General features: G+C 45.8%; 1 long non-coding RNA gene across 1 annotated transcript; it reads left to right on the forward strand.

Annotated features, from left to right (window-relative positions):
- The first annotated feature begins 46,534 nt into the window (after window positions 1-46,534).
- Window positions 46,535-58,672, forward strand: LOC120991381. Its single transcript, XR_005776650.1, has 3 exons — window positions 46,535-46,547; window positions 48,917-48,919; window positions 58,474-58,672. It is a non-coding gene; the product is annotated as an uncharacterized LOC120991381 (long non-coding RNA).
- The last annotated feature ends 13,417 nt before the right edge of the window (window positions 58,673-72,089 follow it).

Consider the following 72,089-nt stretch of genomic DNA (forward strand, 5'->3'; position numbering starts at 1 on the left):
TGCGGCCCCCTCCCTCCCCTGTATTTAACTCATTAGTGGTCAGTCACCAAAAAAAAATGAATGAAAATAACTTACATATGTATGAAGATCCAAACAAGAAGCCAGATCTGCTGGCGAAACGGCGTTGGGTCAGGAGTCGGCCGAGAGATCTCTGCACCATCCAGGGTATGTTTATACTTTGTCCTTTTTATTTTAACCTCAATCTCTACAATCGCCTCCTTTGCACTTTGTTTGGGGCGTTGCTGCTATGAGGTTTTGAGGTATGCTCTTTCAGCTAGCATTCTTTTTCCCTGTTATTGCGTGCATCGATCTCCCGGCCTCTCCTTGGGTCCTGCTACTCATCTGTGTGTCCCGCCTTGTGCTGCCTGTTTTATTATATATGTATGTATTGTTTATATGTTTATACAGGGAGTGCAAAATTATTAGGCAAATGAGTATTTTGACCACATCATCCTCTTTATGCATGTTGTCTTACTCCAAGCTGTATAGGCTCGAAAGCCTACTACCAATTAAGCATATTAGGTGATGTGCATCTCTGTAATGAGAAGGGGTGTGGTCTAATGACATCAACACCCTATATTAGGTGTGCATAATTATTAGGCAACTTCCTTTCCTTTGGCAAAATGGGTCAAAAGAAGGACTTGACAGGCTCAGAAAAGTCAAAAATAGTGAGATATCTTGCAGAGGGATGCAGCACTCTTAAAATTGCAAAGCTTCTGAAGCGTGATCATCGAACAATCAAGAGTTTCATTCAAAATAGTCAACAGGGTCGCAAGAAGCGTGTGGAAAAACCAAGGCGCAAAATAACTGCCCATGAACTGAGAAAAGTCAAGCGTGCAGCTGCCAAGATGCCACTTGCCACCAGTTTGGCCATATTTCAGAGCTGCAACATCACTGGAGTGCCCAAAAGCACAAGGTGTGCAATACTCAGAGACATGGCCAAGGTAAGAAAGGCTGAAAGACGACCACCACTGAACAAGACACACAAGCTGAAATGTCAAGACTGGGCCAAGAAATATCTCAAGACTGATTTTTCAAAGGTTTTATGGACTGATGAAATGAGAGTGAGTCTTGATGGGCCAGATGGATGGGCCCGTGGCTGGATTGGTAAAGGGCAGAGAGCTCCAGTCCAACTCAGACGCCAGCAAGGTGGAGGTGGAGTACTGGTTTGGGCTGGTATCATCAAAGATGAGCTTGTGGAGCCTTTTCGGGTTGAGGATGGAGTCAAGCTCAACTCCCAGTCCTGGGAAGACACCTTCTTCAAGCAGTGGTACAGGAAGAAGTCTGCATCCTTCAAGAAAAACATGATTTTCATGCAGGACAATGCTCCATCACACGCGTCCAAGTACTCCACAGCGTGGCTGGCAAGAAAGGGTATAAAAGAAGAAAATCTAATGACATGGCCTCCTTGTTCACCTGATCTGAACCCCATTTAGAACCTGTGGTCTATCATCAAATGTGAGATTTACAAGGAGGGAAAACAGTACACCTCTCTGAACAGTGTCTGGGAGGCTGTGGTTGCTGCTGCACGCAATGTTGATGGTGAACAGATCAAAACACTGACAGAATCCATGGATGGCAGGCTTTTGAGTGTCCTTGCAAAGAAAGGTGGCTATATTGGTCACTGATTTGTTTTTGTTTTGTTTTTGAATGTCAGAAATGTATATTTGTGAATGTTGAGATGTTATATTGGTTTCACTGGTAAAAATAAATAATTGAAATGGTTATATATTTGTTTTTTGTTAAGTTGCCTAATAATTATGCACAGTAATAGTCACCTGCACACACAGATATCCCCCTAAAATAGCTAAAACTAAAAACAAACTAAAAACTACTTCCAAAAATATTCAGCTTTGATATTAATGAGTTTTTTGGGTTCATTGAGAACATGGTTGTTGTTCAATAATAAAATTAATCCTCAAAAATACAACTTGCCTAATAATTCTGCACTCCCTGTATATACTTACAATAAAGTTGTTTGGATCTTCATACATATGTAAGTTATTTTCATTCATTTTTTTTTGGTGATTATTATGACTCCTTGGGGGTCCGATGTTTTTGATATTAATCTGTCCGGTTAATATTGGTTGATCATTGGTGGTCAGTGCGGCCCCCCTCCCTCTCCTGTATTTAATTCATTGGTGGCCAGAGCGGCCTCCCCTCCCCCCCCTCTAATTAAAATGACTGTCCCCCATCATTGGTGGCAGCGGAGAGTTCCGATCGGAGTCCCAGTTTAATCGCTGGGGCTCCGATTGGTTACCATGGCAGCCAAGACGCTACTGCAGTCCTGGCTGCCATGGTTACTTAGCAATTTTTAGAAGCACTATACTTACCTGCGATGTCTCTGACCGGCCGGGCGCTCCTCCTACTGGTAAGTGAAAGGTCTGTGCTATAAGCAATGCACCGCACAGACCTTTCACTTACCAGTAGGAGGAGCGCCCGGCCGGTCACAGACATCGCAGGTAAGAATAATGCTTCTAAAAATTGCTAAGTAACCATGGCAGCCAGGACTGCAATAGCGTCTTGGCTGCCATGGTAACCGATCGGAGCCCCAGCGATTAAACTGGGACTCCGATCGGAACTCTCCGCTGCCACCAATGATAGGGGGTTGGTCATTTTAATTAGGGGGGAGGGGAGGCCGCACTGGCCACCAATGAATTAAATACAGGGGAGGGAGGGGGGGCCGCACTGGCCACCAATGAGTTAAATACAGGGGAGGGAGGGGGGCCCGCACTGGCCACCAATGAGTTAAATACAGGGGAGGGAGGGAGGGGGGCCGCACTGGCCACCAATGAGTTAAATACAGGGGAAGGAGGGGGGGCCGCACTGGCCACCAATGAGTTAAATACAGGGGAGGGAGGGGGGTCTGCCCCCTCCTGCCTGGCAGCACCTGATCTCTTACAGGGGGCTATGATACGCACAATTAACCCCTCAGGTGTGGCACCTGAGGGGTTAATTGTGCGGATCACAGCCCCCTGTAAGAGATCGGGTGCTGCCAGGCAGCAGGGGGCAGTCATGTACACAGTTCTTTTAGTATATTCTAACTTGAAGCGTCCCCATCACCATGGGAACTCCTCTGTGTTAGAATATACTGTCAGATCTGAGTTTTCACGAAGTGAAAAATCAGATCTGAAAAAAACAGTTATGCAGACGGATCCGTTCTGAACGGATGCAAGCGTTTGCATTATAGGAGCGGATCCGTCAGTGCAGACACCAGACGGATCCGCTCTGAACGCAAGTGTGAAAGTAGCCTAAAGAATGGAAACAATGTGCACAAATTGATGTGCATTTTATAGGCTTATATATAGGCTGTTTTGCAGGGTTGGATGCAAAGTATTTTTTTCTCTCCAAATGTATGCCTTTTTCATCTCAGCTCATCCAATACTTTTAATGGGATGCATTTTTTTTTATAATCAATTAGCATTTTGGCAGATGGTCCATAGGAGCCATTCTACATGCCAAACTCATGCAATATTTTTAAAAATGAGAACATTTGCTTGGAAAACATGTTGGATTAATAGATGGTTGGATTTTTTTATGTTATCCACAGTAGTGTTTTACAGTACACCACGCCAGATCCTTTCTTTTTGGATACTTTTAAGGATTTTCCAATAAAGAGTGCTGGAGATTTATCGTTTTGAACTTGTCCATTGTGGATACATCTGTCTTCGGCTCATGACATCTCTTAACACCTGATATTTGGACATCCAACAGAGACAAGGCGGTCAGCATAATCATTTTTTTTTCTGTGTATTTTATTAAATAATAATTCCTACTTTATTTCCATACTTATAATAATAATAATTAACAAATGACCAGAAGTTGAAATCATTGCCATAGCCGGTTTGTAGGGTGCAGAGCGCAGTGATGTTCTTCAAAATCAATGGAGTTCAGTAATGATTTTATGCAAATGTCAGATCTTTATAACTATATAAATAATGCTGGTCATTATGCTGAAAGGAAGGCCTGGAGCACTGGGTTTAGATATATCAGATACTGCGGCCATTTACCATGTGTGTCAAGGTCAGCCCCAGTGAAGCAGAAAATAATCACACCGATAATATAACCATTCTCTGCATGTGTCGGTCTTCTCCATTCTTACTCCTCCTAATACTACATACGGTACATCCCAGTATGGGCAAAAATGTAAAGGTAGAGAGCTCCAAAATTAAGAAAGGCCTGACCTGCAATCACAGCCAGACCATCGGTCATGTTGCACTGCAGTAATTCTGTTTGTCCAATGAATAAGAAAAAACATTTGTATTTATATGCATTTAAATGGTCTGATCTGCATATAAAGGGATATTTTGGTCAATCAAAATCATGAGTGCATTCCTTAGACTAGTATTAGTGTTTTTAAATTCATGTATAAATGTGCATCTGTGTGAAAACTGAACCAACATACAATCATTAAGAATCCTCTTGTCCTGTAGGCACTTGGGATGACATCACCTGAAACTAGGCTGATACTGTATACATGTGGCCATGGGATTTTCCCAGTTGAGAACTGGTGGAGAGAATAGTTCATTGATTGATTAAATCAGGTTTTTATCTTAAACATATTCTGTAAGGATTTTTGGTGATGCTATTTTTTTTAACTTCCCATGCCACTATCTATATTTAAAAATAATCCTAAAATCGTGAAGATTTCACACTAGCCACAAAGGCTTATTAAAGGCTAATACTTCCTGTTCTGTAGAGATCACTTTTCAGCAGTCATCTCATCATGACAGGCAGGATTAGAATGCAAGATAAGACTTTTCATCATATATGATGATGACTGCTTATCTGCTTCCCCTCCCTGCACAATGACCACTGTACAGGTCACATGTCAAGTGGGAGCATGTCTAGAAAACCCCTCCCATAGAAGTCAATGGACATCTCATGTCCAATGTGGCCTATAGTCCATGTGGCTTCTATAAAGCAGATGTCAAATTTCTGTTAACAGCCACTTGGGCAAAATTACATTTTCTTCTATGTAGTAAAAACACATAGGTGATACCTTCACTTTAACTGTTGTATAATGCTAAGTGGCTTAATTTTCACATAGCTGCACATTTTTGCAGAAATTTGAATTTTTTTTATAATCCTTTAACATATTTATTTTCAAAAAAAACTTATCTCCCTTACCCTATGAATAACCAGTTCAGAATCAGGATCATTTCAGTTTTCAAGACTAGACGCAATTTTAACTTTTTATTTTTTGGGCTAGAGGTGTGATTTTATTTATTTTTTTCCGAGAATAATTTTGTTTACTTTTCATGTAATTTTTATACATATAATGTATGCTTTTTAGAATCTTTCAATTGAAAAATAAAAGTAAAAAAATTATAGCTATTTGTATTAGTAATATCATATTATCCTAAAATAGACTTTATATTTGTCATTGTCTACTGTACATTTTAATATACAGTATTTTTCACTTTATAAGGCACACTTTTTTCTCCCAAAAATTAGGGTGAAAATTGCAGTGCATCTTATAACACATATACTAATGAGCACTTACATTATGGAAGCACTCATTAGTGTGCAGAAGGTGTGGGGAGAGATGACAGTAGTGCTGGCTGGTCTTCTTCTAAACACACGCTGTGCGGTGTCCTGAATGCATATAATGTCAGGACATAGTGCATGTAGGTGTGCACTATGACCTGATGCTGTGCAACATCAGGTCACAGTGCAGAGTGGAGCTTATTTTTTGTGGGACAATCTGCAATGCTCTGGCATTTTAAATGTCTTTTTGTCTTTTTTTTTTCCATAGCATTCACTCTACAGCATAACTAATTTATCATTTTACAGACTGGGTCATTATACCATTTTTTTTGTCCCACTAGAGGACTTGAACATCCGGTATTCTCCCCACTGATATAATACACTGATATTGACAGATAGCTTCTGGCAGGGTCTAATCCGCTTCCATAGATGGCAGACCTGGAGGCCATTATTAAGCCTCTGGCTGTCATAGCAGCCATTGACACCTTGCACCACATCACAGGGTAGATGGAGTACAGAGAAAGCCCTGTCTCTGTCAATCACTTAGATGCTACAATTACCATTGACTGTGGCATCTTAGGGGGTTAAACAACTGCAGGAGTCCAGCTGTGTATCACAGCCAACTCCTGCTGCATATTGCACAGGCTCAACTCCTGAACCTGTGCCTTGCCAGTTTTTTTTTTTTTTACATGTACAGCACTGTGTGTTAAGTACCTTCCCAATGTGCCATAGTTAAATAGATTAGTGAGGGAAGGGGTTAAATATTGATGATAACCTAATTTATTGGAATGCTATTAAATTACTGGTTGGTGGAGGTGTTGGGAGTCTGACCTCTACCATCCAATCTGATATTCATTACCAATCCTGGGGATAAGCCATCAATATTTAACTTCTGGGAAAAAACATGAAACTTCTCTTGGTTGGTTAACTGTTACCAGTGAGGGTGCTAGTGCTGCATGTAGTGCAAGCAAATTACCGCTAATTGCCTCCATCCATGCATACCTTGATTATCTGTTTCTTGTAATTTACCTGGACTGACTGATTATTTTTCATCTGTGCCCCTCTGTATCTTGTCTGGGTTGATACCTTCTATGTTTGCTGATCGTGGCAATATTTTTTGACTAGTACTTGATCTGCGTCTTGACAGTTGACTACCCCTGATTGATCCGAGCCTTGAGACTACCACCTGCTCCTTTTATCCTCTCCATCCTGTTTTATTACTCAGAAAATTAATTTATGAACAACCAAATATACACAGAAGTCCCTGGTCGATAGAGAACCAAGACTGTAAAACAAGTAACAAGAGCATGCTGTATGTGAAATGTGTAGGTCAGTATAATAATTTTTCAAAATATTTTTCTGAGAACTCAAAACCAGACTGATTGCAAATACCTTTATTCTGAGTCTTAAATAAGAAAGTAATGGATGAAATTTATGACAAGATCAAATTCTAGAAGAGAAATACCGGTGTAACCATTATTTGCTTTCCAGTTGTAGGTTATTTGAAGGATACAATTGATTACATATCACACAGACAGTGGGTCAAAGACAGGGAAATCCAGGGAATTGACTGTTAAGAGCTTAGGTTAGCTCTAATATTCCTCTATTTCAAGGTTTAATGCTGCCAAGTGTTTTCCTCTCAGTGGTTAGCCAATGGAGGTTAGCAGTCTTCATTTGATGCATTTATTTCAAAACACTATAAAAGAGAAAGGTTCGAAAACATGTCTATAAAGAAGCAAAGAGGCTTAAAACAATTGCTATCCAGCCAGGAATTAATTATAGGGTCTGCTGATCAAGGCTGGAAGATCAAGGTGATATAAACATTGATTACATTCATTGATGAGAGTTTAAAAACAATTGTTAGGCAAGATAAGAAAACATGAAGACAAAATAATTTTAAAGGAAAAAACATCAGTTCGTAACAACCTGTTCCCTGAGAGGGCATCTCCAAAGGATCAGGCTTATTCTCTCCAATACAACAGATTATGTTTTAAAGAGAAGTACTGATGTTCTTAGATAGAGGTCACCCCTAGGTGAAGAAGTCTTTTTGAAGCAACGTAGAAATTATTCAAAACAGATTTAACAATATGTGCTAACTAGGGATGAGCGAACCCGAACTGTATAGTTCGGGTTCGTACCGAATTTTGGGGTGTCCGTGACACGGACCCGAACCCGAACATTTTCGTAAAAGTCCGGGTTCGGTGTTCGGCGCTTTCTTGGCGCTTTTTGAAAGGCTGCAAAGCAGCCAATCAACAAGCGTCATACTACTTGCCCCAAGAGGCCATCACAGCTTTGCCTACTATTGGCATGGCTGTGATTGGCCAGTGCAGCATGTGACCCAGCCTCTATATAAGCTTGGGTCACGTAGCGCTGCACGTCACTCTGCTGATTCAAGCATAGGGAGAGGTTGCTGCTGCGACGTTAGGGCGAGATTAGGCAGATTAACTCCTCCAAAAGACTTCATTCTGTGATCGATCTCCAGCTGTGGATCATTGAAGTGCTAATATCGACTTGCTCACTTTTTTTAGGCTGCCCAGAGCGTTTTTAGATCACTTTTTTCTGGGGTGATCGGTGGCCATTTTGTGGCTTGTGGTGCACCAGCACAAGCTACCACCAAGTGCTTTTAACCATCAATAGTGTGGTTATTTTTTGCTATATCCTACATCAGCTGCAGGCTGAGCTTGTGTCACCGAAGTGAATTTAACCATCATTAGTCTGGTTATTTTTTGGCCATATACTACATCAGGTGCAGGCTGAGCCTGTGTCACCCAAGTGCATTTAACCATCAACAGTGTGGTTATTTTTTGGCCATATACTACATCAGGTGCAGGCTGAGCCTGTGTCACCCAAGTGCATTTAACCATCAACAGTGTGGTTAATTTTTGGCCATATACTACATCAGGTGCAGGCTGAGCCTGTGTCACCCAAGTGCATTAAACCATCAACAGTGTGGTTAATTTTTGGCCATATACTACATCAGGTGCAGGCCTAACATTTCTATTCAACCAAATCTGTACTGTTTGAGCTGGTCAAATTATTTGTAGTGACCGTAAAAGCACAGTTTTTGTTCTGGGGTGAAAAACTATTCCCAAATTTGACATTCTCAAAATAACTAAGTAGTTTATGCTATATGAGGCCTACTTGAAATCTATCCCAAAAAGGATATCTTAGATTCAAGGTGCTGATAGTGTCATTCAGAAAAACTTAACACACACGCTACCGTGCAGATACAAGTCTAATTCTGTGATTAAACGTATACCTGTCACACAGCGCAAAAAAAAATAGGCCTCACATTTCTATTCAACCAAATCTGTACTGTTTGAGCTGGTCAAGTTATTTGTAGTGACCGTAAAAGCACAGTTTTTGTTCTGGGGTGAAAAACTATTCCCAAATTTGACATTCTCAAAATAAGTAGTTTATGCTATATGAGGCCTACTTGAAATCTATCCCAAAAAGGATATCTTAGATTCAAGGTGCTGATAGTGTCATTCAGAAAAACTTAACACACACGCTACCGTGCAGATACAAGTCTAATTCTGTGATTAAACGTATACCTGTCACACAGCGCAAAAAAAAATAGGCCTCACATTTCTATTCAACCAAATCTGTACTGTTTGAGCTGGTCAAATTATTTGTAGTGACCGTAAAAGCAACGTTTTTGTTCTGGGGTGAAAAACTATTCCCAAATTTGACATTCTCAAAATAACTAGGTAGTTTATGCTATATGAGGCCTACTTGAAATTTGCCATTCTCAAAATTGTGGTGAACGGGAACAATGAGGAAAACATCTAATAAGGGACACGTACGCGGACGTGGACATGGTCGTGGTGGTGTTAGTGGACCCTCTGGTGCTGGGAGAGGACGTGGCCGTTCTGCCACAGCCACATGTCCTAGTAAACCAACTACCTCAGGTCCCAGTAGCCAGCAGAAATTACAGCGATATTTGGTGGGGCCCAATGCCGTTCTAAGGATGGTAAGGCCTGAGCAGGTACAGGCATTAGTCAATTGGGTGGCCGACAGTGGATCCAGCGCGTTCACATTATCTCCCACCCAGTTTTCTGCAGAAAGCGCACAGATGGCGCATGAAAACCAAGCCCATCGGTCTGTCACATCACCCCCATGCATATCAGGGAAACTGTCTGAGCCTCAAGTTATGCAGCAGTCTCCTATGCTGTTTGAAGACTCTGCTGCCAGGGTTTCCCAAGGGCATCCACCTAGCCCTTCCCCAGGGGTGGAAGAGATAGAATGCACTAACGCACAACCACTTATTTTTCATGATGATGAGGACATGGGAATACCACCTCAGCACGTCTCTGATGATGACGAAACACAGGTGCCAACTGCTGCGTCTTTCTGCAGTGTGCAGACTGAACAGGAGGTCAGGGATCAAGACTGGGTGGAAGACGATGCAGGGGACGATGACATGGAATGAAGGTCGTGCCACTGACTTTCACAGTTTGGAGGAAGAGGCAGTGGTGAGACCGAGCCAACAGCGTAGCAAAAGAGGGAGCAGTGGGCAAAACCAGAACACCCGCCGCCAAGAGACTCCGCCTGCTACTGAGCGTCAAGGAGTTCCCTGGCATGGCACTTCTTCAAACAATGTGCTGACGACAAGACCCGAGTGGTTTGCACGCTGTGCCATCAGAGCAGCCTGAAGCGAGGCATTAACGTTCTGAACCTTAGCACAACCTGCATGACCAGGCACCTGCATGCAAAGCATGAACTGCAGTGGAGTAAACACCTTAAAAACAAGGAAGTCACTCAGGCTCCCCCTGCTGCCTCTTCTGCTGCTGCCGCCTCGGCCTCTTCTGCTGCTGCCGCCGCCTCGGCCTCTTCCTCCGCCTCTGGAGGAACGTTGGCACCTGCCGCCCAGCAAACATGGGATGTACCACCAACACCACCACCTGCAACACCAAGCATCTCAACCATGTCACACGGCAGCTCTCCATCTCACAACATTTGAGAGAATGCGTAAATTCCCACCTAGCCACCCTCGATCCCTGGCCCTGAATGCCAGCATTTCTAAACTACTGGCCTATGAAATGCTGTCATTTAGGCTGGTGGACACAGACAGCTTCAAACAGCTCATGTCGCTTGCTGTCCCACAGTATGTTGTTCCCAGCCGCCACTACTTCTCCAAGAGAGCCGTGCCTTCTCTGCACAACCAAGTGTCCGATAAAATCAAGTGTGCACTGCGCAACGCCATCTGTGGCAAGGTCCACCTAACCACAGATACGTGGACCAGTAAGCACGGCCAGGGACGCTATATCTCTCTAACTGCACACTGGGTAAATGTAGTGGCGGCTGGGCCCCAGGCGGAGAGCTGTTTGGCGCACGTCCTTCCGCCGCCAAGGATCGCAGGGCAACATTCTTTGCCTCCTGTCTCCTCCTCCTCCTACTCAGCTTCCTCCTCCTCTTCTTCCACCTGCTCATCCAGTCAGCCACACACCTTCACCACCAACTTCAGCACAGCCCGGGGTAAACGTCAGCAGGCCGTTCTGAAACTCATATGTTTGGGGGACAGGCCCCACACCGCACAGGAGTTGTGGCGGGGTATAGAACAACAGACCGACGAGTGGTTGCTGCCGGTGAGCCTCAAGCCCGGCCTGGTGGTGTGCGATAATGGGCGAAATCTCGTTGCAGCTCTGGGACTAGCCGGTTTGACGCACATCCCTTGCCTGGCGCATGTGCTGAATTTGGTGGTGCAGAAGTTCATTCGCAACTACCCCGACATGTCAGAGCTGCTGCATAAAGTGCGGGCCGTCTGTTCGCGCTTCCGGCGTTCACACCCTGCTGCTGCACGCCTGTCTGCTCTACAGCGTAACTTCGGCCTTCCTGCTCACCGCCTCATATGCGATGTGCCCACCAGGTGGAACTCCACCTTGCACATGCTGGACAGACTGTGCGAGCAGCAGCAGGCCATAGTGGAATTTCAGCTGCTGCACGCACGGGTCAGTCGCACTGCGGAACAGCACCACTTCACCACCAATGACTGGGCCTCCATGCGAGACCTGTGTGCCCTGTTGCGCTGTTTCGAGTACTCCACCAACATGGCCAGTGGCGATGACGCCGTTATCAGCGTTACAATACCACTTCTATGTCTCCTTGAGAAAACACTTAAGGCAATGATGGAAGAGGAGGTGGCCCAGGAGGAAGAGGAGGAAGAGGGGTCATTTTTAGCACTTTCAGGCCAGTCTCTTCGAAGTGACTCAGAGGGAGGTTTTTTGCAACACCAGAGGCCAGGTACAAATGTGGCCAGACAGGGCCCACTACTGGAGGACGAGGAGGACGAGGATGAGGAGGAGGTGGAGGAGGATGAGGACGAAGCATGTTCACAGCGGGGTGGCACCCAAAGCAGTTCGGGCCCATCACTGGTGCGTGGCTGGGGGGAAACACAGGACGATGACGATACGCCTCCCACAGAGGACAGCTTGTCCTTACCTCTGGGCAGCCTGGCACACATGAGCGACTACATGCTGCAGTGCCTGCACAACGACAGCAGAGTTGCCCACATTTTAACGTGTGCGGACTACTGGGTTGTCACCCTGCTGGATCCCTGGTACAAAGACAATGTGCCCACCTTACTTCCTACACTGGAGCGTGATAGGAAGATGCGCGAGTACAAGCGCATGTTGGTAGACGCGCTACTGAGAGCATTCCCAAATGTCACAGGGGAACCAGTGGAAGCCCAAGGCGTAGGCAGAGGAGGAGCAAGAGGTCGCCAACGCAGCTGTGTCACGGCCAGCTCCTCTGAGGGCAGGGTTAGCATGGCAGAGATGTGGAAAAGTTTTGTCACCACGCCACAGCTAACTGCACCACCACCTGATACGGAACGTGTTAGCAGGAGGCAACATTTCACTAACATGGTGGAACAGTACCTGTGCACACCCCTCCACGTACTGACTGATGTTCGGCCCCATTCTACTTCTGGGTCTCCAAATTGTCCACGTGGCCAGAGCTAGCCTTTTATGCCTTGGAGGTGCTGGCCTGCCCGGCGGCCAGCGTTTTGTCTGAACGTGTATTCAGTACGGCAGGGGGCGTCATTACAGACAAACGCAGCCGCCTGTCTACAGCCAATGTGGACAAGCTGACGTTCATAAAAATGAACCAGGCATGGATCCCACAGGACCTGTCCATCCCTTGTGCAGATTAGATATTAACTACCTCCCCTTAACAATATATTATTCTACTCCAGGGCACTTCCTCATTCAATACTATTTTTATTTTCATTTTACCATTATATTGCAGGGGAACCCAAAGTTGAATGAACCTCTCCTCTGTCTGGGTGCCGGGGCCTAAATGTGTGACAGTGGCCTGTTCCAGTGGTGGGTGACGTGAAGCCTGATTCTCTGCTATGACATGAAGACAGATTCTGTGCTGACATAAGGCCAGATTCTCTGTTACGGGACCTCTCTCCTCTGTCTGGGTGCCGGGGCCTAAATGTGTGACAGTGGCCTGTTCCAGTGGTGGGTGACGTGAAGCCTGATTCTCTGCTCTGACATGAAGACAGATTCTGTGCTGACATAAGGCCAGATTCTCTGTTACGGGACCTCTCTCCTCTGCCTGGGTGCCTGGGTGCCTGGGCCTAAATATGTGACAGTGGCCTGTTCCAGTGGTGGGTGACGTGAAGCCTGATTCTCTGCTATGACATGAAGACTGATTCTGCGCTGACATAAGGCCAGATTCTCTGTTACGGGACCTCTCTCCTCTGCCTGGGTGCCGGGGCCTAAATGTGTGACAGTGGCCTGTTCCAGTGGTGGGTGACGTGAAGCCTGATTCTCTGCTATGACATGAAGACAGATTCTGTGCTGACATAAGGCCAGATTCTCTGTTACGGGACCTCTCTCCTCTGCCTGGGTGCCTGGGCCTAAATATGTGACAGTGGCCTGTTCCAGTGGTGGGTGACGTGAAGCCTGATTCTCTGCTATGACATGAAGACAGATTCTGTGCTGACATAAGGCCAGATTCTCTGTTACGGGACGTCTCTCCTCTGCCTGGGTGCCGGGGCCTAAATGTGTGACAGTGGCCTGTTCCAGTGGTGGGTGACGTGAAGCCTGATTCTCTGCTATGACATGAAGACAGATTCTGTGCTGACATAAGGCCAGATTCTCTGTTACGGGACCTCTCTCCTCTGCCTGAGTGCCTGGGCCTAAATATGTGACAGTGGCCTGTTCCAGTGGTGGGTGACGTGAAGCCTGATTCTCTGCTATGACATGAAGACTGATTCTGCGCTGACATAAGGCCAGATTCTCTGTTACGGGACCTCTCTCCTCTGCTTGGGTGCCGGGGCCTAAATGTGTGACAGTGGCCTGTTCCAGTGGTGGGTGACGTGAAGCCTGATTCTCTGCTATGACATGAAGACAGATTCTGCGCTGACATAAGGCCAGATTCTCTGTTACGGGACCTCTCTCCTCTGCCTGGGTGCCGGGGCCTAAATGTGTGACAGTGGCCTGTTCCAGTGGTGGGTGACGTGAAGCCTGATTCTCTGCTATGACATGAAGACAGATTCTGTGCTGACATAAGGCCAGATTCTCTGTTACGGGACGTCTCTCCTCTGCCTGGGTGTCGGGGCCTAAATGTGTGACAGTGGCCTGTTCCAGTGGTGGGTGACGTGAAGCCTGATTCTCTGCTATGACATGAAGACAGATTCTGCGCTGACATAAGGCCAGATTCTCTGTTACGGGACCTCTCTCCTCTGCCTGGGTGCCTGGGCCTAAATGTGTGACAGTGGCCTGTTCCAGTGGTGGGTGACGTGAAGCCTGATTCTCTGCTATTACATGAAGACTGATTCTGTGCTGACATAAGGCCAGATTCTCTGTTACGGGACCTCTCTCCTCTGCCTGGGTGTCGGGGCCTAAATGTGTGACAGTGGCCTGTTCCAGTGGTGGGTGACGTGAAGCCTGATTCTCTGCTATGACATGAAGACAGATTCTGTGCTGACATAAGGCCAGATTCTCTGTTACGGGACCTCTCTCCTCTGCCTGAGTGCCTGGGCCTAAATATGTGACAGTGGCCTGTTCCAGTGGTGGGTGACGTGAAGCCTGATTCTCTGCTATGACATGAAGACTGATTCTGCGCTGACATAAGGCCAGATTCTCTGTTACGGGACCTCTCTCCTCTGCCTGGGTGCCGGGCCTAAATGTGTGACAGTGGCCTGTTCCAGTGGTGGGTGACGTGAAGCCTGATTCTCTGCTATTACATGAAGACTGATTCTGTGCTGACATAAGGCCAGATTCTCTGTTACGGGACCTCTCTCCTCTGCCTGGGTGCCTGGGCCTAAATATGTGACAGTGGCCTGTTCCAGTGGTGGGTGACGTGAAGCCTGATTCTCTGCTATGACATGAAGACTGATTCTGCGCTGACATGAAGCCAGATTCTCTGTTACGGGACCTCTCTCCTCTGCTTGGGTGCCGGGGCCTAAATGTGTGACAATGGCCTGTTTCAGTGGTGGGTGACGTGAAGCCTGATTCTCTGCTATGACATGAAGACAGATTCTGTGCTGACATAAGGCCAGATTCTCTGTTACGGGACCTCTCTCCTCTGTCTGGGTGCCGGGGCCTAAATGTGTGACAGTGGCCTGTTCCAGTGGTGGGTGACGTGAAGCCTGATTCTCTGCTATGACATGAAGACAGATTCTGTGCTGACATAAGGCCAGATTCTCTGTTACGGGACCTCTCTCCTCTGCCTGGGTGCCGGGGCCTAAATGTGTGACAGTGGCCTGTTCCAGTGGTGGGTGACGTGAAGCCTGATTCTCTGCTATGACATGAAGACAGATTCTGTGCTGACATAAGGCCAGATTCTCTGTTACGGGACCTCTCTCCTCTGCTTGGGTGCCGGGGCCTAAATGTGTGACAGTGGCCTGTTCCAGTGGTGGGTGACGTGAAGCCTGATTCTCTGCTATGACATGAAGGCAGATTCTGTGCTGACATAAGGCCAGATTCTCTATTACGGGACCTCTCTCCTCTGTCTGGGTGCCGGGGCCTAAATATGTGACAGTGGCCTGTTCCAGTGGTGGGTGACGTGAAGCCTGATTCTCTGCTATGACATGAAGACAGATTCTGTGCTGACATAAGGCCAGATTCTCTGTTACGGGACCTCTCTCCTCTGTCTGGGTGCCGGGCCTAAATATGTGACAGTGGCCTGCTCCAGTGGTGGGTGACGTGAAGCCTGATTCTCTGCTATGACATGAAGACTGATTCTGCGCTGACATGAAGCCAGATTCTCTGCAATGGCATGAAGAGACTGATTCTCTGCTGACATGAAGCCAGATTCTTTGCTATGGCATGAAGAGACTGATTCTCTGCTGACGTGAAGCCAGATTCTTTGCTATGGGACCTCTGTCCAATTGATATTGGTTAATTTTAATTTTTTTAATTTTTATTTTAATTCATTTCCCTATCCACATTTGTTTGCAGGGGATTTACCTACATGTTGCTGCCTTTTGCAGCCCTCTAGCTCTTTCCTGGGCTGTTTTACAGCCTTTTTAGTGCCCAAAAGTTCGGGTCCCCATTGACTTCAATGGGGTTCGGGTTCGGGACGAAATTCGGGTCCGGATCCGAACCCGAACATTTCCGGGAAGTTCGGCCGAACTTCTCGAACCCGAACATCCAGGTGTTCGCTCAACTCTAGTGCTAACATAATAGAACTGATCTAATTACATCTGTCCACAGGTATTTTGGCCCACTCCTCGTGAACATATTGCTCCAGCTGTATCAGGTTTGAAGGATGCCTTCTCCAGAATGCATGTTTCAGCTCTGTCCACAGATGTTCAATAGGATTTAGACGAGGGCTTATAAAAGCCAATTCAGAATAGTCCAATGTTTTGCTCTTAGCCATTCTTGGATGTTTTTAGCTCTGTGTTTTGGGTCATTATCATGTTGGCGGACCCATGACCTGTGACTGAAACCAATCTTTCTGACACTGGGCTACATATTTTGCTCCACAATGCCTTGATTGTCTTGAGATTTCAGTGCACCCTGTATAGATTCAAGACACCCTGTGCAAGATGCAGCAAAGCTGCCCCAAAACATAACCGAGCCTCCTCCATGTTTCACTATAAGTACAATGTTGATTTCTTTGTATGCTTCATTTTTGTGTATGTGAACATAGAAACATAGAATATGTCAGCAGATAAGAACCATTTGGCCCATCTAGTCTGCCCAATATACTGAATACTATGAATAGCCCCTGGCCCTATTTTATATGAAGGATGGCCTTATGCCTATCCCATGCATGCTTAAACTCCTTCACTGTATTTGCAGCTACCACTTCTGCAGGAAGGCTATTCCATGCATCCACTACTCTCACAGTAAAGTAATACTTTCTGATATTACTTTTAAATAGAGTTGGCCTGTTCCAGTGGTGGGTGACGTGAAGCCTGATTCTCTGCTATGACATGAAGACAGATTCTGTGCTGACATAAGGCCAGATTCTCTGTTACGGGACCTCTCTCCTCTGTCTGGGTGCCGGGGCCTAAATGTGTGACAGTGGCCTGTTCCAGTGGTGGGTGACGTGAAGCCTGATTCTCTGCTATGACATGAAGACAGATTCTGTGCTGACATAAGGCCAGATTCTCTGTTACGGGACCTCTCTCCTCTGCCTGGGTGCCGGGGCCTAAATGTGTGACAGTGGCCTGTTCCAGTGGTGGGTGACGTGAAGCCTGATTCTCTGCTATGACATGAAGACAGATTCTGTGCTGACATAAGGCCAGATTCTCTGTTACGGGACCTCTCTCCTCTGCCTGGGTGCCGGGGCCTAAATGTGTGACAGTGGCCTGTTCCAGTGGTGGGTGACGTGAAGCCTGATTCTCTGCTATGACATGAAGGCAGATTCTGTGCTGACATAAGGCCAGATTCTCTATTACGGGACCTCTCTCCTCTGTCTGGGTGCCGGGGCCTAAATATGTGACAGTGGCCTGTTCCAGTGGTGGGTGACGTGAAGCCTGATTCTCTGCTATGACATGAAGACAGATTCTGTGCTGACATAAGGCCAGATTCTCTGTTACGGGACCTCTCTCCTCTGTCTGGGTGCCGGGCCTAAATATGTGACAGTGGCCTGCTCCAGTGGTGGGTGACGTGAAGCCTGATTCTCTGCTATGACATGAAGACTGATTCTGCGCTGACATGAAGCCAGATTCTCTGCTATGGCATGAAGAGACTGATTCTCTGCTGACATGAAGCCAGATTCTTTGCTATGGCATGAAGAGACTGATTCTCTGCTGACGTGAAGCCAGATTCTTTGCTATGGGACCTCTGTCCAATTGATATTGGTTAATTTTAATTTTTTTAATTTTTATTTTAATTCATTTCCCTATCCACATTTGTTTGCAGGGGATTTACCTACATGTTGCTGCCTTTTGCAGCCCTCTAGCTCTTTCCTGGGCTGTTTTACAGCCTTTTTAGTGCCCAAAAGTTCGGGTCCCCATTGACTTCAATGGGGTTCGGGTTCGGGACGAAATTCGGGTCCGGATCCGAACCCGAACATTTCCGGGAAGTTCGGCCGAACTTCTCGAACCCGAACATCCAGGTGTTCGCTCAACTCTAGTGCTAACATAATAGAACTGATCTAATTACATCTGTCCACAGGTATTTTGGCCCACTCCTCGTGAACATATTGCTCCAGCTGTATCAGGTTTGAAGGATGCCTTCTCCAGAATGCATGTTTCAGCTCTGTCCACAGATGTTCAATAGGATTTAGACGAGGGCTTATAAAAGCCAATTCAGAATAGTCCAATGTTTTGCTCTTAGCCATTCTTGGATGTTTTTAGCTCTGTGTTTTGGGTCATTATCATGTTGGCGGACCCATGACCTGTGACTGAAACCAATCTTTCTGACACTGGGCTACATATTTTGCTCCACAATGCCTTGATTGTCTTGAGATTTCAGTGCACCCTGTATAGATTCAAGACACCCTGTGCAAGATGCAGCAAAGCTGCCCCAAAACATAACCGAGCCTCCTCCATGTTTCACTATAAGTACAATGTTGATTTCTTTGTATGCTTCATTTTTGTGTATGTGAACATAGAAACATAGAATATGTCAGCAGATAAGAACCATTTGGCCCATCTAGTCTGCCCAATATACTGAATACTATGAATAGCCCCTGGCCCTATTTTATATGAAGGATGGCCTTATGCCTATCCCATGCATGCTTAAACTCCTTCACTGTATTTGCAGCTACCACTTCTGCAGGAAGGCTATTCCATGCATCCACTACTCTCACAGTAAAGTAATACTTTCTGATATTACTTTTAAATAGAGTTGAGCGGACACATGGATGTTCGAGTTCGGCAGGTTCGGCCGAACTTGAAAAAAAAATTCGGGTTCGGGACCCGAACTTGACCCCGAACCTGAACCCCATTGAAGTCAATGGGGACCCGAACTTTTGAGCACTAAAATGGTTGTAAAAATGTCATGGAAAGAGCTAGAGGGCTGCAAAGGGCAGCAAAATGTGCTTAAGAGCATGGCAAATGCTCTGCAAACAAATGTGGATAGGGAAATGAATTAAAAAAACATAAAAGACCTTAAAAAAATAAAAATTAGGAATGATGTAGGAGGAAGAGGTTGAGGAAGCGGTGAATGGGTGTCACCGCTAGTTCTGTGAGAAGGTCTGGCAGACGTTTTTCTCTACCTCCTTGTATGATGTTCTTTGTTTTGGTTTCACTTTCTCATCTTCTTTCCTTCTGCCAGGTGTCACTTATTTAGACTAATCGTCTTCCTTTATATTCCCTCCCATACTGCCTCACTTTGCGGTTTATACTACTTCCTGGATGAAGTGTTCACTGCTGGAGGCTGCTGCTGCTGTTTGCTCAGATAAATCCTTTACTTTATTGTGTTTCCTTGCTGGCTTGATTCTAGGTGACCCTGACTCCGTCCGTATTAAGTGCAGGGAGCCGGTGGTCGTGTCCCCTCACTGTTATAGGGTTTTCAGGTGTCACACAGACTTAGGTACGTGGGCATGCAATCGTCTACCATCGAGACCCTTGCATGTGCATAGCAGTCAGGGAGAGCTCTTAGGGTTTTATAGGACTCACCTATAAGCTCCTTAGTTTGGGATCAAGCCAGTCACTTGTTTATTCATAAGTTCCAGCTATCTGCAAACTTCACCAATGACATTATAAACCGCCATAACCGTCTTAAGCATGGATCCGGTTTTAGCCTTGATTGACCGCATGCAAGGTCTTTCGCTGGAGGTAGCAGATCTCCGTAAAACTGTGTCTCAGTTTCAGGTGATCGGTTCTGCTGGCGTTCATGGAGTTTGTTCCGAGCCTAAGATCTCGCTTCCGGATACGTTCTCCGGGGGTAGTGAGAATTTTGTTTGCCTTAGAGAGGCTTGCAAACTCAATTTTTGCCTACTTCCCCATTCCTCTGGTGATATGGAGCAGAGGGTGGGGATCATCATCTCACTGCTCAGGGATAATGCTCAGTCTTGGGCCTTTTCGCTGCCGGTGGGGGCACGGCCCCTCAGATCAGTGGATGAATTTTTTGTAGCCCTGGGGCAGATATATGATGACTGTTGAGGAAGGGTTGAGACGTATGCATATCTATCCATGCATGCCTGCAAACACGTGCGGGCATGTATGGTATATATATGCATACATTAACCACCGCATCATGGGGTGATGTGCGCAGATGTGTCCAGCATCTGCGCACGTCTGCCCATGGTGATCCTCAGGGGCTCATGGTGGCCCCTGTGGGAAATATGTGGTCCCTGGAAGCTGTGCCCCCTTATAATCCCCCTTATATTAGTATATATATGTGCCCTCTTATATGTGTCCCCTTATAGTTAGTACATATTTCCTGTATGACCGTGTATATATTGGCCCTGTATGGCAAGTGGGGACTTATGCATGTCGCCTGTATGTGATGCCCCAGATATATGATGTATGTGGGCTTATTGCTGCCCATTCATACCCCCGGTTTTGTATGTGTTTATAGATGTGCCCCAAGCATCTGTGGATATATATATATATATATATATATATATATATATGGGCCTATAACTGCCCATGTATGCCCCAGGTTTATAATGAGTATATATGTGTATATAGATGCGCCCCAAGTATCTATTTACATATATATACTTAAATGCCCCCCAGAGGGACAGCGTTTAGCCAGTTCCTGCAGATGGCTGGTGACTTCAAAGGCTAAGAAATCAGTTGCCTTTTGTTGATTTTATCAGCCTAGTTACTTATGTTTGGGACATGGCTGGGTGTGTGGTGTTGCTAGCCTCAGGGGGCCAACTGGCAGTCCTGAGTGCAGATATACGTCACAGTGACACTATGATGTCACATCCCTGAGGAAAGAGGAGGGGGGCTGGTTTTGGGCTATAAAGCCCCAAACAGAGCAGAGGTGCGGCCTCTTGCAACTGGACTAGAATCAGAGACAGATGGGAGAGAGCAGCTCCATGACGGGCACCAGGAGAAGGCCGGTCTACTAACTCTGGATGGCTAAGTAGCACTGCCCCAATAACCCCTTTAGTTCCCTGTCCTCCTGCCCTGCCCAAACACCCCTGCAAGTCCCTGCAGAGCATTAACTCCTTCCCTGATCCCCTGCTTGGCATCAACCCTGTACTGTCCCTGCAATGCATTAACCCCTACACTGCCTGACCCCTGGTAACCCCTGGTTCCAAACCCCCCCTACTCCCCTGGATATAATTGTCGTGTCCCTGATCCCCTTGGTACACTTGCAGGGTGTTAACCCTTGCATTGCTGTATAGCCCTGATGACCCACTCTGTATCTCACCCCTATTATTGCTTAGGGATAGAATTAGTGAAGGTAGGGTGGGCTGTTAATACTTGTATGTGTGAACTGTGTAGTTAGTTTATGGGTGGAATTGGGAACGTGTAGTGTCGTTTAGGATTTGTAGTGCTGTATTGTTAGTATTGCGTGCGTAGTGTATTGTTAGTAATAAATACTGTTACTTGTAACTATCTGTGTAACGTGTAGTTATTGGCGATAGTTAGGTAGTAAGGCGCATGCAGCTAGCGTAGTGATTAGTGTAAAGCATAGCGAAAGTATTGTTGTATTATATAAAGTCATAAATGGGCGGAGTTATCAATAGACGGCTCCTCCCATTTATGAATATTAATTATCAATATTTGCATAAATATTGGTGATTAATATTCCCCCTTTACAATGACCCGGATCGTATTGCTCTGGCTGGATCTAAAAGGCATCTTTTATGCCAGGGTAAACAGTCCGCAGAGATATATTGTTCTGAATTTCGGAGATGGGCAGCTGATACTGGTTGGAATGATGCTGCACTCCGAAGTCAATTTTGCCATGGTCTTTCGGAAAGATAGAAAGATGCATTTGCTTTTCATGAGAGACCAGCTTCGTTAGAGTCTGCCATGTCTCTAGCTGTTCGTATTGACAGGCGTCTTAGAGAGAGAGAGGAGACTACTCTTTCCTGTCATATTTAGTCCAAGGACAGTGGGACTGTCTCATTCAGTGAGCAGGGGTCTCAGTCTGTCTCAATCCCCTCTGGGGAGGAGGCCATGCAGATGGGTTTGCTTGCCTCTGATAGTAGAGGATTCAGCTCTCAGAGGAGGGTTTGTTTCTGTTGTGGGGGTATAAATCATTTGGCTAATGTTTGCCCCTCTAGGAGATTCATGAAGTTTTCTGAGGGTAATAAAAACAAAACAAAACAAAAACTCTAAAACCTTTCCATTTGCTACTATTGGCAAGGTTGATGCGGAAATTGAAGGTTTGCCGTTTGCTTGTAGTTCCCGTTTTCTCCTACCTGCCAGGGTGGCGCTAGACAGCAAGAACATTGTTTGTGAGATTTTTGTAGGTAGTGGAGCAGCTGTCAATCTAATTGATAATCAATTTGCAACAACGCATGGTTTCCAGGTATGCACTTTGGAAAAGTATATACCTGTTTTTGCTATCGATTCCGCTCCACTTTCTCAAAGATCGTTAAAGGGCATAGTTCACAATATCCGTTTGACTGTGGGTGACGCTCATGTTGAGGATATGTCATGTTTAGTCTTAAGCGGATTACCTACTCCTCTAGTGTTGGGGCTACCCTGGCTCACTAAACATAACCCCACCATTGATTGGCAAGCAAGGCAAATAAATGGTTGGAGTGAGTTTTGCAGAGAGAATTGCCTCACGGCGTCTCTTTCAGAGGTTTCTACCAAGACTGTGCCATCTTTTCACTCAGAATTTTCAGATGTGTTTTCCGAGAGTGGTGTCCAGGAGTTGCCCCCTCACCGGGAGTACGACTGCCCTATTAATATCATCCCAGGCGCCAAGCTGCCAAAATCACGACTATACAATCTCTCCCAACCTGAAAGGGTCGCTTTGCATACTTATATCTCTGAGAGCCTGAGAAAGGGACACATCCGACCCTCGAAGTCACCTGTTGCCGCTGTCTTTTTTTTTTAAGCAAAAAGATGGTTCTTTAAGACCTTGTCTGGATTTCATGGAGCTGAACCGTATCACAATTCGTGATCCATATCCGCTTCCTCTGATAGCGGACCTGTTTAACCAGATTGTTGGGGCTAAAGTTTTTTCTAAGTTGGATTTAAGAGGGGCATACAACCTAGTCAGGGTCAGGGAAGGGGACGAATGGAAGACGGCCTTCAATACCCCTGAGGGTCATTTCGAGAATTTGGTTATGCCCTTTGGTTTGATGAATGCTCCGGCCGTCTTCCAACATTTTGTGAACAGCATTTTTTATCAATTAATGGGGAAATTTGTACTGGTGTATATAGATGACATTTAGATTTTTTCTCCTGATTTCAAGACTCATCGGGACCACCTATGTCAGGTCTTGCTGATTCTGCGGGAGAATAAATTGTACGCTAAACTGGAAAAATGTGTGTTTGCGGTTTCGGAGATAAAATTTCTTGGTTTTCTTCTCTCCGCTTCTGGTTTTCGGATGGACCCTGAGAAGGTCCGCGCTGTGCTTGATTGGGAGCTTCCTGAGAATCAGAAGGCGCTGATGCGGTTTTTGGGTTTTGCCAATTATTACAGAAAGTTCATTTTGAATTATTCCTCTGTTGTTAAGCCACTCACTGATATGACTAAAAAGGGGGTGGATTTTTCCTCTTGGTCGGTAGATGCGCTTAAAGCCTTTTCTAGTATTAAAGAGAGTTTTGCTTCCGCTCCCATTTTGGTACAACCTGATGGCTCTCTACCTTTTATTGTTGAGGTGGATGCTTCTGAGGTGGGTGTGGGTGCGGTCCTATCTCAGGGTCCTTCTCCTGCCAAATGGCGAGCGTGTGCCTTTTTCACAAGGAAACTCTCCTCTGCAGAGAGAAATTACGATGTGGGAGATAGAGAGTTGTTGGCCATCAAATTAGCTTTTGAGGAATGGCGCCATTGGTTAGAGGGAGCCAGACACCCTATTACTGTGTTTCCGACCATAAGAATGTGGCCTACTTGGAATCGGCCAAGCGTCTGAACCCGAGACAGGCCAGATGGTCTTTGTTCTTTTCTAGGTTTAATTTTGTTGTTACGTTCCGCCCTGGGGTTAAAAATGTGAAGGCGGATGCCTTGTCACGTTGTTTTCCGGGAGGGGGGAACTTTGAAGACCCGGGTCCCATTTTGGCTGAAGGGGTGGTCGTCTCTGCTCTTTATCCTGATTTGGAGGCAGAGGTTCAGGCAGCCCAGGCAGAGGCTCCTTATTTTTGTCCTCCTGGGAGGTTGTTTGTGCCTCTCGCTTTACGACACAAGGTTTTTAAGGAGCACCACGATACTGTCCTTGCTGGGCACCCGGGGAGTAGAGCCACAGTGGATCTCATTGCTCGGAGATTCTGGTGGCCGGCTCTTTGTAAGACGGTTGAGGGTTTTATGGCAGCCTGCAAGACCTGCGCTCGTGCCAAGGTCCCTCATTCACGGCCATCGGGTTCTCTCGCATCTGTCCATGGACTTCATTACGGACCTGCCTCGTTCCTCGGGGAAGACTGTGATTCTGGTGGTAGTGGACCGTTTTATCAAAATGGCACATTTCATTCCCTTTCCTGGGTTACCCAATGCTAAGACATTGGCACAAGCGTTTGTTGATCATATTGTTAAATTGCATGGCATTCCTTCAGACATCGTTTCTGATAGGGGCATCTCTTCTGCTTTTCACCTGCAGTCGAATGGTCAGACCGAACGCGTCAATCAGAATCTGGATACATATCTGCGTTGTTTTGTGGCGGAGAATCAGGAGGATTGGTATTCTTTTTTGTCCCTTGCTGAGTTTGCTTTAAATAACTGTCTCCAGGAGTCCTTTGATAAGTCACCATTTTTTGGTGCATATGGGTTTCATCCGCAGTTTGGGACATTCTCTGGAGAGGGGTCTTCTGGTTTACCTGATGAGGAGAGATTTTCCTCGTCTTTGTCATTTATTTGGCAAAAGATTCAGGGTAATCTGAAGAGGATGAGTGAGAGATATAAGCGTGTGGCGGATAAGAGACGTGTGCCTGATCCGGACCTGAATGTGGGTGATCTGGTGTGGTTGTCTACAAAGAATATCAAACTGAAGGTTCCCTCCTGGAAGTTGGGTCCTAAGTTTATTGGGCCTTACAAGATCTTGTCCGTCATCAATCCCGTTGCCTTCCGTCTTGATCTTACTCACACTTGGAAGATCCATAATGTTTTTCACAAGTCCCTATTAAAACCTTATGTCCAACCCACTGTACCCTCCTCTTTGCCTCCTCCTCCGATTATTGTTTATGGTAATCTTGAATTTCAGGTCTCTATAATTGTGGATTCTCGCATTATCCACGGTTCTCTTCAGTACCTCGTTCATTTGGAGGGTTATGGTCCTGAGGAGAGGATGTGGGTCCCAGTGGCGGACATTAAGGCCACTCATCTCATCAGGGCTTTCCATAGGTCTCATCCTGAGAAGGTAAGCTCTGAGTGTCCGGAGTCCACCCGTAGAGGGAGGGGTACTGTCACCGCCAGTTCTGTGAGAAGGTCTGGCAGATGTTCTTCTCTACCTCTTGTATGATGTTCTTGGTTTTTGGTTTCACTTTCTCATCTCCTTCTGCCAGGTGTCACTTATTTACACTAATCGTCTTCCTTTATATTCCCTCCCATATTGCCTCATTTTGCGGTTTATACTACTTTCTGGATGAAGTGTTCACTGCTGGAGACTGCTTCTGCTGTTTGCTCAGAAAAGTCCTTTACTTTATTGTGTTTCCTTGCTGGCTTGATTCTAGGTGACCCTGACTCCGTCTATATTAAGTGCAGGGAGCCGGTGGTCGTGTCCCCTTACTATTATAGGGTTTTCAGGTGTCACACAGAATTAGGTACGTGGGCATGCAATCGTCTACCATCGAGACCCTTGCATGTGCATAGCAGTCAGGGAGAGCTCTTAGGGTTTTATAGGGGCTCACCTATATGCTCCTTAGTTTGGGATCAGGCCATTCGCTCGTTTATTCATAAATTCCAGCTATCTGCAAACTTCACCTGTGACAATGGGTGGATGTGGCCGTGTAGGCTCACGTGGCGGTCTAGGTGGAAGCGGCGGCGAAGGAGGAATAGGTAGCCAACACAGATGTGTGTTATTTTGCATTTTTACATAGGGGTATCCCCCAAAATATTGGGACATATAAAAAAAAAAAAGGAATAAGTGCACTTCAGTACAAGAATGGATGGTTGAGGCTGTTAGAACTGTCTATTCTGCACAAGGTACAGACAACTCCTGAGGGATCCAAGCCTGGTTCATTTTAATGAACGTGAGCTTGTCCACGTTGGCTGTGTCTGTGTTGGCGGCTGCGTCTGTCTGTTATGATGCCTCCTGCCGTGCTAAATACACGTTCAGAGAGTACACTGGCTGCAGGGCAGGCCAGCACCTCCAAGGCATACAGGGCAAGCTTTGGCCATGTGGACAATTTGGAGACCCAGAAGTTGAATGGGGCAGAACCAACAGTCAGTACGTGTAGGCATGTGCACAGGTACTGTTCCACCATGTTGTTCAAATGCTGCCTCCTGCTAACATGCTCCAAATCAGCAGTTGGGGGCGGTTGTTGCGGCGAGGTGACAAAGCTTTTCCACAGGTGCTGGCGCTGACACAGCTGCGTTGGAGACCTCTTCCTCCTCCCCTGCCTCCGCCTTGTGCTTCCACTTGTCCCCCGGCGTCAGTTGGGTATGCTCTCAGAAGCGCGTCTACCAGCGTGTGCCTGTAGTCGCGCATATTCCGATCACGCTCCAGTGGGGGAATTAAGGACGGCACATTGTCTTTGTAACAGTTATCCAGCAGGGTGGCCACCCAGTAGTCAGCACACATTAAAATGTGGGCAACTCTGTTGTCATTGCGCAGGCACTGCAGCATGTAGTCGCTCATGTGTGCCAGGCTGCCCAGAGGTAAGGACAAGCTGTCCTCTGTGGGAGGCGTATTGTCTGCGTCCTCCGTATCCCCCCAGCCACGCACCAGTGATGGGCCCGAGCTGCGTTGGATGCCACCCCACTTTGAACATGCTTCATCCCCATCCTCCTCCTCCTCGTCCTCCAGTAGTGGGCCCTGGCTGGCCAAATTTGTACTTGGCCTCTGCTGTAGCAAAAATCCTCTTTCTGAGCCACTTCTAAAAGACTGGCCTGAAAGTGTTAGAGATGACCCATCTTCCTCCTCCTCGTCCTGGGCCACATCCTCTTCCATCATCGCCCTAAGTGTTTTCTCAAGGAGACATAGAAGTGGTATTGTAACGCTGATAACGGTGTCATCGCCACTGGCCATGTTGGTGGAGCACTCAAAACAGCGCAACAGGGCACACAGGTCTCGCATGGAGGCCCAGTCATTGGTGGTGAAGTGGTGCTGTTCCGCAGTGCGACTTACCCATGCGTGCTGCAGCTGAAACTCCACTATGGCCTGCTGCTGCTCGCACAGTCTCTCCAGCATGTGCAAGGTGGAGTTCCACCTGGTGGGCACGATGCATAAGAGGCGGTGAGCGGGAAGGCCAAAGTTACGCTGTAGAGCAGACAGCCGAGCGGCGGCAGTATGAGAACACCGGAAGCGTGCACAGATGGCCCGCACTTTACGCAGCAGCTCTGACATGTCGGGGTAGTTGTGAATGAATTTCTGCAACAAATTCACACATGTGCCAGGCAAGGGATGTGCGTCAAACTGGCTAGTCCCAGAGCTGCAACGAGATTTCGCCCATTATCGCACACCACCAGGCCAAGCGGATCACTGGCAGCAACCACTCATCGGTCTGTTGTTCTATACCCCGCCACAACTCCTGCGCGGTGTGGGGCCTGTCCCCCAAACACATCAGTTTCAGAACGGCCTGCTGACGTTTACCCCTGGCTGTGCTGAAGTTGGTGGTGAAGGTCTGTCGCTGACCGAATGAGGAGGTGGTAGAAGAGGAGGAGGAAGCCGAGTAGGAAGAGGAGGCAACAGGAGGCAAAGAATGATGCCCTGCGATCCTTGGCGGCGGAAGGACGTGCGCCAAACAGCTCTCTGCCTGGGGCCCAGCCACCACTACATTTACCCAGTGTGCAGTTAGGGAGATATAGCGTCCCTGGCCGTGCTTACTAGTCCACGTATCTGTGGTTAGGTGGACCTTGCCACAGATGGCGTTGCGCAGTGCACACTTGATTTTATCCGATACTTGGTTGTGCAGGGAGGGCACGGCTCTCCTGGAGAAGTAGTGGTGGCTTGGAACGACGTACTGTGGGACAGAAAGCGACATGAGGAGTTTGAAGCTGTCCGTCTCCACCAGCCTGAATGACAGCATTTCAAAGGCCAGTAGTTTAGAAATGCTGGCATTCAGGGCCAGGGATCGAGGGTGGCTATGTGGGAATTTACGCTTTCTATCAAAGGTTTGTGAGATGGAGAGCTGAACGCTTCCGTGTGACATGGTGGAGATGCTTGGTGATGGAGGTGGTGTTGTTGGTGGCACATCCTCTGTTTGCTGGGCGGCAGGTGCCAAGGTTCGTCCAGAGGCGGAGGAAGAGGCCGAGGCAGCAGCAGAAGAGGGGGCAGGAGGTGCCTGAGCCCTTTCTTGGTTTTGAAGGTGCTTACTCCACTGCAGCCTGTGTCTCGCATGTAGATGCCTGGTCATGCAGGTTGTGCTAAGGTTCAGAACGTTAATGCCTCACTTCAGGCTCTGATGGCACAGCGTGCAAACCACTCGGGTCTTGTCGTCAGCACATTGTGTGAAGAAGTGCCATGCCAGGGAACTCCTTGAAGCTGCCTTTGGTGTGCTCGGTCCCTGGTGACGGTGGCCAGTAGCAGGCAAACTGTTTTGGCGACGGCTGCTCTGCTTTTGCACCCTGCTCCAGCTTTTGCTACGCTGTTGGCTCGGTCTCACCACTGCCTCTTCCTCCGAACTCTCAAAGTCAGTGGCACGACCTTTATTCCATGTGGGGTTTAGGACCTCATCGTCCCCTGCATCGTCTTCCACCCAGTCTTCCTCCCTGACCTCCTTTTCGGTCTGTACACTGCAGAAAGACGCAGCAGTTGGCACCTGTGTTTCGTCATCATCAGAGACGTGCTGAGGTGGTATTTCCATGTCCTCATCAGGAAACATAAGTGGTTGTGCGTCAGTGCATTCTATGTCTTCCACCCCTGGGGAAGGGCTAGGTGGATGCCCTAGGGAAACCCTGCCAGCAGAGTCTTCAAACAGCATAAGAGACTGCTGCATGACTTGAGGCTCAGACAGGTTCCCCGATATGCACGGGGGTGATGTGACAGACTGATGGGCATGGGTTTCAGGCGCCACCTGTGCGCTTTCTGCAGAAGACTGGGTGGGAAATAATGTGAACGTGCTGGATCCACTGTCGGACACCCAATTGACTAGCGCCTGTACTTGCTCAGGCCTTACCATCCTTAGAACGGCATTAGGCCCAACCAAATATCGCTGTAGATTATGGCGGCTACTGGGACCTGAGGTAGTAGGTTCAGTAGGACGTGTAGCTGTGGCTGAACGGCCACGTCCTCTCCCTGCACCAGAGGCTTCACCAACACCACCACCACGACCATGACCGCGTCCCTTATTAGATGTTTGTCTCATAGTTAGCGTTCACAAAGCAAAGTAAAAAGTGGTTAAGTCTGTTAAAAATAATTAACCGCCAATAAAAACCCTGATGTAGGGTATTGCACTCAATATTTTTTTTTTTAACTCTATATGACAGCGGTATTTCTGGCCTAAATTTCACAGAAACTTATCTAATCCAAGATGTGCAGTATATCAGAGGGTTTTTTCACCCCAGTAAGCACAAAGCCGTATTTCTGGCCTAAATGTGACACTCAGTTATGCTCGTCTAATCCCAGATGTGCAGTATATCAGAGGGTTTTTTCACCCCAGTAAGCAGAAAGCCGTATTTCTGGCCTAAATGTGACACTCACTTATGCACGTCTAATCTCAGATGTGCAGTATATCAGAGGGTTTTTATAACCTAAGTAACCAAAAAGCTGTATTTCTGGCCTAAATGTGACAATCACTTATGCACGTCTAATCCCAGATGTGCACTATATGAAACAGATGTATTTTTTTTCACCCCAGTAACCAAAAAGCTGTATTTCCGGCCTAAATGTGACACTCACTTATGCACGTCTAATCCCAGATGTGCACTATATGAAACAGATGTCTCTTTTTCACCCCAGTAAGCAAAAAGCCGTATTTCTGGCCTAAATGTGACACTCACTTATGCATGTCTAATCCCAGATGTGCAGTATATAAAACAGATGTATTTTTTCACAACAGTAAGCACAAAGCCGTATTTCTGGCCTAAATGTGACACTCACTTATGCACGTCTAATCCCAGATGTGCAGTATATCAGAGGGTTTTTTAACCCCAGTAAGCACAAAGCCGTATTTCTGGCCAAAATGTGACACTCACTTATGCATGCCTAATCCCAGATGTGCAGTATATCAGAGGGTTTTTTCACCCCGGTAAGCACAAAGCCGTATTTCTGGCCTAAATGTGACACTCACTTATGCACGTCTAATCCCAGATGTGCAGTATATCAGAGGGTTTTTTCACCCCAGTAAGCACTAAGCCGTATTTCTGGCCTAAATGTGATACTCACTTATGCATGTCTAATCCCAGATGTGCAGTATATTAGAGGGTTTTTTCACCCCAGTAAGCACAAAGCCATATTTCTGGCCTAAATGTGACACTCACTTATGCATGTCTAATCCCAGATGTGCACTATATGAAACAGATGTATTTTTTCACCCCAGTAAGCAAAAAGCTGTATTTCTGGACTTGCAGACATGCAGATAGCCTGTGCTGGTGCACTATCATTGCATAAAATGGCTGCCGATTATGTATTGATATTGACTAACTGAAGGAAAAAAAGTTTGTTTTCAGTAGTAATAGGCTCAGGGCAGCCTTAAAAAAATTTGTGCACTGCACCCAGAAAAAACACATTTGCTGTAGATAGTTGAGTAAAGAAGCAGTTCTGAATTTTCATAAGATTTCTCCCTGATCTCTCCCTCACAGCAGCTGCAGCCTCTCCCTACACTAATCCGAGCAGAGTGACGGGCGGTGCTACATGACTCCAGCTTAAATAGAGGCTGGGTCACATGCTGCAGTTGGCCAATCATAGCCATGCCAATAGTAGGCATGGCTGTGATGGCCTTTTGGGGCAAGTAGTATGACGCTTATTGATTGGCTGCTTTGCAGCCTTTCAAAAAGCGCCATAAAAATCGCCGAACACCGAACCCAAACCCAAACTTTTACGTAAATGTTCGGGTCCGGGTGCCGAAAACCCTAAAGTTCGTTACGAACATGAATTTTACAGTTCGGGTTCGCTCAACTCTACTTTTAAACCTTTGCCCCTCTAATGTAAAACTATGTCCTCTTGTAGCAGTTTTTCTTCTTTTAAATATTCTCTCCTCTTTTACTGTGTTGATTCCCTTTATGTATTTAAAAGTTTCTATCATATCCCCTATGTCTCGTCTTTCTTCCAAGCTATACATGTTAAGGTCCTTTAACCTTTCCTGGTAAGTTTTATCCTGTAATCCATGTACTAGTTTAGTAGCTCTTCTCTGAACTCTCTCCAAAGTATCAATATCCTTCTGGAGATATGGTCTCCAGTACTGCGCACAATACTCCAAATGAGGTCTCACTAGTGCTCTGTAGAGCAGCATGAGCACCTCCCTCTTTCTATACACCCAATAATTCTGCTAGCATTTCCTGCTGCTCTATGATATTATCTGCCTACCTTTAAGTCTTCTAAAATAATGACCCCTAAATCCCTTTCCTCAGATACTGAGGTTAGGACTGTATCACTGATTTTATATTCTGCTCTTGGGTTTTTACACCCCAGGTGCATTATCTTCCACTTATCAACATAAAATTTTAGTTGCCAGATTTTTGACCATTCCTCTAGTTTTCCTAAATCCTTTTCCATTTGGTGTTTCCCTCCAGGAACATCAACCCTGTTACAAATCTTTGTGTCATCAGCAAAAAGACACACCTTACCATCGAGGCCTGCAATTTCGCTGATAAAGATATTAAACAATATGTGTCCCAGAACAGATCCCTGAGGTACCCCACTGGTAACAAGACCATAGTCTGAATATACTCCAATGACTACAACCCTCTGTTAGTAAGGAAAGACCGGCACTCACTGTAGCTTGAAGAAAAGGAAATCTTTATTGTCACATATAATCCGTGACGAGTTGCGACTCACATCTGGAGCCTTCCTCAGACGTATAGGATATGGTACAAACAGAAATAAGCACACAGCATTTAAATAGCCTGCCAAGGCGGAAATGACATCACATTACCATGGTGACGATATCAACAAAACAATTAAACAATTAAGATGTAGCAGGTGAAGAAAATGAAGAAAGGATCCCAGCCGCAATCAATTGACAATTCAAATAGAAAGTATTCCATAATAGCAGTGATAGGGTTAAATGAAGTTTCAAAATAATGATGCCGCTGGGATGTCTTCAAGTTTTCTAAAAGTAAAAAGAAAACAAGTTATTTGATACATTGGTTTGCAACAATGGTACATGTTATTCAATACAAAAGGGTTATACAACAAAAAATATATATATATATATCTCACGGGAACTGGAGATTCACAAAAAGCTGTGGAGGTCGTACTCGCGGTTCAAGCCCTTGGGTTCCAATGTTTGCAAAGTGTGAATCCAATAGGACTCACGCTTTTTCAACATCTTAACCCTGTCACCACCTCTACGGGGTTGTGAAACATGTTCTATTATCTGGAACCGCAGTTGCGAAATATTGTGGTTACAACGTTCAAAGTGGTGCGGTATAGGTAGAAGCAGGTTCTTTTTCCGTATGGTAGATTTATGTTTGGAAAAACGATCCTTCATGCGCATCGAGGTCTCGCCTACATATAATAAGCCACATGGGCACTTTAGTAAATAAACAATAAAGTTGCTATTGCAAGTGTAGAAACCCTTGATGGGAAATTGTTTTCCTGTATGTGGGTGTGAGAAAGACTCACCTTTAATCACGCTGGAACAGTGTATGCAGCCTAAACAGGGGAAAGTGCCATTTTTAGGCGTAGATAAAGTCATTTGTCGTTGTATCTTGTGAACACTGCCAATATCAGCCCGCACCACCATATCACGTATATTTTTGTTCCGTTTATAACAGATCAACGGACGATTCTGGAATTCCTCAACTGAGGGATAAGCCCTAGATAATATATTCCAATGGTGATTAATAATTAATCTGCATTTGTGGATCCAAGGGTGGAATTTTGAAACAAAAGGGATGCAGGATTTTTTAATGGTTTTATCAACTGTAGGAAGGGCCTTATTCCTCTCCTGATTAAGTAAAGAAATGGGGTAACCGCGATGTCTAAACCTATCGCTCATCTCGCTGAGGCGTATATTTGTCTTCGAACCATGACATATATGTGTTTGCGTACGGCGGTGCGGCATTGGAACCCATCGCGGTCCCACAGCATTGTTTGTAAAATGTATCTTGGAAAAGAAAATAGTTCTCATGTAGAATAATTTCTAGTAAATCCAGAAAAAAAGATTTTTCACGTATATTGTAAGTAGAGAGGGATAATAGCCAATCAACCGCACGTATACCCTTAGAATGAATAATAGAGGTATATAGCGAACATACGTCAAAAGTTACCAGCAAATCGTCATCCTGTAATGCCAGTGTCATAATTTGTTTAAAAAAATCCTGAGTATCAAGGAGGAAAGAAGGCATGATTTTAGTCAGGGGTGTCAAAACCTTATCAAGCAGAATAGCTGGGGGGGACAGAATAGAGTCGGTCAAAGCAACAATTGGTCGACCAGGGGGCTGATTAAGGGACTTATGTATCTCAGTTGAGGAATTCCAGAATCGTCCGTTGATCTGTTATAAACGGAACAAAAATATACGTGATATGGTGGTGCGGGCTGATATTGGCAGTGTTCACAAGATACAACGACAAATGACTTTATCTACACCTAAAAATGGCACTTTCCCCTGTTTAGGCTGCATACACTGTTCCAGCGTGATTAAAGGTGAGTCTTTCTCACACCCACATACAGGAAAACAATTTCCCATCAAGGGTTTCTACACTTGCAATAGCAACTTTATTGTTTATTTACTAAAGTGCCCATGTGGCTTATTATATGTAGGCGAGACCTCGATGCGCATGAAGGATCGTTTTTCCAAACATAAATCTACCATACGGAAAAAGAACCTGCTTCTACCTATACCGCACCACTTTGAACGTTGTAACCACAATATTTCGCAACTGCGGTTCCAGATAATAGAACATGTTTCACAACCCCGTAGAGGTGGTGACAGGGTTAAGATGTTGAAAAAGCGTGAGTCCTATTGGATTCACACTTTGCAAACATTGGAACCCAAGGGCTTGAACCGCGAGTACGACCTCCACAGCTTTTTGTGAATCTCCAGTTCCCGTGAGATATATATATATATATTTTTTGTTGTATAACCCTTTTGTATTGAATAACATGTACCATTGTTGCAAACCAATGTATCAAATAACTTGTTTTCTTTTTACTTTTAGAAAACTTGAAGACATCCCAGCGGCATCATTATTTTGAAACTTCATTTAACCCTATCACTGCTATTATGGAATACTTTCTATTTGAATTGTCAATTGATTGCGGCTGGGATCCTTTCTTCATTTTCTTCACCTGCTACATCTTAATTGTTTAATTGTTTTGTTGATATCGTCACCATGGTAATGTGATGTCATTTCCGCCTTGGCAGGCTATTTAAATGCCGTGTACTTATTTCTGTTTGTACCATATCCTATACGTCTGAGGAAGGCTCCAGATGTGAGTCGCAACGCGTCACGGATTATATGTGACAATAAAGATTTCCTTTTCTTCAAGCTACAGTGAGTGCCGGTCTTTCCTTACTATATTTATGAGATCGTGATCTCGGACGCGAGCACCACGCCATTGGTTACGGAGTGCCGGCTGATCATCATTTTCATCATACAACCCTCTGTTGTCTGTCCCTCAGCCACTGCCTAATCCATTCAATGATATGGGAATCCAAGCTTAAAGAGCCTAATGCGACCTGCCAGAAGCTCCATTTTTGTCCAAATAACATTCTTCCAGAAGCTTTGTGGCTTGTCAATATTCATTTTAGGAAATTCCAGTCTCACTTCCTTATTATTTGCTTTCAGCAGTGGTTTCCTCATCGGTCATCCTCCATTAAGTCCACTTTGGCTAAGACAGCGAAGGATGGTGCGATCTGCTACTGATTTACCTTGACCTTGGAATTGACTTCTAATCTCTTTGGAAGTTGTTCTGGGTCCTTTGGTTACCGATTTACCAATTTTCCTCTTGCAGCCATGTCCAAGGAAGTTGCTACAGTCCCATAGACTTTAAAAGGGTTGTTTCACTTCAACACATGGCAGTTATCATGTAGAGAGAATTAATACAAGGCACTTACTAATGTATTGTGATTGTCCATATTGCTTCCTTTGCTGGCTTGAGTAATTTTTCCATCACATTATACACTGTTCGTTCCCAGGGGTTACGACCACCACCAATCCAGCAGTGGTGGCCGTGCTTGCACACTATAGAAAAAAAAAACTGGGCTCCTCAAATCTGCATTGCAGCCATGACCATAACCCCTGGAAACGAACAGTGTATAATCCGATGGAAAGATGAAACAAGCCAGCGAAGGAGGCAATATAGACAATAACAATACGTTAGTAAGTGCCTTGTATTAACTTTCTCAACATGATCAATAACATTTGCTTGCAAATGTAGTAACAAGTAGTGTTGAGCGCGAATATTCGAATATCAATTTTTTTTTGCGAATATCGGCACTTCGATAATTCGCGAATATTTCGAATATAGTGCTATAAAGTCGATATTTCGAATATTCTTTTTTTATTTAATTTATTTTTTTATATTTTTTTCTTTCCCACTTCCCAAAAGTAGTTCTTACCTGTCCTTAGGATTCCTGGCTTCCTGGATGCTCCAGTCAGTGCCCGTTGCCGCTTCTGACGACTTCCGTGCTCATGGAGCGTCCCCATCACCATGGGAACGTCTCCATACTAGAATGTACTGTCGGATTTGAGAATTACGTTGAAATCGCAATTCGATTAATTCAAGTTATAATAATCGAATTTCGATTTCAACTTAGCACTGCTATGTTCCATATTCGTTAATTCTAGCCTAATATGGAATATAACAGTGCTAAGTTGAAATCGCAATTCGATTATTATAACTTGAATTAATCGAATTGCTATTTCAACTTGGACCTGGTTTACTATGGTTGGCTTGGTAGAATTAGCGAATATGACGAATGTATTCGTCATATTCCTCAAAACGAAGATAACGAAGTATTCTCCATCTTCGTTTTAGCTCCATATTCGTCAACTTCGCTAATTCTAGCAATCAAATGGGAAAGTTGAGTATAGAGACAGCTATGTTTAATTCGCTATGCGATTATATTACTTTGCTTTTTTTAAAAAAAAAAAAATAGTTAAATACTTGATTATTATAATGATTCTATTTATAAAAAAAAAAAGCAAAGTAATATAATCGCATAGCGAATTAAACACAGCTGTCTCTGTCACGGGGTTCCGAAGGTGCACTCGGTCCCCCATTGCCCGCAGAACTGTTGCTTAGCTTTTGGAATGAGGTTCTGTGTTTGACCTCATTCCCAGGGCGGCTTTACCAGCTGGGTGGCTCCTTGCTCCTAAGTCTGCCTTGAGCGCCGAGCTATCACTCGGTGCTCGACTGGTTGGTCTGTCGGTCATGTGACGCTGGCCACATCACATTACCCTCACTCCCCACTATAAATACAGGCAGCCTGCTGGCTACAGGTTGCCTGTTAATTTCTAGGTTCCTGGTATTTGTTGGACTGCTGAATACTTACCTGATCCTGTTCCTTGACCATCCTTTTGCCTGATCCTCCTGTACTGCGCATCCGTCCTGGTATTGTGACCTCGGCTCCCACCTGACTACTCTCTTAGGACTCCTCTTGTACTTCTCTGCTCTCCTGGTATTTATGACCCCGGCTTCTCCTGACAATTCTCTGCTTGCTCCATTTGTACTTTGCAGCTTTCCTGGTATTGACTCGGTCCGTTCACGTCCTGTTGTTTGTCTGTCTGTCATCCCTGCACTTACTCCAAGTTAGGGATTGCCGTCCAGTTGTCCCCTGTCATTAGGACTCGCGAGGCAAGTAGGCAGGGCCAGGGGTAAGGGTGGAGCGCAGTGGTCACTTCCCTTCCCCCTGTGTGTGTGTGTACGCGACCGTTACAGATTAACAGGCCCAATAACCACTGTATTATGAATCCTCTGGTGACCCTGACTGACTATGTCTCTAATCTGACGCAGATGGTGCAGGAGTTAGGGGAAAAACTCAGCAACTTTTGAGTTAGGGCAAGGCTCTTCCACTCCTCAGGCCTCTAGTCCGCATTTTGAGCCCCAGATTAAGCTCCCAGAGACCTTTTCTGGAGACCGGAAGAAGTTTCTCTCTTTTAAGGAGAGTTGTAAACTTTACTTCCGTTTGCGCCCCGTGTCCTCTGGCCCCGAGAGTCAACGCGTGGGCATTATCATTTCCCGATTACAGGGTGATCCCCAGGACTGGGCGTTCTCTTTACCTGCTGGCGCCAGTTGTTTATATTCTGTGGAGGGGTTCTTTCAGGCCCTAGGTACCCTCTATGATGAACCAGACAGGGCTCTAGTAGCCGAGACGGCTCTAAAGGCACTGGTTCAGGGCAATTTACCAGCGGAGGATTATTGCACCCAATTCAGAAGGTGGTGTGTCCCCTCAGGATGGAACGAACCAGCCCTGAAGAGTCAGTTCAGGTCAGGTCTGTCTGATAAATTAAAGGATCTTCTGGTCAGTTATCAACTTCCAGAGACCTTAGAGGAGATGATGACCCTTGTTGTCCGACTTGACCGACGGGTTAGAGAGAGACGACAGGAACAACAGTTCTCTTCCCAGATGGTGGTCCAGCCAGAGGCCTATCCCAGAGACAATGCTGAGGTCTCCACCGAGGAACCCATGCAGGTTGGCATGACCCGAGGGAATCTTCGCCGCAGACGTGGAGAATGCTTTTACTGTGGAGATTCTGACCATTGGATCAACCAGTGTCCTAAGAAGGTCCTCTCTGTCAAGTCTCCTAAGGCAAGGCAACCTAAAGACCAGGTACACCCTGAATTTTCTAAATGTAAGCTTTCGGTACCCATTACGATTTCTCTGGGAGTAGATAAATGGGCGGGTAAGGCCTTTATTGATTCTGGCTCAGCGGCTAGCTTTATTGACTCTGAGTATGCTGTTAGATTGGGTATTCCTATGTTTGCCTTACCAACTCCTATCCATGTCATGGCTATTGATGCTACTCCTCTTATTGGTGGTACGGTGAGCTTATGTACCTCGGAGATTTCTCTAACCGTGGGTGTGTGCCACTCAGAGAGATGTTCGCTTCTAGTCCTGGAGAACCTACCTGCTGAGGTGGTACTAGGGTTGCCTTGGCTCCGACTACATAACCCCACTATAGATTGGTCCAATGGGGAGTTGGTAAGATGGGGGCCTAAGTGTGACTTGTGCTTGTCCGTGGTACAGGCTGGGGTCTCAGTAAAGTCTGATACTTTACCCTCTGTTGTTAGAGAATATTCTGATGTATTCTCATCACCAACCCCAGAGGTTCTACCCCCCCATAGACCTTATGATTGTACCATAGAGCTAGTAGAGGGGGCCAAGTTTCCTAAAGGACGAATTTATAATCTTTCTATGCCCGAACGCAAGGCCATGGAAGATTATATTAAGGAGAGCCTTGGTAAAGGGCATATTAGACCTTCTGTCTCTCCTATGGGGGCGGGGTTTTTCTTCGTTAAGAAAAAAGATGGTGGTCTTAGGCCATGTATCGATTACCGGAGATTAAATAAAATCACTGTCCAGAATAGATACTCCCTCCCATTGATTCCGGATTTATTTAACCAGGTCCTGGGGGCAACCTGGTTTTCCAAAATTGACCTGAAAGGGGCATACAATCTAATCCGAATCAAGGAGGGAGACGAATGGAGGACGGCGTTCAATACTCCGGTAGGACACTTTGAATATCAGGTGATGCCTTTTGGACTCAGCAATGCCCCAGCTGTGTTCCAAAACTTTATGAATGACATTCTTAGGGAATTCTTAGGTAAATTTGTTATTGTTTATCTTGACGACATTTTGATATTCTCTCCTGACTTCGAATCCCATGTGTCTAATGTTAGACAAGTATTAGAGGTGTTGAGGGAGAATCAGCTATCCGCTAAACAAGAGAAATGTGTCTTTGGTGTGCAGGAGATTCTGTTTCTAGGGCATGTTCTGACTCCTCACACCTTCAAGATGGATCCTGGTAAGGTACTAGCAATTAAGGAATGGGTAAGACCTTCATCCTTAAAGGCCTTACAACGGTTCTTAGGTTTCGCCAATTACTATCGTAAATTTATTATGAATTTTTCCGTAATTGCTAAACAGTTGACCGACCTTACTAAGAAAGGGGCGGATTTGGAGAATTGGTCTACTGAGGCCATTTCTTCATTTGAAAAATTAAAAAAGGCATTCAGTAGCGCTCCCATTCTGATCCAGCCTGATCAGGAGAAACCTTTTATTGTGGCGGTGGATGCGTCCGAGGACGGCGCAGGAGCAGTCCTTTCACAAGGTCCTGCCAGCCTCACTAATCTGAGACCATGTGCCTTCTTCTCCAGGAAATTCTCTCCCACGGAGAGAAACTACGACATAGGGAATAGGGAGCTGCTGGCCATTAAATGGGCATTTGAGGAGTGGAGGCATTTTCTGGAGGGGGCAAGGCATTGTGTAACTGTTGTCACTGACCATAAAAACCTTATGTTTCTCGAGTCTGCTAAGAGGTTGAATCCCCGTCAAGCCAGATGGGCTCTGTTTTTTACTTGTTTTGATTTTTCCATCACGTTCAGGCCGGGAAGTAAAAATGTGAAGGCGGACGCATTATCTCGGAGCTTCTAGGCTTTTCAACCTACTGAGGTACCACCTGAATCCGTCCTACCAGCAAAAATCTTCTTAGCAGCTCTTACCCAGGATATCTCGGCTCGCATTAGGTCGGAACAACATCTGGCACCGGTATCCACCCCAACAGATAAGTTGTTTGTTCCCGTACAATTTCGTCTCCAGCTGTTGGGTGAGTGTCACGATTCTGCCTTTTGTGGACATCCGGGTGTTGAGGGCACTAAGGATCTGGTTTCTAGATCTTATTGGTGGCCCACTCTAACTAGGGATGTCAAGTCCTATGTGTCAGCCTGTGAGGTTTGTGCCAGGTCCAAGACACCTAGGACTCGCCCTGCTGGTAACCTACGACCCCTACCCATTCCCAGTAGACCCTGGTCCCATATCTCGATGGACTTTATAACTGACCTACCGCTGGCGGAGGGTAAGACTGTAGTGTGGGTAGTGGTGGATAGGTTTAGCAAGATGGTCCATTTCATTCCCCTGTCTAAACTCCCGAATGCCAAAACCCTGGCGTCTATTTTTGTGAAAGAAATTGTTCGATTGCATGGTATCCCGGAAAATATTGTTTCGGACAGGGGTGTGCAGTTTGTGTCCAAATTCTGGAGAGCCTTCTGTCAAAGATGTAAAATTTCGTTGTCTTTTTCTTCCGCCTACCATCCTGAGAGTAATGGGCAGACTGAACGCCTTAATCAGTCTGTGGAACAATTCCTGAGGTTGTATGTTGCTGATGACCAGCAATTATGGGTCAAATTCCTTCCATTGGCTGAATTTGCTCTGAATAACCGTGTCAATTCTTCTGCTGGGGTCTCCCCTTTCTTTTGTAACCATGGTTTTCATCCCTGTTTTCATTCTGGGTCGTCCGTCTCCTCCTCTAACCCTGAAGCTGATAAACTCTCCTCCGAACTGTGCACAGTTTGGGCCCGGGTTCAATCGAACCTAGAAAAGGCTCAATGTTCTCAAAAACTCAAGGACGATAGGAGACGTTCAAGGGGGGTAAACTTTCAGGTTGGGGATAAAGTATGGTTGTCCTCCAAGAATCTATCTCTCAAGGTAACTTCTAAAAAATTTGCTCCTCGTTTTATTGGACCATATAAGATCACAGAAGTGATTAACCCGGTATCTTTTAGGTTGGAGCTGCCCGAGTCATTCCACATTCATAATGTGTTCCATAAATCTCTGCTTAAAAAATATTTTGAACCGGTAGTACCATCAAAAGCCTCGCCTCCGCCAGTTCTTGTTAATGATGCTGTCGAGTATGTGGTGTCTAAAATAGTGGATGTCAGGAAGGTGCGTAATTCCTTGCAGTACCTGATTCACTGGAAGGGGTATGGACCTGAAGAGAGATCTTGGGTACCTGCCAGGGAGGTTCATGCTCCTAGACTTGTTCGTAAATTTCATTTAGAACACCCTGAAAAGCCATCGCCTGAAGTCTTGGGTCCGGTGGCCCCTCGTAAAAGGGGGGGTACTGTCACGGGGTTCCGAAGGTGCACTCGGTCCCCCATTGCCCGCAGAACTGTTGCTTAGCTTTTGGAATGAGGTTCTGTGTTTGACCTCATTCCCAGGGCGGCTTTACTAGCTGGGTGGCTCCTTGCTCCTAAGTCTGCCTTGAGCGCCGAGCTATCACTCGGTGCTCGACTGGTTGGTCTGTCGGTCATGTGACGCTGGCCACGTCACATGACCCTCACTCCCCACTATAAATACAGGCAGCCTGCTGGCTACAGGTTGCCTGTTAATTTCTAGGTTCCTGGTATTTGTTGGACTGCTGAATACTTACCTGATCCTGTTCCTTGACCATCCTTTTGCCTGATCCTCCTGTACTGCGCATCCGTCCTGGTATTGTGACCTCGGCTCCCACCTGACTACTCTCTTAGGACTCCTCTTGTACTTCTCTGCTCTCCTGGTATTTATGACCCCGGCTTCTCCTGACAATTCTCTGCTTGCTCCATTTGTACTTTGCAGCTTTCCTGGTATTGACTCGGTCCGTTCACGTCCTGTTGTTTGTCTGTCTGTCATCCCTGCACTTACTCCAAGTTAGGGATTGCCGTCCAGTTGTCCCCTGTCATTAGGACTCGCGAGGCAAGTAGGCAGGGCCAGGGGTAAGGGTGGAGCGCAGTGATCACTTCCCTTCCCCCTGTGTGTGTGTGTACGCGACCGTTACAGTCTCTATAGTTCCTTCCTATTTGATTGCTAGAATTAGCGAAGTTGACGAATAGGTAGCTAAAACGAAGATGTAGAATACTTTGTTATCTTCGTTTTGAGGAATATGACGAATACATTCGTCATATTCGCTAATTCTACCAAGTCAACCAAAGTAAACCAGGTCCAAGTTGAAATAGCAATTCGATTAATTCAAGTTATAATAATAGAATTGCGATTTCAACTTAGCACTGCTATATTCCATATTCGTTAATTCTAGCCTAATATGGAATATAGCAGTGCTAAGTTGAAATCGCAATTCGATTATTATAACTTGAATTAATCGAATTGCTATTTCAACTTGGACCTGGTTTACTATGGTTGGCTTGGTAGAATTAGCGAATATGACGAATGTATTCGTCATATTCCTCAAAACGAAGATAACGAAGTATTCTACATCTTCGTTTTAGCTACCTATTCGTCAACTTCGCTAATTCTAGCAATCAAATAGGAAGGTTGACAATGACTATAGAGACAGCTGTGTTTAATTCGCTATGCGATTATATTACTTTGCTTTTTTTTTTTTATAAATAGAATCATTATAATAAAGTATTTAACTATTCAATTTTTTTTTAAAAAAGCAAAGTAATATAATCGCATAGCGAATTAAACTTAGCTGTCTCTATAGTCAACTTTCCTATTTGATTGCTAGAATTAGCGAAGTTGATGAATAGGTAGCTAAAACGACGATGTAGAATACTTCGTTATCTTCGTTTTGAGGAATATGACAAATACATTCGTCATATTCGCTAATTCTAGATATCAAACCAATAGGAAAGTAGCCTTAAGTTAAAATCGCAATACGCGATTATTTAAATCGCATAATAATCGCGATAACTAGAATAATGACGAATATTCGATTTCGACAAATATGAAACGAATATTCTATCGAATATTCGCGAATTTCGTCGAAATCGAATATGGCACCTGCCGCTCATCACTAGTAACAAGAACATAAAGCTGTTTGGCGATGGTCTTTTAAGCCTTATATTTAACATGTTTGTCTATAATTTTCTTTCTAATCTCCTGAGAACTTTCTCCTTAGCTTTCTTTGGCCCATGCAAAAGCAATGTCTGATTTTCATTAGCTGATTTTGAGTACATTTTTATTTATTATTACTTTTGTCAGTTTTAAGTTATTTTAGTGACCATTGTGGGTTTTTCTTTCTATAACTGAAAAGTACCAACAATCTCGTCTATAGATAGATAGATAAATTCTATTTGCTGAACTCCCCAACACCTGCCATATAAGAAATTATATAGAGTTGGGCTCCCTTCTGTCTGTGGTGGCTATAAAAGTCTTAATTCTTCTAATAAAGCTTTCTGAAGAATTTTGGAGAGTGCCCATGGGAATTTATGCCCATTCAGCCAAGCAAGCATTTAAGAGGTTATCGACTAATGTCTATAGACTTCTATAGGTAGTATGTGACCTGATCTCTCAGTGAAGTAGAGAAGCCCTCTCATCTCTGAAGACAGATTAGATCAGTGGATTCAGAGTGAGAGATCATTCAAAAGGAAAGAAACCTGATAAGTGGAAAAAGGAATATTTCTCTAATAAAATATACTGTATTACAAAGTTTCTTATATATTTTTATGGAAAATAGTTTATAATCAGAAGAACATTTTAAGATCATCATCCTGGAACTAAACTTTTCAGTAACCAACTGTGCTACTTTATTATTTTGCTTCTATAGGCAGGACAAATTATTCATGAAGGCATATCTCTCAGCCAAGCAGGGCCGTATTTGTCACAAGGCACTATTTGAGGGTGGCACTTGGTTTTGAGGTAACGCTATTTTTTATTTTGATGGCAGCTACTGTTGCCACTGCCACAACCCTCTCCAACCTTGTGGATGTGTGGCTTGTTGAAAGCCAGGGTTGGGGTGGGTTCATGCTGGGCTGATGCAGTAACTACGCAATAGTTCTTACTGCCTTCGAGATTTGTACCATATAGTGCATAGTGTGCTGCAGGAACGTAGCGTTATGTAACAGCCAATGAGTCACTGTGCGTGACATGTAATGCTACTGCCCAGAAGCCCTGGCCACCCTACACACTGCATTCTCTGCATACTGTAAGCCTGCATATTTCTGCACACCTGATGCCTCTGATTGCCATGGGTCCCTGGGGACCTGCTGCTACATGCCCATAGGTAATAGACTGCTGGGGAAAATAGAGATGGCACTGATGGCAGCAGAAAAGGAGTATTACTTTAATGTTGAGTGCCAACCTGTAAATTCTACTGCTTGATTGAAAGAAACTTTCCAGTGCTGGTCCCAGCAGCAGCAGCTGCCCAAAAAAAAAGAAAAAAAAGGCTCCTTCTGTGCACTCTTCCATCTGCTACATACACTATTCCTCTACCCCATCAGGAATGCGGTATGTCTAAGTGTCAGTAAAACTATGTGTATGCAGAATTATGAAGATGTATACTGTGCAGATACAGTCAGCTCCATAAATATTGGGACATCGACGCAATTCTATCATTTTTGGCTCTATACACCACCACAATGGATTTGAAATAAAACTAACAAGATGGGCTTTAACTGCAGACTGTCAGCTTTAATTTGAGGGTATTTACATCCAAATCAGGTGAACGGTGTAGGAATTACAACAGTTTGCATATGTGCCTCCCACTTGTTAAGGGACAAAAGTAATGGGACATAATAATAATCATAAATCAAACTTTCACTTTTTAATACTTGGTTGCAAATCCTTTGCAGTCAATTACAGCCTAAAGTCTGGAACGCATAGACATCACCAGACGCTGGGTTTCATCCCTGGTGATGCTCTGCCAGGCCTCTACTGCAACTGTCTTCAGTTCCTGCTTGTTCTTGGGGCATTTTCCCTTCAGTTTTGTCTTCAGCAAGTGAAATGCATGCTCAATCGGATTCAGGTCAGGTGATTAACTTGGCCATTGCATAACATTCCACTTCTTTCCCTTAAAAAACTCTTTGGTTGCTTTTGCAGTATGCTTTGGGTCATTGTCCATCTGCACTGTGAAGCGCCGTCCAATGAGTTCTGAAGCATTTGGCTGAATATGAGCAGATAATATTGCCCGAAACACTTCAGAATTCATCCTGCTTCTTTTGTCAGCAGTCACATCATCAATAAATACAAGACAACCAGTTCCATTGGCAGCCATACATGCCCACGCCATGACACTACCACCACCATGCTTCACTGATGAGGTGGTATGCTTAGGATCATGAATAGTTCCTTTCCTTCTCCATACTCTTCTCTTCCCATCACTCTGGTACAAGTTGATCTTGGTCTCATCTGTCCATAGGATGTTGTTCCAGAACTGTGAAGTTTATTAAGATGTTGTTGGGAAAACTCTAATCTGGCCTTCCTGATTTTGAGGCTCACCAATGGTTTACATCTTGTGGTGAACCCTCTGTATTCACTCTGCTGAAGTCTTCTCTTGATTGCTGTCTTTGACACACATACACCTACCTCCTGGAGAGTGTTCTTGATCTGGCCAACTGTTGTGAAGGGTGTTTTCTTCACCAGGGAAAGAATTCTTCGGTCATCCACCACAGTTGTTTTCCGTGGTCTTCCGGTACTTTTGGTGTTGCTGAGCTCACCGGTGCATTCCTTCTTTTTAATAATGTTCCAAACAGTTGTTTTGGCCACGCCTAATGTTTTTGCTATCTCTCTGATGGATTTGTTTAGTTTTTTCAGCCTAATGATGGCTTGCTTCACTGATAGTGACAGCTCTTTGGATCTCATCTTGAGAGTTGACAGCAACAGATTCCAAATGCAAATAGCACACTTGAAATGAACTCTGGACCTTTTATCTGCTCATTGTAATTGGGATAATGAGGGAATAACACACACCTGGCCATGGAACAGCCGAGAAAACAATTGTCCCATTACTTTTGGTCCCTTAACAAGTGGGAGGCACATATGCAAACTGTTGTAAATCCTACACCGTTCACCTGATTTGGATGTAAATACCTGTGGCGAAACTAACCTCGCCACTGGGTTTTGGAGGGGCCTGTTTGCCAGCCTCTTGCCTCAGAATTATGGCCCATATACTAACTTTGAAGGAGAAGACAGACCGGCCGTACAGCTTAAATCTGTGGAACTGTTTTGGGCAGGAAAGCCATGCTTGCGGTCGGCCAAATATGACTTCCATGGAATTCGGGAACCCCTGCTCGGATCTGGGTGATTTTTGGTTATGTTGTTCACCCAGATCAGAGCTATCCATGGATGTATACATTATGGGGATATGTGGGGTTTTGAGGTGTTTTCTGTGTTTTGGGAAAAATGTGTGTTTTCTGCCTGTGAGTGATTAAGTTAGCCGATTATGTTTTGTAATTGTATCACAGGCAGAGCCCAATGTGTTTTGGTAATTGTATTTTGTTAATTGCGTCACAGACCATGCCATTGAGTTAGTTAATTGTGTCAAAGACAATGCCAGTGTGTTTGTTAATTGCGTCACAGACAATGCCATTGTGTTTGTTGAATAGGGTTAGTTTTGTGTTTAAACTGTACAGGATTGGCTGCTATGTCATGTCCTCAGTATGTCATGTGTACAGGGTGGGCCTGTATGGATACACCTTAATAAAATGGGAATGGTTGGTGATATTAACTTCCTGTTTGTGGCACATTAGTATATGTGAGGGGGGAAACTTTTCAAGATGGGTGGTGACCATGGTGACCATTTTGAAGTCGGCCATTTTGAATCCAACTTTAGTTTTTTCAATAGGAAGAGGGTCATGTGACACATCAAACCTATTGGGAATTTCACAAGAAAAACAATGGTGTGCTTGGTTGTAGCGTAACTTTATTCTTTCATGAGTTATTTACAAGCTTCTGACCACTTATAAAATGTGTTCAATGTGCTGCCCATTGTGTTGGATTGTCAATGCAACCCTTTTCTCCCACTATTCACACACTGATAGCAACACCGCAGGAGAAATGCTAGCACTGGCTTCCAGTATCCGTAGTTTCAGGTGCTGCACATCTCGTATCTTCACAGCATAGATGATTGCCTTCAGATGATACAAGATGTGCAGCACCTGAAACTACGGATACTGAAAGCCTGTGCTAGCATTTCTCCTGCGGTGTTGCTATCAGTGTGTGAAGAGTGGGAGAAAAGGGTTGCATTGACAATCCAACACAATGGGCAGCACATTGAACACATTTTGTAAGTGGTCAGAAACTTGTAAATAACTCATGAAAGAATAAAGTTACGTTAAAACCAAGCACACCATTGTTTTTCTTGTGAAATCCTCAATAAGTTTGATGTGTCAAATGACCCTCTTCCTATTGAAAAAACAAAAGTTGGATTCAAAATGGCCGACTTCAAAATGGCCGCCATGGTCACCACCCATCTTGAAAAGTTTCCCCCCTCACATATACTAATGTGCCACAAACAGGAAGTTAATATCACCAACCATTCCCATTTTATTAAGGTGTATCCATATAAATGGCCCACCCTGTATATAAGTCAATGCTGTGTGTTCAATAAAGAGTTCCTGTTATACATTCAACATAGAGCCTCATCTCATGTGTGTGGGGATTGATATACGTGTATACTCCCCTGGCTATTACTCCTAGCTCTTGTAAGAGCTGTTCCTGTTTCTGGTTCCTGTGGTGGTATCGGTGTCGAGCGGAGTGCTTGGAGGCCTCTGGAGGCACTGGGGGCATCCATCAATGTAGGTACGCAGTCGGGGTGTCAGGAGATCCTTTACATTGATGGCAAGCGACGGGATCGTTCCCACAGCCAGAAGGACAGCTACAGGAGACACCATTCCATGGATTTTATGATTTGAGGGCAACGCATGTCCTAGTACAGCGACCCTGACAGCACCAGAATGGAAACAGCAGTGGAGTACGATGAGGGTGTCATGGATGACCGAGATTCAGTCCGCAAAGGCATCTGGTACCAGGCGCTGGGTATTGTGGAGTATATGCGGGACGAGAGACTCCCCACGGAAGACCAGCGGTTTCAGAAGTGAGTAGCCCTGTGGATGCTCTTCCTGGGAGAGCAGCCCCGGGAGGAATGGGTAAAGATATTGGAACACCTAGCATGGCAGGAGCTGTGGCTGGAAGATGCCTACCAGGCGCTCTGGTGGTATGGGGCACAGTACCTACCCAGGACAGCTGAGCATGACAAGCCAGAGGTAGAGGAGTTTGATGGGCCTGGCTTGTTATGGGAGACTTTTTCAGAGCTGGAGTTTGGGAGCCCTACACAAGCCCGGTTCCGTGATCTCTTGGAATGGAGGGAGAGCAGGTATGACTGGGACGACACTTATGAGATTGAGCAGGACCTGGTCCACCTGGTGACCCGGGAGATGGAGCTGGAACAGGGCTACCAGCAGCTGTTCCACTCCAGTAAGAAGGCTCAGCAGGAGAGCAGAGTGACAGACCCAGAGCCAGACCTCTTCAGCTGGGAAGATATTGTGGAGGTTTACTGGGAAGAACCCCAGGGGGCTGGTGGAGATGGGACCGAGGTCTCTCCACCGGTCCTGCAGGGAATTGGGAGCTTAGTCTCCATTCCCCAGCGGCAGGCTGAGATACAGGGGGCAGAGACAGTCGGTCCTGTCCCCCAGCGGCAATGTGATTTATTGGGAATTGGGAGCCCAGTCTCCATTCCCCAGTGGCAGGCTGAGTTACAGGGGGCAGAGACAGTCGGTCCTGTCCCCCAGCGGCAGAGTGCCCAGCAGGGAATAGAGAGCCCAGTCTCCTTTCCCCAGCAGCAGGACACTGTATTGGGAGCAGAGACGGTCGATCGCCCTCCCCAGTGGCTGGAAGTATATATGGGAGAGGAGCTCGTTACCCCCTCTCCCCAGCGGCAGCTTAATGCAACAGGGGGAGACAGTAAGCCCCACAACAGTGCAGATGGGACCGTGGTCTCTGCACTTACAGCACAGGGGGTAGGGACAGTCGGTCCTGTTTCCCAGCAACAGGGCTGTTTAGCCGAAGGGGAGACAGTCGGTCTCCCCCTCCAACAACCAGGCTCCAACCAGGCTTCTTCCGTGGTAGCGCTGGCACCAGGGCAGAGTACCGCTGATCCCTGCACACAAAGCAACCTCCACTCCAAGCCATTGAGCAACACAGAGACCGGGAGTACCAGTTACCAACATAACCTTGGTGGACTCACTGGACAGAGACAGGCTACCAAATTAAACAGGTCCAGTATTTGGTTGTGGGTGGACTGCCAGACTAACTCAGGTACCGACCGCGTGACATTACCAAGAACTGGATGTCCCTCCAAAATTGATGAAAAGACGAGAGGAAAACTAGTCTGGGAGGCTACCAAGAGTCCTACAGCAACATTAAAGGAGCTGCAGGAATATCTGGCAAGTACTGGCTGCGTGGTACATGTGACAACAATCTCCCGTATTCTTCATATGTCTGGGCTATGAGGTAGAGTGGCAAGACGAAAGCCTTTTCTCACAAAGAAAAACATCCAAGCCAGACTGCATTTTGCAAAAACACATCTGGAGTCTCCCAAAAGCATGTGGGAAAAGGTGTTATGGTCTGACGAAACCAAGGTTGAACTTTTTGGCCATAATTCCAAAAGATATGTTTAGCCCAAAAACAACACTGCACATCACCAAAAGTACACCATACCCACAGTGAAGCATTGTGGTGGCAGCATCTCATCATACTTTGGGGCTGTTTTTCTTCAGCTGAAACTGGGGCCTTAGCTAAGCTAGAGGGAATTATGAACAGTTCCAAATACCAGTCAATATTCGCACAAAACCTTCAGGCTTCTGCTAGAAAGCTGAACATGAAGAGGAACTTCATCTTTCAGCATGACAACGACCCAAAGCATACATCCAAATCAACAAAGGAATGGCTTCACCAAAAGAAGATTAAAGTTTTGGAATGGCCCAGCCAGAGCCCAGACCTGAATCCGATTGAAAATCTGTGGGGTGATCTGAAGAGGGATGTGCGCAGGAGATGCCATCGCAATCTGACAGATTTGGAGTGTTTTTGCAAAGAAGAGTGGGCAAATCTCCCGCTCTCCCTCCCTCCCCCCTCCTCCTGCTGTAACCTCGCAATGTTACAGCAGGAGGAGGGGGGAGGCGTCACAGCGATGTTACAGCAGGAGGAGGGGGGAGGGAGGGAGAGCGGGAGGAGTCACAGCGATGTTACAGCAGGAGGAGGGGGGAGGCGTCACAGCGATGTTACAGCTGGAGGAGCGGGGAGAGCGGGAGAGCGGGAGGCGTCACAGAAGATTATGAGGCGGTGCTGAGGTCGGGAAAGGCGGAGCTGGGCACGAACTGCGGCGGGTGCGGGCGGCAGCTTGGATCCATTTACATCTCCTTGGGCACCTTATTCTGTTGATTGACAGGTCAGTAATAGCGATTTTTGAGCAAAATGAGCCTTCAGATTACATTTATAAGACCACATTAGCAATCGTGAAAGCTACATGAACATAACCATATTTTTATCTGGAGGGGGTGAAACCTGGTGACAGAATCCCTTTAAGGGTGTGCACACTTATGCAACCATATTATTTTATGTTTATATTTTTTCTTCCTTCTACCTAAAAGATTTCAGTTTGCTTTTCAATTGAGTTGTACAGTTTATAGGTTACATTAAAGGTGGAAAAAGTTCTGAAATAATTTTTTTTTGTCTCTGTTTTTTTTTTTTACAGCAAAACATGACATTTTAACAGGGGTGTGTAGACTTTTTATATCCACTGTATGAACATAGGACCAACACAGATGCCTTCAACTGCCAAATGCACATACAACAGGTCAACCAGGCTTATAGGTACAAATCTGCTGACAGTTTGTTACAACTCACATCTCTGTATACTACGAATGTTTTATTTGGGTGCTGGCAATGTTAACGTGTTATGCAAATGAATTGCATTTACAAATGGCCTTAACGGGCATCTGTCAATAGATTTGCACTCTGCAACTGCTGCAGGATGACATTTACACTGCCTGGCCCTGTCAATCAAAGTGGAGAGGGCGTGGCAGTTGCAGAGAGAGCAGAGCATCTAGATGTAACAACAACGCCCCCATTCATTCTAGTCCATGATCTTCCATCCTAAACCATGATCTTCCGTCTCCTTAGGTGTCATATCTTCAGCAGTTTGTTATTGTTCATTTATGCATAGTTAATATGTTTTATAATGTATAATTCTCTGTTTATTGTGTAACTGCACCATCTAGTGGCCGTTTTATATACACTGCAGCTCTCTTAACACTAGAAGTTTGACCCACTTCAGCTTCCATTACTTGTAGCCTATGAACTCTAGTGACATCATCAGCCCTGCACATAGCAGTCATTCACAGCCACCATTACAGAGGTATCCACACGGTCTGGTAGTGTCCTGATTAGAGTTGAGCGAACACCTGGATGTTCGGGTTCGAGAAGTTCGGCCGAACTTCCCGAAAATGTTCGGGTTCGGGATCCGAACTCGACCCGAACTTCGCCCGGAACCCGAACCCCATTGAAGTCAATGGGGACCCAAACTTTTCGGCACTAAAAAGGCTGTAAAATAGCCATGGAAAGGGCTAGAGGGCTGCAAAATGCAGCAAAATGTAGGTAAATCCCCTGCAAACAAATGTGGATAGGGAAATGAATTTAAAAATAAATAAATAAATAAAAATTAACCAATATCAATTGGAGAGAGGTCCCATAGCAGAGAATCAGGCTTCATGTCACCCACCACTGGAACAGGCCACTGTGAGATATTTAGGCCCCGGCACCCAGACAGAGGAGAGAGGTCCCATAGCAGAGAATCAGGCTTCATGTCATAGCAGAGAATCAGGCTTAATGTCACCCACCACTGGAACAGGCCACTGTCAGATATTTTTAGGCCCCGGCTGCAGAGTACTCAAGTTATGTTTAGAAATGTTCCTGGGTGTTGTAGTGCAATAGACACTAACCTGAGACGGCTGACTCTCTGCAAGGGCAGGGGATGATAGGAAATGTTCGTGACGCCAGTGCCAATTAAACGGTGGCACGCCGTTTGCTGATAGCAGGAATAACTGAGGAACCACGTGATGTTAAAGCAGAACTCAAACTTTAGTAGTCATCATACATGGGCATAGATGGAAACGCAGTTCCTTTGCAGACAGTTTGTTGCAGTACATTTGATGCAGGTAATATAGACATAGCAAGGTGACTTCAGAGTGTTAAACACAGGACTTGCAGTACAGTCGGCTTGCACTCTATTCCTGACTGATCCTGGAACATAGAAAATCTTCTCCAAGGCCCAATACCCTAGCTCTGGCGTATATCCTTGGTTTTATCTTTATAAAGTACCTCCTCTGTTGTCTTGAGTACCTCTTGCTTTCCTGGGTTTTGCCTCTGTCTCTCTCTCAGCTTCCTCAGGCTCTTTAAATAAGGTGTTCCTGCTTCTGCATATGTGAATTCAGGAGGGGAACCTTCTCTTTGAATCTGGAACCCGGTTACAGGGATTGTAATACCCTCTCCTGGTCTGCAGGCTTCCGGCCTGGACTTGACTCTGACATAGTCTAAACTCCAACTGCTGTAGACTGACTTTAGACTAGACTGACTTTCCTTACCCTGACTGGGCCTTATATAAACTAGGGCTCCCTAGCTCCCTCTAGTGACTAAGAGCTGGAATGACACCCCTAGCAGGCCTGTACATGCACATTTCACAGTAACAGGGAAATACATAGCATCACATTACATTATCTTCACTCATATCAACCTCCCCATAAATAAAGGGGAACGACAGCACAACAAGTGACCCTTTGGTAGTGACGGGCATTACCGTCCCCGTACACTACATACCCCACTACTTTAAGCTGAGTACGACCTCGTACTCCATCAGGGCCCGCCCAACTGGAATCTCTACCTGAAACAGAAGAAGACACATGCAGGCATACATATATGTGATTCATCTGCATTTACATTCCTATCAGGTCCAATTGATAAAGGTGAAGGGTAGTGACAAGGGGCGTCGTTCTCTTCTCGCAGGATAGTGAATGGAACTGGGGCGCTGACCTGGCACAGCGTAACATTATTACCAGGATAGTCCATATGTGCAAATTGTCCTTAATAGAACAGCAATAAAAGATAAAACAGTATAAAAGTTCTTGGAGGCTCAAAGAACAAATATGAGTCCGTACCCAGGTTATTTTCCTATTAAATCACAGATGCTCTCATGCGGTGGAGTCCATCTCTGGGCACATTTCCTTTAAAAGAGCGAAAATCTCAGAGGCTCAGGTTCTTTTGAGTCCATCTCCGGGCACAGTTCCTTAATATCAAGTTGCACAATATAAAACAAGTGCTGTAATACCCCTGATCAACCTGAAAAGGGGTTAGGGATAAAAGGTGCAACTAAGGAACAGGCACAACTTGGCGTGGGGTAGCAAAAGCGGGCAGGAGATCCTGGAAACAAACTTGGCTTTGTTGACCTTGATATTTCAGTGGTTAACACCTACCACTGAGCCGTGGATGAACTGGCAGCAGCAACAAAGGACCAGGGAAACATAGGACTCCTGTCCTGGAAGGATTAAGTTCTCAACATAATTCCTTGGAAACATAAATCAAAGGCCTAGCAGGTTGATTTACAGAGGCATGTCATAATCTCCCGGCCCTGCTGGCAAATATGGCCTGTAGTAGTCCTCTACAGGAGGATGTGCCCACATCACTGTGTTAGGGGGCAGCTGTAAAGTGAAGGGACCCCGGATAGGTATTGGCCCCATAGGCCTAGGGGTATACACTCTTGTGGACCGTACCGGTCCCGGCATAAGGATTGTGGGATGTAGTGGACTTGGTACCGCCGCCGCAAGCGGTCCGGTGGGCTCTGTGCAGCAATTTCCAGGAATAACGGGTCTCCCTTGGGGCCTTGACGGAGCAACATTAGCAGACGGGGGGTTACGGGTGGTGACAGGCACCCTTACCTCGTCCTTCTTCGGCGGCGGCCGGATCCTGGCGGTCGCGATCTTGCGCAGCTCCCGCAACTTTTCCTCCAGCCGGACAATCTGGTCACCGATGCTTTCCGTGTCAGAGTCGCTGTCAACTGCTGGCGCCGCCGGCGCAGGTTCAGGCAAAGATACCTCGGACGCGGCCTCTGCAGGTTCTGGTGGCGCATCAGGGCTACGACCCTTCCGGATATTCTCGAAGGTATCGCTAAGTCTTTTGAAGTTCTCCATGTCCTGGATGGTTTTCTCCCGGCGAGGCAGCTCGGGGGAAGGATAGGGGCTCACCCATTTTTCCAACACGGTTGGCTGCCAGAAGACATTAGGCCCAATGAAGGAGCTCCGCTCCTGGAAGGCGTGATGGGCCAGTTCTGGAGAGCGCTCAGGTTCCCGCTCGCAGCCAGAGTAGTCTTCTTCTGCCTCCCAGTCCTCAGGTTCTCGCTTAGGACGGGTCACGGCAGTTGCATATGGGCCTCTCAGGCTCTCGGCAGGGGTGAACTCCACTTCCTCTCCCTCGCGGAGGCTGTGTTGATACGAAGGGAGGTAGTCTCGCTTGACAGATCTCCTGTTGACGTACAAGTCTCTGCCAGTTAGGTAATCTTGGATGAACCCGTAGCCACGGGCTTTGTCAAAGGACACCACCAACCCCTTTCTCCTTTCCAGGCGGGGTTGAGTGTTGGTGTGTCGTTCATGGATAGTCTTGGTCAGTTCCTCATAATATATTTTAGTCTTTGTATTCCGCTTTATAGCGGCCTCCCGGATCTCTGCCATTAATGAAGACCACTTGAAAGAGGGCTGAAAGAAGTCTCTCCAAGAGCCATAGCAGGGCTCTGGTTCTTTCTCCCGTGGTGGGCAGGCGGGTTTCTCCGGTCCCGGAGAGTAGGCCGGTGGAGCCTCTTCTGGCTCTACACCAATATCCATGTTCGGTATTTCAGGCGCGGACGTAGCAGCAAAGCAGTGCTCACTCTCCAACATGCTCGATCCTTCTCTGGAGAGCGACAGGATGGCGCCAATAAGTTCAGCCAGATCCTCCCATTGCACTGGGAGGCCGCCCCCCAGGTATTCCAGTATATGGAAGGCGGAGTTCATGCTGGCAGACATGCAAATGTCCAGGCAGGCTGTGGCGCCTGACCTTGAACTCTTTCCCGCTTTTTCATCAAAAGAGCGCCAATTTTTCCCGCTTTTTCGGGATGAAGATGACGCAGCAGTAAATTCAGCAAGCTCAGCGGCCATCTTTAGCAAAAACCGCTGTATATTCACTGACAGCAAGCAGGATGTTGAAAAGTCCATAAAACCACACTCCAATGCGGCGATTTTCTTCCTCTTGATAGCGCAACACTGCACAGTGCTTTTTTGAAGGTTTTAGGGACACTTTTGGTATGTTTTTCAGTCCACAAAGTCCACTTTAATAAAACAGGCAATTTGTCACTTTGGTCACAGGGCAACTGTATAAGGCACAAAGTTCACGCTTCTTGCACTAGAAAGCGTGCGTATCCTGTTCGTGACGCCAAAAGAGAGGTGCAGCGTACTCAAGTTATGTTTAGAAATGTTCCTGGGTGTTGTAGTGCAATAGACACTAACCTGAGACGGCTGACTCTCTGCAAGGGCAGGGGATGATAGGAAATGTTCGTGACGCCAGTGCCAATTAAACGGTGGCACGCCGTTTGCTGATAGCAGGAATAACTGAGGAACCACGTGATGTTAAAGCAGAACTCAAACTTTAGTAGTCATCATACATGGGCATAGCTGGAAACGCAGTTCCTTTGCAGACAGTTTGTTGCAGTACATTTGATGCAGGTAATATAGACATAGCAAGGTGACTTCAGAGTGTTAAACACAGGACTTGCAGTACAGGCGGCTTGCACTCTATTCCTGACTGATCCTGGAACATAGAAAATCTTCTCCAAGGCCCAATACCCTAGCTCTGGCATATATCCTTGGTTTTATCTTTATAAAGTACCTCCTCTGTTGTCTTGAGTACCTCTTGCTTTCCTGGGTTTTGCCTCTGTCTCTCTCTCAGCTTCCTCAGGCTCTTTAAATAAGGTGTTCCTGCTTCTGCATATGTGAATTCAGGAGGGGAACCTTCTCTTTGAATCTGGAACCCGGTTACAGGGATTGTAATACCCTCTCCTGGTCTGCAGGCTTCCGGCCTGGACTTGACTCTGACATAGTCTAAACTCCAACTGCTGTAGACTGACTTTAGACTAGACTGACTTTCCTTACCCTGACTGGGCCTTATATAAACTAGGGCTCCCTAGCTCCCTCTAGTGACTAAGAGCTGGAATGACACCCCTAGCAGGCCTGTACATGCACATTTCACAGTAACAGGGAAATACATAGCATCACATTACATTATCTTCACTCATATCAACCTCCCCATAAATAAAGGGGAACGACAGCACAACAAGTGACCCTTTGGTAGTGACGGACATTACCGTCCCCGTACACTACACGGCACCCAGACAGAGGAGAGAGGTCCCATAGCAGAGAATCAGGATTCATGTCACCCACCACTGGAACAGGCCACTGTCAGATATTTAGGCCCCGGCACCCAGACAGAGGAGAGAGGTCCCATAGCAGAGAATCAGGTTTCATGTCATAGCAGAGAATCAGGCTTCATGTCACCCACCACTGGAACAGGCCACTGTCAGATATTTTTAGGCCCCGGCACCCAGACAGAGGAGAGAGGTCTCATAGCAGAGAATCAGGCTTCATGTCATAGCAGAGAATCAGGCTTCATGTCACCCAACACTGGAACAGGCCACTGTCAGATATTTAGGCCCCGGCACCCAGACAGAGGAGAGAGGTCCCATAGCAGAGAATCAGGCTTCATGTCATAGCAGAGAATCAGGCTTCATGTCACCCACCACGGGAACAGGCCCCTGTCAGATATTTTTAGGCCCCGGCACCCAGACAGAGGAGAGAGGTCCCATAGCAGAGAATCAGGCTTCATGTCACCCACCACTGGAACAGGCCACTGTCAGATATTTCGGCCCCGGCACCCAGACAGAGGAGAGAGGTCCCATAGCAGAGAATCAGGCTTCATGTCATAGCAGAGAATCAGGCTTCATGTCACCCACCACTGGAACAGGCCACTGTCAGATATTTTTAGGCCCCGGCACCCAGACAGAGGAGAGGTTCATTCAACTTTGGGTTGCCCCCAATATAATGGTAAAATTAAAAAAAGAGGATTGAATGAAGATGTTCCCTGGAGTACAAGAATATATGGTTAAGGGGAGGTAGTTATAAATGTCTAATCTGCACAAGGGATGGACAGGTCCTGTGGGATCCATGCCTGGTTCATTTTTATGAACGTCAGCTTGTCCACCTTGTCTGTAGACAGGCGGCTGCGTTTGTCTGTAATGACGCCCCCTGCTGTGCTGAATACACGTTCAGACAAAACCTCCAAGGCATAAAAGGCTAGCACTGGCCACGTGGACAATTTGGAGACCCAGAAGTTGAATGGGGCCGAACCATCAGTCAGTACGTGGAGGGGTGTGCACACGTACTGTTCCACCATGTTAGTGAAATGTTGCCTCATGCTAACACGTTCCGTATCAGGTGGTGGTGCAGTTAGCTGTGGCGTGGTGACAAAACTTTTCCACATCTCTGCCATGCTAACCCTGCCCTCAGAGGAGCTGGCCGTGACACAGCTGCGTTGGCGACCTCTTGCTCCTCCTCTGCCTTCGCCTTGGGCTTCCACTTGTTCCCCTGTGACATTTGGGAATGCTCTCGGTAGCGCGTCTACCAACGTGCGCTTGTACTCGCGCATCTTCCTATCACGCTCCAGTGCAGGAAGTAAGGTGGGCACATTGTCTTTGTATCGGGTATCCAGCAGGGTGGCCACCCAGTAGTCAGCACACGTTAAAATGTGGGCAACTCTGCTGTCGTTGCGCAGGCACTGCAGCATGTAGTCGCTCATGTGTGCCAGGCTGCCCAGAGGCAAGGACAAGCTGTCCTCTGTGGGAGGCATAGTTGCAAGAAAAAGTATATGAACCCTTTAGAATGATATGGATTTCTGCACAAATTGGTCATAAAATGTGATCTGATCTTCATCTAAGTCACAACAATAGACAATCAGTCTGCTTAAACTAATAACTTGTACAAAAAAAGAGTAAGGATTTTTACAAGGTAAAAAAATCTTATTTTTTTTCAATATAAATCACATGATCATTACAGGTAATGCTCAAAAGGGACAGGACATGGAGACTGGGCCACAAAGGGCTATACCATGTGGAGAATCACAATGGGGGATAATGTGACCATAAACAGCAGGGACAACAATTTACCAGAGGCCGTGAACAAAAGTGTAGTTGCGGGTGCAATTGCTAATCCCTAGTATAAAACAACTACCTGACTATTGTTCACAACATCTGTCCAAGGATGCTGTGAGGTGTCAATGGACGGTGCAATACTACTAATGAAGATGGCATATAACAATGAACTGCAAGCCTCTTGTCCCACCCTGATCCAGCTGCCAAGTTACCTACCCATGTTGCTGCTGTAGAATGGTAACATGATACCCTCCTGACGAAGCCTACGTGGCAAAACACGAGTCAAGGTTGAAGCAGTGGGGGAATCGTGTTACCATTCTACAGCAGCAACATGGGTAGGTAACTTGGCAGCTGGATCAGGGTGGGACGAGAGGCTTGCAGTTCATTGTTATATGCCATCTTCATTAGTAGTATTGCACCGTCCATTAACACCCCACAGCATCCTTGGACAGATGTTGTGAACAATAGTCAGGTAGTTGTTTTATACTAGGGATTAGCAATTGCACCCGCAACTACACTTTTGTTCACGGCCTCTGATAAATTGTTGTCCCTGCTGTTTATGGTAACATTATCCCCCATTGTGATTCTCCACATTGTATAGCCCTTTGTGGCTCAGTCTCCATGTCCTGTCACTTTTGAGCATTACCTGTAATGATCATGTGATTTATATTGAATAAAATGAGATTTTTTACCTTGTAAAAATCCTTGCTCTTTTTTTGTACAAGTTGCAGTAGGTTGGGGAGTGAGGTACTGTTTTTGGGTTATTGTAGGCTCTAATTGCTTAAACTAATAACACACAAAGAATTAAAAGTTACCATGTTTTTATTAAACACACCATGTAAACAATCACAGTGCAGGTGGAAAAAGTATGTGAACCCCTAGACTATCGACATCTCCAAAAGCTAATTGGAGCGAGGTGTCAGCCAACTGGAGTCCAATCAATGAGATGAGATTGGAGGTGTTGGTTACAGCTGCCCTGCCCTATAAAAAAAACACACACCAGTTCTGGGTTTGCTTTTCACAAGTAGCATTGCCTGATGTGAATGATGTCTTGCACAAAAGAGCTCTCAGAAGACATACGAGTAAGAATTGTTGACTTGTATAAAGCTGGAAAGGGTTATAAAAGTAGTTCCAAAAGCCTTGCTGTTCATCAGTCCATGGTAAGACAAATTGTCTATAAATGGAGAAAGTTCAGCACTGCTGCTACTCTGCCTAGGAGTGGCCGTACTGTAAAGATGACTGCAAGAACACAGCGCAGACTGCTCAATGAGGTGAAGAAGAATCCTAGAGTGTCAGCTAAAGACTTACAAAAGTCTCTGGCATATGCTAACATCCCTGTTAGCGAATCTACGATACGTAAAACACTAAACAAGAATGGATTTCATGGGAGGATACCACAGAGGAAGCCACTGCTGTCCAGAAAAAAACATTGCTGCACGTTTACAGTTTGCCCAAGAGCACCTGGATGTTCCACAGCAGTACTGGCAAAATATTCTGTGAACAGTTGAAACCAAAGCTGAGTTTTTTGGAAGAAACACACAATACTATGTGTGGAGAAAAAGAGGCACAGACACCAACATCAAAACCTCATCCCAACTGGTTTGGGGCTGCTTTGCTGCGTCAGGGCATGGACGGATTGCTATCATCGAAGGAAAAATGAATTCCCAAGTTTATCAAGACATTTTGCAGGAGGACTTAAGGCCATCTGTCCACCAGCTGAAGCTCAACAGAAGATGGGTGTTGCAACAGGACAACGACCCAAAGCATAGAAGTAAATCAACAACAGAATGGCTTAAACAGAAGTAAATACGCCTTCTGGAGTGGCCCAGTCAGATTCCTGACCTCAACCCGATTGAGATGCTGTGGCATGACCTCAAGAAAGCGCTTCACACCAGACATCCCAAGAATATTGCTGAACTGAAACAGTTCTGTAAAGAGGAATGGTCAAGAATTACTCCTGACCGTTGTGCACGTCTGATCTGCAACTACAGGAAACGTTTGGTTGAAGTTATTGCTGCCAAAGGAGGTTCAACCAGTTATTAGATCCAAGAGTTCACATACTTTTTCCACTTGCACTGTGAATGTTTGCATGGTGTGTTCAATAAAAACATGGTAACATTTAATTCTTTGTGTGTTATTAGTTTAACCACTTATGGACCACAGGTTTATACCCCCCTAGTGACCAGGCCCTTTTTTACAAATCGGCACTTCACAACTTTAACGGTTTATTGCTCGGTCATGAAACTTGGCACCCAAATGAATTTTAGCTCCTTTTCTTCTCACAAATACAGCTTTCTTTTGGTGGTATTTGATTGCTGCTGAGATTTTTCATTTTTCTGATATTAATCAAAATAGACCGCAATTTTCTCAAAAAAGTGTATTTTTAACTTTCTCTGGTTAAATTGTTCAAATATAATTACATTTCTATACAAGTTTGTGTCAGAATTTATTGTGCTACATGTCTTTGATAAAAAAAATCCAATAAGTGTATATTTATTGGTTTGCGCAAAAGTTATAGCGTTTACAAACTGTGGTACAAAAATGTGAATTTCCGCATTTTGAAGCAGCTCTGACTTTCTGAGCACCTGTCATGTTTCTTGAGGTGCTAGAATGCCAGGATAGTATGAATACCCCCCAAATGACCCCATTTTAGAAAGAATACACCCCAAAGTATTCGCGGAGGAGCATGGTGAGTTCATGTATGATTTAATTTTTTTTCACAAGTTAGCGGAAAATTACACTTTCTGAGGAAAAATAAATAAATCTAAAGTTTCCATTTCTGCTAACTTCTGGCAAAAAAAATAAAAATCTCCCACGGACTCACTATGCCCCTCAGTGACTACCTTGGGGTGTCTACTTTCAGAAATGGGGTCATTTGTGGGGTGTGTTTACTGTTCTGGCATTTTGGGCGGGGCTAAATTGTGAGCAACCCTGTAAAGCCTAAAGGTACTCGTTGGACTTTCGGCCCCTTTACGCACCTAGGCTGCAAAAAAGTGTCACACATGTGGTATCGCCGTACTCAGGAGAAGTAGGGCAATGTGTTTTGGGGTGTATTTTTACATATACCCATGCTGGGTGAGAGAAATATCTCTGTAAATTGACAACTTTGTATAAAATTTTTTTTAAAAGTTGTCATTTACAGAGATATTTCTCACACACAGTATATGGTGAGGGCCCCTAAAATGCCAGGGCAGTATAAATACCTCACATGTGGCCCCATTTTGGAAAGAAGACACCCCAAGGTATTCCGTGAGGGGCATGGCGAGTTCATAGAAGATTTTTTTTTTGGCACAAGTTAGCAAAAATTGTGAGAAAAAAATAAAATAAAAAAAAAAGTCTCCCTTTCCGCAAACTTGTGACAAAAAGTTAAATCTTTCATGGACTCAATATGCCCCTCAGCGAATACCTTGGGGTGTCTTCTTTCCAAAATGGGGTCATTTGTGGGGTGTTTGTACTGCCCTGGCATTTGAGGGTCTCCGCAATCATTACATGTATGGCCAGCATTAGGAGTTTCTGCTATTGTTCTTAGGCCTCATGCCATTTTGGCGGCTCGGATGCGGACCCATTCATTTCAATGGGGCCGCAAAAGATGCGGACAGCACTCCGTGTGCTGTCCGCATCCATGGCTCTGTTCCGCTGCCCCGCTAAAAAAATATAACATGTCCTATTCTTGTCCGCGCTTTGCGGACAAGAATAGGCATTTATATTGCCAGCGCCCATTCCGTTCCGCAAATTGCGAAAGTCAACACGGGCGCCTTTCGTTTTTTAAGGATCCGCGGTTTGCGGACCGCAAAAAACGGCACGGTCGTGTGCATGAGGCCTTATATTGAGCATTTGGGTAATGAGATTTTTTTTTTCCGTTCAGCCTCTGGGCTCAGATTTCTTCATTCGCATCGATCAATGTGGATGAAAAAATCTCTGCCAAAAAATGTGCAAAAAAAAAAAGAAGCTGCGATCGTTAATAAAGATCCAAAAAGCTCAAAAGTGATCTTTATAGCGCCGCAGCGATTTTACGGTGTTTTTGCAGTGATCAGAAAAAAATAATTTCTGTCACTGAGGTGGGGCGGACTGAACGCAAGTGTGCGCATAAGATCAGGCCTGATCGGGCGAACACTGCGTTTTTTGTAGAGCCTAAGGTGACCCTAATGTACTGATATAGATCTGATTGCGATCAGTCTTGATCACTTACAGATACTATATAGTACTAGTGCTGATTAGCGACAGCGATGACGCTAATCAGCGACTAATCAGTGACTGCGGTGCGGTGGGCTGGGCGCTAACTACCTAACAAGTAGCTAACTAACTGGCGGTGATAAGGGACCCTTAGGCCCCATTCACACGTCCGCAATTCTGTTCCGTATTTTGCGGAACGGAATTGCGGACCCATTCATTTCTATGGGGACAGACTTTGTCCCGCTCGGATCCGGAATTGCGGATCTGCACTTCCGGGTCCGCACTACTGTTCTGCAAAAATATAGAACATGTCCTATTCTTGTCCGCAATTGCGGACAAGAAAAGGCATTTTCTATAAAGTTCTGGCAATGTGCGGATCCGCAAAATGCGGATCCGCAAAATGCGGAAAGCACATTGCCGATGTCCGTGTTTTGCGGATCCGCAAAACACATACGGACGTCTGAATGGAGCCTTACAGGGGGGTGATCAATGACAGGGGGGTGATCAGGGAGTCTACATGGGGTGATCAGAGGTTAATAAGGGGTTAATAAGTGACGGGGGGGGGGGTGGGGTGTAGTGTAGTGTGGTGCTTGGTGCTACTTACAGAGCTGTCTGTGTCCTCTGGTGGTTGATCCAAGCAAAAGGGACCACCAGAGGACCAGGTAGCAGGTATATCAGATGCTGTTAACAAAACAGCGTCTAATATACCTTTCTGGGGTTAAAAAAATCGCATCTACAGCCTGCCAGCGAATGATTGCTGCTGGCAGGCTGTAGATAAACTTGTTTACTGTGCGCTCCTGTGAGCGCGCGTTCACAGGAAATCTCGTCTCACACGAGCAGTGCCGGCGCCACCAGTAAGGCGACTTAGGCAGTCGCCTAGGGCGCCATTTAGCAGGGGGCGCCCGTTGCGTTTAAGAAAAAAAATGAAATAAAAATTGGTTATATAAGTTCGGGCGGCCGGACGGCGGCGCCCCTCATGCTGCGCCACCTGAGCGGCTGAGGCTGAGCGCTTTCCGCTCTAAAGAATCCTGCCTGCTGTCATGCTGTGTCTGCTCTGTGCTGTTAATGTAGCGTGGCCGAGCTCTGTTCGGTCCACTGTACAGGAGCTTTTGTTTTCTGTACCTGGCCGGACTGACAGGAAGTGCTCACTTAGTGTGCACTTCCTTTCAGTCCGGCCGGGTACAGGAAACAAATGCTCCTGTACCGCGGACCGAACAGAGCTCGGCCACGCTACACTAGAGGTGGGGGTAGAATGAGAGTGACGGGGGGGGGTGGAAGAATGAGAGTGACAAGGGAGGGGGGGTGGAATAATGAGAGTGACAAGGGAGGGGGGGTGGAATAATGAGAGTGACAAGGCGGGGGGGGGGGTGGAATAATGAGAGTGACAAGGGAGGGGGGGTGGAATAATGAGAGTGACAAGGGAGAGGGGGGGAATAATGAGAGTGACAAGGGAGAGGGGGCGGAATAATGAGAGTGACAAGGGAGGGGGGGGAATAATGAGAGTGACAAGGGAGAGGGGGGTGAATAATGAGAGTGACAAGGGAGAGGGGGGAATAATGAGAGTGACAAGGGAGGGGGGGTGGAATAATGAGAGTGACAAGGGAGGGGGGGGTGGAATAACAAGAGTAACAAGGGAGGAGGGGAATAATGAGAGTGACAAGGGAGAGGGGGGGAATAATGAGAGTGACAAGGGAGGGGGGAATAATGAGAGTGACAAGGGAGGGGGGAATAATTAGAGTGACAAGGGAGAGGGGGGGATAATGAGAGTGACAAGGGAGGGAGGGGTGGAATAATGAGAGTGACAAGGGAGGGGGGAATAATGAGAGTGACAAGGGCGGGGGAATAATGAGAGTGACAAGGGAGGGGGGGAATAATGAGAGTGACAAGGGAGGGGGGGATAATGAGAGTGACAAGGGAGAGGGGGGAATAATGAGAGTGACAAGGGAGGGGGGGAATAATGAGAGTGACAAGGGAGGGGGGGAATAATGAGAGTGACAAGGGAGAGGGGGGGAATAATGAGAGTGACAAGGGAAGGGGGGTGGAATAATGAGAGTGACAAGGGGGGGTGGAATAATGAGAGTGACAAGGGAGGGGGGGAATAATGAGAGTGACAAGTGAGGGGGGGATGAGAGTGACAAGGGGGGGAGAGAGTGACAAGGGGGGGAGAGAGTGACAAAGGAGGGAGGGTGGGGAGAGAGTGACAAAGGAGGGAGGGGGGGAGAGAGTGACAAAGGAGGGGGGGGGAAATAATGAGAGTGACAAGGAAGGGGGGGGGAATGAGAGTGACAAGGGGGGAGAGAGTGACAAAGGAGGGGGGGAGAGAGTGACAAAGGAGGGGGGGAGAGAGTGACAAAGGAGGGGGGGGGGAGTGACAAAGGAGGGGGGGGGAGAGTGACAAAGGAGGGAGGGGGGAGAGAGTGACAAAGGAGGGAGGGGGGAGAGAGTGACAAAGGAGGAAGGAGGGGGGAGAAGAGAGTGACAAGGGAGGGGAAGAGAGTGACAAGGGAGTCCCCAGAGCCAGACTGCAGCCAGAGACCAGATCATCTTATTGTCCTTGTGGTAAGTAGACAATGCAATATGTTTATTATGTAATTGTTTAGTTATTAATACTACATTGGAATCTAATTTACCTCACATTTAGGCCTAGTTCACACGACCGTATGGCTTTTATAGTTTTTTGTGGTCCGTTTTTCACTGATCCGTTGTTCCGTTTTTTGTTTCCGTTGTGTTTCCGTTTCTGTTCCGTTTTTCCGTTCCGTTTTTCCGTATGGCATATACAGTATACAGTAATTACATAGAAAAAATTGGGCTGGGCATAACATTTTCAATAGATGGTTCAGCAAAAACGGAACGGATACGGAAGACATACGGATGCATTTCCGTATGTGTTCCGTTTTTTTTCCGGACCCATTAACTTTAATGGAGCCACGGAACGTGATTTGCGGCCAAATATAGGACATGTTTTATCTTTCAACGGAACGGAAAAACGGAAATACGGAAACGGAATGCATACGGAACACATTTCGTTTTTTTGCGGAACCATTGAAATGAATGGTTCCGTATACGGATCGTATACGGAACACAAAAAAATGGCCCGTACACTCGCAAAAAAAAGTTTGTGTGAACTAGGCCTTAGGGTCCATTCACACATCTGTGTGTGTTTTGCGGATCCACAAAACAAGGACAGCGGCAATGTGCGTTCCGCATTTTGCGGACAAGAATAGGACATGTTCTATATTTTTCAGGATCGGAATTGCGGATCCGGGTCCGCAATTCCGGATCGGGGCCGCACGTCGTGCGGCCCCATAGAAATGTATGGGTCCGCAATTCCGTTCCGCAAAAAGAGACAGCTACAAGAAGCTGAATTAACCCTAAGGGAAACATAGCAGTTCTTTTAATTTAAAAGCTGAGAAAGGGGTGGAACATGATATGGGCAGATCATCTGATAAGAGGGGGCGGCAATTTTTATCTTGCCTAGGGCGGCAAAAATCCTTGCACCGACCCTGCACACGAGATGACGCCAATAGGCGTCGCTGAGCCTGAGACTGCCGCCGCCCCCGGACGCCTATCGGCGTTACGTGTGCGGCAAGCAGTTAAGCAGACTGTGGTTGTCTATTGTTGTGACTTAGATGAAGATCAGATCACATTTTATGACCAATTTGAGCAGAAATCCATATCATTCCAAAGGGTTCACATACTTTTTCTTGCAACTGTATATCCTTGCAATTAAGACAAAGTTGGACGTTACTCCATTGTCAATTCATTGCTGGGAAAGGTTTAGCCGTCTGTCAAGATATGTACCTTCACACATAAGGAGGACAGAACATTAGGGATAGAAAATATAGCACTAGTTTACATGTTTTTTTTTTTAGCAATGACTCATAAATTGCAGACTCATGTGTATAAATTATTAGCACGGTGGCTCAGTGGTTAGCACTGTTGCCTTATGGTCCTGGGTTCGAATCCGACCAAGGGCAATATCTGCATGGAGTTTGTATGTTCTCCCCGTGTTTGCGTGGGTTTCCTCTGTGTACTCTGGTTTCCTCCCACATTCTAAATACATACTGATAGGGAATTTAGATTGTGAGCCGCTTTGGGGACAGCCTGATGCTAATGTCTGTAAAGCGCTGTGAAATATAGTAGCGCTATATAAGTGCATATAATAAATAAATATTACTGTATATAATGCTATGAAACACTTGGATGCAGGTCCCTGGGCAAAAAAATCAGAGGTGGGGGGTAGACAGAGTTTTTAAAATTTTAAATAAAAGTGGGGGAATGATGGTGTCTCTATCTGCTGTCACCACACTCATCTAACGTCCACCTGCCACAGCTGCACTTTGTTCAACTTGGTGGCCAGTCCATAGTCCAGTGTAAACACTGCGGTCATTCCATAGTCTAGTGTAAACGCTGCATCCAGTCAATCCATGTTCTAGTGTAAATGCTTCGGTCAGTCAATTCATAGTCCAGTGTAAACACTGCAGTCAGTCCATAGTCTAGTGTAAATGCTGCAGTCAGTCCATAGTCTAGTGTAAACGTGTCAGTCAGTCCATAGTCTAGTGTAAATGCTGTAGTCAGTCCATAGTCTAGTGTAAATACTGCGGTCAGTGATTCCATAGTCTAGTGTAAATGCTGTGGTCAGTCCATAGTCTAGTGTAAATGCTGCGGTCAGTCCATAGTCTAGTGTAAATGCTGTGGTCAGTCCATAGTCTAACGTAAATGCTCTGGTCAGTCAGTCCACAGTCTAGTGTAAATGCTGCAGTCAGTCCATAGTCAAGTGTGCAAGTCTATTGCTGATAGCTGTAGGAAGTCTGGGCATACTGGGAGTTGTAGTTTTGCAACAGCTGGAGAGCCTCAGGTTGGCCATCCCTGGTCTAGTGTAAATGCTGCAGTCAGTCCATAGTCTGGTGTAAATGCTGCAGTCAGTCCATAGTCTAGTGTAAACGTGTCAGTCAGTCCATAGTCTAGTGTAAATGCTGTAGTCAGTCCATAGTCTAGTGTAAATACTGCGGTCAGTGATTCCATAGTCTAGTGTAAATGCTGTGGTCAGTCCATAGTCTAGTGTAAATGCTGCGGTCAGTCCATAGTCTAGTGTAAATGCTGTGGTCAGTCCATAGTCTAGTGTAAATGCTGCGGTCAGTCCATAGTCTAGTGTAAATGCTGCAGTCAGTCCATAGTCAAGTGTGCAAGTCTATTGCTGATAGCTGTAGGAAGTCTGGGCATACTGGGAGTTGTAGTTTTGCAACAGCTGGAGAGCCTCAGGTTGGCCATCCCAGGTCTAGTGTAAATGCTGCAGTCAGTCCATAGTCTGGTGTAAATGCTGCAGTCAGTCCATAGTCTAGTGTAAACGTGTCAGTCAGTCCATAGTCTAGTGTAAATGCTGTAGTCAGTCCATAGTCTAGTGTAAATACTGCGGTCAGTGATTCCATAGTCTAGTGTAAATGCTGTGGTCAGTCCATAGTCTAGTGTAAATGCTGCGGTCAGTCCATAGTCTAGTGTAAATGCTGTGGTCAGTCCATAGTCTAGTGTAAATGCTGCAGTCAGTCCATAGTCAAGTGTGCAAGTCTATTGCTGATAGCTGTAGGAAGTCTGGGCATACTGGGAGTTGTAGTTTTGCAACAGCTGGAGAGCCTCAGGTTGGCCATCCCTGGTCTAGTGTAAACAGTGCAGTCAGTCAGTCCAAAGTCTAGTGTAAATGGTGCAGTCAGTCAATAGTCTAGTGTAAATATGGCAGTCAGTCAGTCCATAGTCTGGTGTAAATGCTGCAGTCAGTCAGTCCAAGGTCTAGTGTAAACACTGAGGTCAGTTAGTCCATAGTCTATTGTAAACGCTGCAGTCAGTCAGGATTCTGTCTGGGTGGGGGACACAAAGTGGCAGGGCAACTGAAAGTGGCACAGATACCAGGGGTAGGGAAGTGGGCTGGCAATATTTTGCAGATTCTCTGTGGGCGAAGGGGGACATGATTTGGCCATGTTGTGTGAGGGGTGGTGGGGACATAAAGGGTCTGGGCTCTGCAGGGAGGCTACAGAAAGAACAGAATGGCAAATTTGGAAACAAAGCCTTTCAGAGGCTCTGTGGGAGTAAAGGGAAGATACCACTGGAGGTTAAGGCATACCTCCCAATAGCAGCGGCATGCGTAGGGTGCTGCAGTAATGTTTTAATATTAAGCCATGCCTCCGCCTATTGCCTATATATATATGCCCAATCCCGCCCAGCAATTATCCCCCCTTTGTGCCCCCACACAGTAGTTATTCCCCATTTGTGCCCCCACATAGTAGTTATGCCCACATTGTTCCTCCACACAGTGGTTTTACCCACATTGTACCCCCACACAGAAGTACCCCCATCTTGTACTCTTAAAAAAATAAAAAGGTCACCTAGTCCCATCCCCACAATGACCAGAGCACATCCTGCACTCTTCAGCAGACTCGATGTTGACACATTATTCAACCTGTGGTGTATAGGAAGAGTACACAGGTCAATTCCCTGGCCAGGTAATGATTCTTGGCCTACTATAAGCTCCCTGATGGTTAAGGAGGGACAGTGGGCATCAGGAGGTTCTTGGGAGTAGAGGGGTACATTGAGAAACATGATTCCACTTGATCTGCTGCCTGTACTTAATACAGACAGGCAGCATCTTCAGGGAAACCCTGACTTCCCGCCCACAGTCCCTCACAAAAAGCAGAAGTGAATAGCAGGCCATCATGCAGCCCCTTCTGCCTGTAGGGAGGGATGGACTGCTGCACACTTCTTCTTCTTCTATCTCTTCTTAATTGCCAGCGGCACAGCATATACCGCAGGGCTTACCTGTGTTACTCCAGTGCCTGCAGGAGGCAGTATCGCTGTACAATGCTGCAGTAAATATCTCCTTTAAAACAGAAAAGCTAATTATAGTGTTCAGAGCCTGGCATTCTACCTCTCTTTACTCCGAGCTCCATACATTACTAAGAGTGGGCAGACTGCAGGTACATCAGGCGCTCATATTTCCATCTTCGTTCAGCCTACACTGGCATCTGCAGGTTCAGGTCCCTACATTCTCTGTCATAGTGGAGGCACTGGGCATGCAGCCTGGGTGCCCTCCCTTTAATCCACACCTACTTGTATGAGATCTCTAATACAGTGCAAGTTTATCGAAATTACTGGCTGGGATGAGCATTCATTCTAAAAACTGGAAATTATATGATTTACACTTTGTTTCAAATAACCCAGAAGGAACAGGGGGTGCCACGCAGCTCTTTTGAAATCCTGGCTCTCTAACATGCATATGGTACCAAAAGATTTGTATTTGCAATTTTGCAAAAAAAATGATACATATAATATGTATAGGATTATATCAAGTAAGAGAGGTATGTTCTTCAATGATTCATATTATTCCAAAATACAGGAGGAGGTGCTGTTTTTGGAAGAAGTCAGACATGTTTCTGATCCTGAACAACCCCTTTATTAAAACACATATCTGTTTATGTTTAAAGTCATTTCTCCAGGCTTTTAAAATGGAAGGCCTATCCTGCAATCTACAGGGTGGGCCATTTATATGGATACACCTTAATAAAATGGGAATGGTTGGTGATATTAACTTCCTGTTTGTGGCACATTAGTATATGTGAGGGGGGAAACTTTTCAAGATGGGTGGTGACCATGGCGGCCATTTTGAAGTCGGACATTTTGAATCCAACTTTTGTTTTTTCAATAGGAAGAGGGTCATGTGACACATCAAACTTACTGGGAATTTCACACGAAAAAAATGGTGTGCTTGGTTTTAACGTAACTTTATTCTTTCATGAGTTATTTACAAGTTTCTCTTTGTTTACAGCCATTGACATATCGCCGAGGTTAACACATGAGGAGCAGATAGAAATTGTGTTGATGTCTGGTGAACGCAGTAACCGAGTCATTGCAGCAGATTTCAATGCAAGACACCCTATGAGACCACCCATCTCCCATGCTACAGTTAGCAAACTGCTTGCTAAGTTTCGTGAAACTGGTTCAGTGTTGGATTTGCCAAAATGTGGACGCATGAAATCTGTCTCTAATGAAGAAACATCAGTGGCTGTCCTAGCTTCATTCAGCAAGAGCCCACAGCGTAGCACTCGCCGCATGTCACTGGAGAATGGCATTAGTCGAACATCCCTTCGGCGGATATTAGCTACTCACAAATGGCACCCTTACAAACTCCAGCTACTGCAGCATCTCAACGAGGATGACCCAGATCGGCGCACTGAATTTGCAGAATGGGCAAAACAAAAATTGGAACAGGACCCTCAGTTTACGCAGAAGATTTTGTTCAGTGATGAGGCAAACTTTTATGTGAATGGTGAAGTTAACAAACAAAACCACCGCTATTGGTCTGACACTAACCCACATTGGATAGATCCCTCCAAGACTGTTGGAACAAAAAAATTGATGGTATGGTGTGGTATATGGGGTACAAAGATAGTGGGGCCATTCTTCATCAATGGAAACCTCAAGGCCACTGGATATGCGAAATTGCTACATGATGATGTGTTTCCCTCTTTATGCACTGAAGCTGGCACGTTCCCTGAGTTTTTCCAGCAAGATGGTGCACCACCACATTATGGGTGTCAGGTCCGAGCATTCCTAGATAAACAGTTTCCTGGAAAGTGGATTGGTCATCGTGGGCCAGGTGAATGGCCCCCAAGGTCTCCCGATCTGACCCCCTTAGACCCCCCCTGACTGGGGTCATCTGAAGGCAATTTTCTATGCTGTGAAGATACGAGATGTGCAGCACCTGAAACTACGGATACTGGAAGCCTGTGCTAGCATTTCTCCTGCGGTGTTGCTATCAGTGTGTGAAGAGTGGGAGAAGAGGGTTGCATTGACAATCCAACACAATGGGCAGCACATTGAACACATTTTATAAGTGGTCAGAAACTTGTAAATAACTCATGAAAGAATAAAGTTACGTTAAAACCAAGCACACCATTTTCTTGTGAAATTCCCAATAAGTTTGATGTGTCACATGACCCTCTTCCTATTGAAAAAACAAAAGTTGGATTCAAAATGTCCGACTTCAAAATGTCCGCCATGGTCACCACCCATCTTGAAAAGTTTCCCCCCTCACATATACTAATGTGCCACAAACAGGAAGTTAATATCACCAACCATTCCCATTTTATTAAGGTGTATCCATATAAATGGCCCACCCTGTATATTAGTGCTTGGCAGAATGAACCAATGTCTGGACCAATGTAAACAAGGAAGACGAAGCTCCAACACTTATTTGATTAGTGGGGGTTTTGAGAGTTAGACTCTCAATGTTGTAGTATTAATGGCCTATTCTAGTTTTAAAAACCTGGATAACCTCTGCAATCAAGGACGTAGATAATAGACTAAACTCTGGGGTTGACAATTTGGCTCTCCATTACAAAGGCTGTCTTTGAACAATTCATTTTAGTTTGAGGGGTCCCATGAGGATCCCTATCAATTAGCTATAAACTCTGGGGGAATCTGTCAATGTTCAATTACCCTTTACTGTTATCACAAGAGAAATCAAGCTTTATACAATTCTCATTGAAATGAATGGACTATCTGTGTAATGTATGGATGCGGGGGTCCTCCGGTGCAAGATAGGCTTTTTATAGCAGCTCTTAGTTTGGATTTTTGATGATCTAGTAATTCAGAATTCACTAACACAATTGGAAAATATATATTTTTTAAAGACAACCCCCTTTCAGGTATAGGCATACCTACCAACCTGACTCAAGAAACACTTAAAA

Source organism: Bufo bufo, chromosome 2, assembly GCF_905171765.1.
Source record: "Bufo bufo chromosome 2, aBufBuf1.1, whole genome shotgun sequence".
In the NCBI taxonomy this organism is placed as follows: Eukaryota; Metazoa; Chordata; class Amphibia; order Anura; family Bufonidae; genus Bufo; species Bufo bufo.